We start from the raw sequence: 72,089 nt of genomic DNA on the forward strand, positions 1-72,089 counted from the left end.
TAATCTGTAAAATATTTCTTTTCAATCAAGAGTGTGATAATTATTCTCTTTTAGAAAAGCCTCTTTGAGTGATTGAGATGCAAGGAGAGCATTCTGGTTTTTGATACTAAAGGGGAAGACACAGGGTTCTGGGAGAATGCTAATGCTAGCCACAATGCTGGAGGTGGATTCTACCAGCTGACTTGAAGAAAATTAAATGGCAGATCATCCTGACTGCTATAGCAAGGAAGAAAAGGCCATTTTTATTTTTCTTCCCAAGTATCTGTAAACTTTCTCATTTTTGTCTTCTTTGAGGAAGGCACAAGCCAGTAGCTATGCTGAGGAAGTCAGCAGATACCCGGGGTCAGTCTCAGCCAGACGGTTAGCACCTGCCAGGTAGCACAGCAGGTAACACTTCTGACATCCACACACCTCAATTATTTTCAAAGCAAGTTTTTGTTTTTGTTTTTCTAATACACTGCCAATTTAAAAGGTGTCAAATCTGACAACCTTCTTGCTCTTTTTAAAAGAAGGCTGGGATTGGGAGGTAAACAAAAGGAAATTTACCTGTGATTCTTAGAGATGATTTCATTTTTTATTCTTTTTTTAAAAATATATTTTTATTGATTTCAGAGAGGAAGGGAGAGAGAGAGAGAGATGGAAACATCAATGATGAGAGAGAATCATGGATCGGCCTCCTCCTGCACACCCCCTACTGGGGATCAAGCGGTAACCCTGGCATGTACCCTTGACTGGAATCGAACCCAGGACCCTTCAGTCTGCAGGTGGATGCTCTATCCATTGAGTCAAACCAGCTAGGGCAAGATGATTTCATTTTTGTACCACAAAAGTCAAAGAACTATTCAATTACAGATGGAAGCAATATTGGTTCAGGGTTCACCATGAATGTCTTAGAAAAAGAACCTAAGACAGTATGTGAAGCATGTGAAAGAAAAAAATTGATACGTTAAATTTTTTTAATGACAGTAAATGTGTAAGTGTGCCCATAACTATAAGGATGACCTATGTACTGAGTGTGCAGAGTTGTAAGAAACAATCTACTCTAGAGATGCATGCACAGGGAGTCAGAGGAATTTAGGCAAGTCCTTTCACTTCCTTGTCCCTCAGTCCCCTTCTCTGTCAAGTATGGGTAGTAATAACTTCCCTGTAAATTTTTTAGGGTTATTTAAAATTTGAAAGAGCTTTGAAAATTATGTAGTGCATTAATACAAAGTATTACTATCCAAATTGTGACAATTTTGAAATTGCTTAGCCTAGTGTTATAGTTCATCTAAATTTATAAAACTTAATTTGAACTCTTTTGTTGTGAAAAACTGTGATAAAATGAAGAGATCGGGTACTTTCAGGTCTGGTATGACCTTAGACCCAGGAGGTGGCTATAGTAGAAAGAGCAGTGATTCTTAGAATTAGAAGAGTTGGGTTTAAGTACTAATGCCTTCCATTTTTAGCTGTGTCACTCTTGGAAATACTTCCATTTCCTCTGAGGTTCGGTTTGGTCCTGACAAATGTAATGCATGCTCTGTCGACATTGTCAGAATATTCTGAGTGAGAGGCATGTATGGGGAAGTCTTTGAAAAGGACCGAGGTCCACCTGAGTGTAAAACTCTTTCATTCTTATCTTTATGTTGAGAATATAAGTTATCTCTGAGTTGAGTGACAACATTTTTAGTAAAAAGAGAACCAGAAGTGCCAAAAATCTCTACACACTATTCCATCAACTCTCCCCTTATGCCATTACATTTTCACTAACAGTTGAGATGGCTATGTTAAATACATCTTATCAAATGTTATTCTCAGAAGATAGGGTAACAAATGTTTGCTGCTTCTATTTTCCTATTCCCCTCCATACAAGCTCCTGCTAATACATATCGAGGTCCTATAAAATCCCTCCCCTGTGCCACTGCAAACCCCAGGGTGTGCCACATGGGCTCAGTTACTATATGACATCTGCAGAATGCCTTTTCCCCAACTACTCTCCTGCTAAGCACCATCATGCCCTCTAGGTGCCACTGCCTCTTCTGTTGAGTGCCACAGTCCCCACTGACGACAATTCTGGGCAGTGTTGCCCCATGTCTGTTGAGTATGAGTTTTCTGTTGCCATTCATATGCTGGCCCTCAAGCACCCAAAGTTGCAGGAGTAGGATTCACTGTTCCATTTTAGACCTTACACGGAGAGACAACTTGGAAAAACCTCAGTCCTAGAGAGTTTTAGTGGCATGGATCTTTATTAGGTTCACGCTACAACACAGCTGAATTAAAGGTACCACAGCTAGGCTCTGGATGATCTGCCCCAGGAAATCAACATAAGGTGGCTCCTTCCTATGGACACAGCATTGGTTCCTACAGCGATCCCTACCCTAAATAAAAAAAACTGACTCATCAAAGAGGTCAAGGCAGCCTAAGCAAAACCAGCTTCAAGCTTCAAGTTCTTGTATCTAAGATTTCATTCCAGCTCCTTAGTTTCTTTGAAGTGAAGTCTTGTGTTTTACCTTCTCCACATTACATGCTTTGGAAAGATAGAACTAAATCTCCACCTGTTCTAATAAACAAAACATGACAGATGACCAAAAGTGTGAAAGCCAAAACCATGTGAAAAACTGCCTCAATAGATGAGAAGCCCATTTGGAGGGAAAATATGTGGGCTGCTGGTGGGAGTTTCTCACTATTCAGAGTTTTACAAAAGGCTTTGCAAAGGGGAAAAGGTTAATAGGAGGTGAAGTGTGGAGATCTAGCTAAGATTTCTTTAAAACATTTTAGAAGTCATATTGCTATTAATCTATGGAAATATCACTTGCAAATATTAAAAATCCCCTCAAAAATAACCGCCAATTCAATCTTGTTGGAAAACATTGTAAGCAAAAAAAACAAAAAACAAAATCAGTCATATATAATGAAAGATGGTAGACTCTGATGGTGCTAGGTGGGTACTGAAAATATCATAGGGAACACCTTGTAAATTATATGACTATCTAACCACTATGTTATATACCTGAAACTAACATAAAATATTGAATGTAAACTGTAATTGAAAAATTAAAAAAAATTAGCCTGGAGTATGATGAAAAAGAAAAGGATGAAGATGGTGACCAGGAGGAAGAGACAGGAATGTTGTTTGGAATCTCATTTCTCATCACTAGAGCAATAATAGCTTATGTTGGGGTCCTCAATGTACATAGCTAAAGCTTGGAAATCGTCATCCCTTAGCAGTCTTAGCAGATCTTTTCTTGTACAAAATACTGAAAGTCATTGTCATCATAAATACAATCTCATTATTACCTTTGATGATTGATGTTGCAAAACAGAAGTAGAATTAGGTTAAGATTTTCATAGTGAACAAATCTTACATGGTGTTTTTCATTGGTTTTATTTGATCTAATTTTTTTTCAGATTTATCAGTGAGTGCATTTGGTCACCAGAGGTAATAATGAACCCACGCAATGTAGAATTGGATACAAAACCGACTGGATTTATTCAACCCACTCCTATAACTTCTAAGGCATGATTTACAAATACAAACCTGCCCTTAGTTTATTCTCCAGGAATTGTGGAATAGAAACCCATTTTTGCTTTGTTGGTTTTTTGAAATGGATCCATAATTGAGACTGACAGCCCTGTGCTATGTTACTAAAGGTGACATTTTTAAACACACACAGACACATACACACAAAGACATCCCAGAGGAAAACCTTTGTCAAAAATGTTCTTTAATCCAGAACAAAGGTCAACAACTTCTAGTATATAATGGCAGAATAAAGCAGATAATATACCAAAAGTCTAGTCGAATAAATTGAACTAAGTAAAAGAAAAAATAAAGTGTGTATATATACATATATATGTGTGTGTATACATACATATATGAACATGTGTATATATATGAGAATACGTATATACATAAGTACCATTATGATAATTTATATATTCTATTGGTACTTAAACAAGGTATAACTTCATGTAATTTTATTATTTAAAATTTTTTATTTTTCAATTACAGTTTACATTCAGTATTTTATGTTAATTTCAGGTATATAGCATAGTGGTTAGATAATCATATACTTTACAAGGTGTTCCCCTTGGTATTTTCAGTACCCACCTAGCACCATACATAGTTATTAAAAATTTATTGAGTATATACCCTCTGCTATAGTTTACAGTCCTATGATTATTTTGTAACTGCCAATACTTGTCATTGTTTTTATTTTTATTTTTTATGCAAGATTTTTTTATTGAATGCTCTTATTTTGTTTTGTTTTTACATTTTTTCCTTTTTATTGAATTTGTTGGGGTGATACTGCCTAACAAAATTATATAGGTTTCAGGTGCACAATTCCACCACACATCATCTGTATTTGTATTGTATGTTCACCACCCCAAGTCAAGTCTCCCTTCCATCACCATTTATCCTCTCTATACTGTCTTCCATCTCTACCTACCTACCCTACCCCTTCATATCTTTCTTTGAAAACATACTTCCTAGTGATTTACAAATGTCTTCTAAGACCTAAGAAAACTCATTCAGGACCAAAACATCATTTAAAACATCAAGGAAAAAAATGTTGTTTAGTCAAAGACAAATTCCCAATCATGGAGGAAAGTATTCAAATGATCAAAGATAATGCAGAAAAAAAAAATGGCTAAGACGTTAAAAACTATTAGGAAGATGAAAGATAATAGATATGGAGGATAGATCACAATGATTTAATGTACATATACTTTGTTATATGAAAAAAGAATATAATCAATGGGATTGAAAAAATTATAAAAGTTTTTTTTTCTAAACATTGGAAGACAAATCTATGTATCAGTTAAAGACAAGAAATTTCAGGAAACTCAATACCAAAAAACCATTTCCCCCACCTCCAACAGCAGGAGGCAGAGAGGGAGAGAGAAACATAGACAATGGAATAGAGGGCAGAATTAATTAAGAATCTCATGTTTTAAGGCAAATTTAGTATAAAATAAAAAATGGCATTTCAAATTAATGGGAAATATAATAGCCAAGAAATAGTAGGTCAATGGCAGGGGGTGCGGGAGGTAGGATGTTACATTCCGTGATGCACACCATTTGCAAAACTAAATATCAGATGCATTAAAATAACAACATAATTGAAACTTTTTGAAGCCTCCCTATTGCAAGGCAGTGAGAGCAAGCCTAATCTCCCATGGTGCCTTACACCTAATTAGTGTCTCGGCTATATATTCAGCATCACAAAATAACAGACTGAGATGAAGCCTCAAAAATCCTATAATCTAAGTGCCTCATTTCACAGGAGAAGGGGCTGAAGCCCAGAGAAGCTGTGACTGTCCCACCCCAAACACCTTGTGAGTGGACGAATATGAATCTGATATCACTGTTTTTAGTTCCTAGTTTTGCCCATGAAATTTTTGTGTAAGTCAAGACAATCCCGGAAACCACTCTTTTTTCCTCTGCCACTGGTTCAGATGGGAGGCCAATCAGGAGATATAGGCTTTTGATTAAATTTCATAAGGAAATTAATCACGCCAAGAATCCAAGTATAACCAGTGACCTATTGTAACTTTTTAAAGACCTTAGATTTCTACATTTTCACCGATCGTTTCTCGCTGAGAAAACAAGGGACACGTTCTATGAGCTCCAATTACCCCTAAGACACACTTGGAATTCCAGGGACCAAGGCAAGTAGAAGGCTATCTCCTCCCAGGAGTCAGAGGACTCCAAACTCCAGATAGTTTTGTTTCCCAGCTGCCCCTAGTTGCCTGTACTCCATCCCTCGGCTCTTTGTGGTTTGATCAATTTGGCCACTGGCCTCCTTTCCATACTGACCAGAACATCAGCATTTTCCTTTCCTATCCTTCCTTATATTCTCTCTACAAATTTGTAATCACATCTTTCATGAAAAGCAGATCAGGAGACAGCCTGCAGCCTGACAGCCTGAAAGCTGTAAATCCTCGTGGTGGTTTAGAAGAAACCACATCAGTGAGGACCTCTGGTCTGTTTTTGTCCCAGCCAGCAGGGTGGAGGAGAAAGTGGCCAAGGACTTGAGACATTTACTGAGGACTCACAAGAGGCACTGGGACTCCAAAAGCAAAGAACAGGACGCTATGCCTTGAAGGGGCTTCCAGTCTTGACCCTTCTACAGGATCAAACACTGTAGGGCACAATCCCTACGCCTGAAAAATCACTAGCACCATTTACCTTTATTGATATGGTGGTGCGGTCCCAATGGTCTGCCACTGCTTACAGTTAATGCCAAGCTCCCCCGTGGGATCTGACCTCTTTCAGATACAGTTAGCACAAGAGCCACTCATGTAGCCTTTGACAGAATCAAACAAGGCAAGATTTAATTGCTTCTGCTGGTACAGAGCTCTCTCAGGTTGACTTCTGCTGAGTCTCCGATCCTCAGGGCTCTAGCTCCTCCTGCTCCTTTGTTTTTATTCACTTCTCTGTGCATACTCTAGGGACTGAAACACTGGGCTTCTCGGTGACTCTACCTATTGGATCTGTCTGTCCCTACAAAGGGAGCCAAATTCCTGACCCTTCCTATCAGGTTTGTCTTAATGCCCCCCCCCCTTTTTTTTATTGACCAAATAGGCATTTATTTGACAAAAATTAAGACCTCAGAATGTGTTGGAAAAGATACTGATCAACATAATGGGGCCCTTGCCATCAGATTGTAAATATCTTTACTTTGATATTATGAGGCCTACATCAGTTCTCTTGAAAATATGGGAAGCTGTACTCACTGGACCTTGGCTGAAGTCTTTCTTCCCATGCCATTGGTTCCACACAGATTAACACCTCAGATGTACATAGTGTTCCCTGGCTTTGTCATTGATCTTGGCCCCTGTCCCTCCTTATCTATTTTCGTTGTTATTGTGGTTGTGGATGCCCTTTGGCCTCTGTCTCTAGTTCTCAAAATTCCACCTCAAAGGTTAACAACGCACAAGAGTTTATGGACACACTCAACATCAACAATAACAACAGCGGCTAATGGGCTTGCACATTTACAATAGGCCAAACACTGTGCTAAATGCCTTACTTGTATTATTTCACTCAACCATCATAGGAGACTCACATGTACAGTCTTTCTAAGCACTTCAGGTAATTAATTGTTTTAGTTCAATTCCCCCTAAACCAGCCCCTGGTATAAGAATTTGGATGTAAGAAGTTTACTTAGGATTTAGGAGGTGGTCCCAGGAAATAGAGTGAAAGAGTGATGACCTGAGATAGAAAAGGTAGGAAATCCATGAAGCATGAATGGGTGGGTAAACCATTGCGGGCAGGTGGGCTTGATGCCCTGGAGGCTTCTGAGAGACTGCAGAATGAACTTCAGAATTATTCCATCAAGAAGAAAAGAATCCGGAATAGTTATCTACCAATTCCCATTCTTCAATGGTAGAGGATCACCCTGGGCGATTTAACTCCGGAGAACTTCCAGCGTTCGGAGACCAAGCACTCTCCTATGACAGAAAGCACTGCTGCGGACAGGAACTATCTGTCACTGACTTCAGAATGGACCAGGGTCACATGGGCAAGCCACTGATGGTGTCTGCTACAGTAATATGGAAGAGAATTAAGGAAAGGACAACGATGATGAGAAATAAGATCTGATCTCATCCTCACTAACCTTACAAGAATATACACTGAGTGGCCAGATTATTATGATCTCTGAACGCATAATAACCTGGCCACTCAGGGTATTTATATCTCAAATAGGTACTAAAAATATTCTAGACTTTTGCTGGAGATCAAGCACCTATTTGCCCTGAGCTTTCTATCAGCCAGTGCAAAGGGGAAAACTGATCAGGTGTACGATTTATAGTATCTTTGATATCAAATAATGAGGTACTCAAGAGAAGTACAGAGTGGCCAGATTATTATGCATTCAGAGATCATAATAATCTGGCCACTCAGTGTATATGCACCCCCCAAGAGAATTTAAAATTCATCTACTGTTAATTGATTACCTACTGTGTTCCATACATAATTATACAGTGGGTCTAAGAGTGAGTAAAGCAATCACTGGTCTTAGGTAGTTTGCATTCTAAAACAATTAGGTGCTAAACAAATTGTGCTATCCAGAGATCCAACAAATTGTGCTGGCCAGAGAAGGGAGATGAGTGTGAGCTGAGATGGTCAGGAAACGTTTCCTGGAAAAGTTTCCGTGTCTCATGCTTGAAGATGCCTGGACAGTGATGGGACCTTCTGTACTAAATTTTCTCCTGACTGAGAGCCTGGGACAATGACCACATGTCACCCCATATCAAATCTAGCCCCTCATGTACCCCCCATGTCCTTGGTTCTTCTATGATGCTTTCTAAGCAGGGTCACTTGGCCAGACTGCGAAGGCAAGTAGGACTGCCCCCATGGTCCTGTTGCCTCCTAGCCTTTTCTGTTTGATTGCTTATTGGTCTGGTTTGTGAACAGAGGGCTGGACTTGGGACTTTGAATTTACTTTGCTTAGTTTTTGTATTCAAAAGTGGCATTTCAGATATAAAGGGAAAAAAACTTCCAACTAGGTTGTAACTGGCAAGTGAAACACATTGCAGCCTGTCAAGCTGCTTCTTGCTGTCATTTATAGATTTCCAGGTACTTCGTGCAGAGATTAAATATGGAGTGATTTGGTACACACAACGCATTTGTGTCTGCCACTTCTTTTTTAGGCATTTTATTGAAGTCTCTGGTGCCTCTACTTTGCTTTTTCTCTAGAGCTACTAGTATGATCTTCTCTTCCCCATAAGTGCTAGACCAAGGCTTGTCAAATTGTCAAACTGACTTCTGAGGGTGACACCCACTGTTCCTGCCTTGTCACTCTTAGGTATTCTGATTACCTATCACACAGACTCTTTAGCACCCAACAGACCTCATAAGACACCCACTCCACCGCTACCCCTGATCTGGCCACAGAGGTAGAGAAAGTGGGGAGTACTGGAAGTTGGCAATGAGCTCAGCGTGGCAGAGCAGGACAGGCCCATCTGGGAGAAGTGGCTTCTATCCACACAGACTGTGGACGGCTTGCTCTGTTTGACTATTGTAATAGCTCCACTGATCACTCTGCCTCCTCTCTGAGATCCTTCTAAATAAATCTGAAGTCCTTCTGGCCAGGGACTACAAACTCTACAGGAAGTAGAGTTATTACTTCTCTGATCTCACTTTGTATTGTCCCTGTCCCTCCTGTTCTAGCCACCCCTCCATCAAGGAAGACATACTGCCGTAGCCGGTTTGGCTCAGTGGCTAGAGCGTCAGCTTGCGGACTGAAGAGTCACAGGTTTGATTCCGGTGAGGGCACATGCCAGGGTTGCAGGCTTGATTCCCAGTAGGGGGTGTGCAGGAGGCAGCCGATCAATGATTCTTTCTCATCATTGATGTTTCTCTCTCTCTCTCCCTCTCCCTTCCTCTCTCTGAAATCAATAAAAACATTGTTTAAAAATATTTTAAAAAATAAGACAGGCATATTCCTGCCTCAGGAACTTTGCACTTTCTGGTCCCTCTATCGGAACACTCTTCCTTCCATAGTTCACTCACTCCTTGCTTCATCTAGGTCTCTGCTTAAATACCTCATCAAAGAAGTCTTCCTTGATCTCCCTATAATATAAATCACCTCCCCTTCCATTCCATCACTCTGTAACCCATACTCTGTTCTGTGTTCTGCCTCAGCATCATCAGAATACATACTCCACGGACTTTGCTTACTGTTCTGTTACCACCACCCAGAATAAGACTTGTCACATAGTAGATCATCAATAAATATATGTTAATAAATAACATATTATTTAAGAAGAGGATTTAGTGCGTATACATGTATTAAAGGGATTGAGCCTAGACACATTGTGACTTGAATATGAAGTATTTACATACTCATACTCCTTCCACCCAGGCAGGTGCCACTTTCATTGCTTCACAGCTATAGAATTTTAACAGGATCCTGCAAAAGCAATTGTCCAGTGAATCTTTTAGGGAGAAAATGATCAACCTTGTTAGCAATCAGCTTCCAACTGAAACAGTAATAAGATATCACTATGCACCACAGTTTTCCAACTTTATGGTCACCAATGTGGGGAAAGCTGCCACCGGAATGGGAGAGCACTGGGCACTATTACACTGTGGCCAGAGTATAAATGCATTCAAATTTTCTGACTAACTCATATGCATGGAAAGCTTCAGAATATGTAGTTTTTTAAATGTTATGTTTGAAAAATATTTATTGGTATGAGACTTTTTTTGCAAGCAAAAGAAGAGGGTAAATCAGATTTGTAGAGTACCATCCCATTCTTAGTTAAGGAACTCTATATCCTGGAATGTTAATAGTGCTTATCTCAGGGCAGCATTTCAATGTGCTTAATTTTATGTGCCTATATTTTCTAAATGTTTTATAAGTCACTTGCATTATTTCACTTTTCCATTATGTACGCATCACATGGGAAGTTGATAAATATCGATAAACAAAAATAAAGAATGAATAAAATCATCTCTAATAGAGATAAGTAGTAATAATACAATAATCATAAGTAATATTTTATTTTAATAAAATAAATATTTAATAATAAAATGTAAACATATAATTTGATGCTGGAAAATCTCCCCCTCCCCATTACCCCACCCTACTTCCACCCTCTTCTTGATATGGAACCACAAGTATAGATAGTTTACTGAATGCCCATAGAACTCCAGTATCTCGATACTTTGGAGTGGCAGGCCTCTGTCCTGAACTCCAGCCAGTGTCATTCCAGGAGAAGCAAACCTTATTTTGGTTTTCTTAAATGGGATCTGTCCCAAGTGAGTGGCCTTGTAAGGAATGCACCCCTACAGCCATGCTGGGGCAGGTCCACAGAGGACCTTTCCATCGGCTTTAGACTCCTGTATACATTTCAGGTCTGGGACTCTGGCTGTTTAAACAAAGTCTTATAGACAGATGCTTCACAGCACAGGAAGGAGACACCAAAGGTATTACCTTCATTTAACTTAGGCAAGTTAAGGTCTCAACCTGCTCCCTTCAAGTTGAAAATAGTCACCTATGGACAGGCTGAGAGAGCTAGACCACATCCTGGAAGGTGTTCTTCCAACCAGTTTGTATAATCTATATATATAAAAGCTTAAGCAACCATCCGACCGGTAGCTATGATGCACACTGACCACCAGGGGGCAGACGCTCAACACAGGAGCTGCCGAGCTGTGGTGACTTGGCAGCTGCAGTTCTGGGGTGACACACTCAGAACCAGACAGGAGAGAGCCTGATTCCGGGGTGTGTCACCTGAGAACCGCCCTCTAGCAATCCAGGACCCCTCTGGGGATGTCGGAGAGCCGGTTTCGGCCCAATCCCCACAGACCAGGCCGAGGGACCCCACCGGTGCATGAATCCGTGCACCAGGCCTCTAGTTAATACATAATACATATTATCAAACATATGCAGCTTTATAATTTAAAGAATCTCTTTCCATGTATTATCTCATTTGGCTTTTACAATTCTATGATGTTAGTATGAGAACCCAATTTGGGGTGGCAGGTAATGAGAGAATTGTGGATATCTTAGAGATCTTATCATCAAAGTTATTTCAGTAATTGAACTTATGGTCAGAATTCTGTATGTGGACGGGATGCCATGAATTCTTCATTAATAACAATAGAGAAAATGAGTACGCAATTCATTCAATATATAAACTTTTAGTAATTTTACCAAAATCAGGGGAAAATATAGTTTATTTTATTTGTGCCAAAGTGTGCATAGATCCCACTCATACCTTCTGATATAATTAATAAGATACTGGTTTTAACAAATTTAGTAACAATAGTTTTCTACTTTTTTAGATTTCTTTTTTCTTCCTACAGGTAATTCATCTTTATTGTTAAAAATTCTGTAAAATACACAAAAGTAAAAAGAGTTTTAAAAAATTACTCTTTATCTTTTCATCCTGAGATATACTGTCAATGTTGGTTTAACTTTTGCCAGTCTTTTTTTTTTTTTCTTCTTTCAACAAAGATGCATCAATTCTAAATCAAGGTTCATACAACTAATGGGACTCAGCTTCAATTCATTTTGTGAAAGAAAAACGTTCTTCTGAAGAATCTAGTAGAATTAAAAGTTTAAGATTCCCATCAACAAATCCAAAGAAACACAATGCATCTTCTTGTGGATCATTCTCAATTCAAATAGCTTCTCTTGATACTAAATTTCATATTTGTTTATTCAGTTATTCATTCAGTAATTGTATATTGAATGCCTACTAGGTGTTTTCTAGGTACTGGAAATATGACATTTTTTAAAAAAAATAAAATAAACATAATTATTGTGCTAACATTTTTAAATAGGAGATAGCAATAGTTAAGATAAATAACTAATGTATATACACATAGCAAGTTAGTCGTAAGTGCTAACCACAGAACCAAAAACTATGTCAGCAACATCCTGAAGTTTGCACTCCAAAGGCAGCCAGAATTATATTTGTTGATAGATTTTAAAAGTAGAAGAATGTCTTTTGAAATTGTGATTATATTTCCTATAAGTAGCTTTGTGGTCCTTTAATATGTGTAACTCCATTGAGCTTGGAGTTCTTTAATAACGAAGAATAAGAATTGACAGTTGTTTTGTTTGTTCATTTAGATTCTGAACACCTCACTTTTGCATAGATTGAGTAGAGCTATCGTTTTGGATTTATTTTGTTCAGTAAAACTACTTTTTTTTTTTTCAACCAATTTAGTTCTGCAAGTTGCATCCCAAACTATCCTTTAATTCCAAAAGAATAATTTTATTCTTTACCATTTTTAATTCATTTATTCTTTAATTCCAACAAAATAATTTACTTAAAATGTGCCCAATCTCTTTGGATAAAATCTAAAAATCTACAGACACAATAGAAAGATCACCCTAACTATATTTTCCAAAATCCACCACAGTGTTTTCCATCTATCATGACCTTCTTTCGGTGATGCTTTACAACTCCTTCCATTGAGAACAAAGTCTTTGTTCTTTTGCCTTGAATTTGGGTGAAATCGTGACTATAGTAAAAGCGACACTATGTGACTTCTGAGGAAAGGTCAAAGCCAATGCAGTTTCCGCCTGGTTTTTTAAAAAATAAAAATGCTTGTTCTTAGAATTCAGCTACCATATTGGGGGAAGCCCAACATATCACCCCAAGGCCTCTGCCCTCAGTCCTGGTTGAGCTCCCAGCTGACAGTCAGTACTTTGCGAGATGAGCCATTGTGGATGTGAATTTTGTTTTAATTTAGTTATTCTCCCTATTCCAGCTACCTGACTCTCTACTTTTTTTTATTCATTTCCCCCAAAAGAAGTCCCATATGTAAGGTCAGCTCATGCAAACCTCCCTCTAAACATTGCTGTTACTGACTTCTTTTTTTTTTACATATATATATATATATATATATATATATATATATATATATATATACTGATTTTTCACAGAGAGGAAGGGAGAGGGATAGAGAGCTAGAAACATCAATGAGAGAGAGACATCAACCAGCTGCCTCCTGCACACCCCCCAACGGGGGATGTGCCCGCAACCAATGTACATGCCCTTGACCGGAATCGAACCTTGGACCTTCCAGTCTGCAGACCAACACTCTGTCCACTGAGCCAAACCGGTTTCAGCCTGTTACTGACTTCTTACTTCTTTGTAACCAAGGCCTTGGCTTGCCCAAAAGAATACAAGGAAAACAATCTACGTAATATCTTATCTGAGTTCTTTCCCTCCCTTATTCCTCAAATCAGAAAAAAAAAAAAAAAAGATAAGAAAAGAGAAAAGATACCAACATAACTTTTTTTTTATTATTGATTTTTTACAGAGAGGAAGGGAGAGGGATAGAGAGCTAGAAACATCGATGAGAGAGAAACATCGACCAGCCGCCTCCTGCACACCCCGCACTGGGGACGTGCCCACAACCAATGTACATGCCCTTGACCGGAATCGACCCTGGGACCCTTCAGTCCGCCGGCCGACACTCTATTCACTGAGCCAAACCGGTTTCGGCACTCTCTTATCTAACAGAGCAACTCTTCAGAGAATCAGCACAATTTAAAATTTTTTAATCATTCTTTTCACTGAAGCTCTGACTTGTAGGTTGAAGTTGTGCTCAAAATAACAGTAATAGCCTAAATAAATGAATGTAATAAGAACTTCTTAAAGGAGGAGGAAAGAAGTATCAGGAGTTAGTGGAGGAGGAAGGAGGACATAGAGACAAGAAGAAAAACAAGAACTATTGCCACTGCTATTATGTGTTATTTACAATCTTTAGATTTGAGGGTGGGATAAATTAATACATAATCCTTGTGCACTGTTTCTTTCAGGTTATATCTCCCCCAAGTTTCACCTGCATTTTCCCTACTGACCATTATGTAGACATGCATGCATCTCTACACACGCTAGAAAGCTACCCTTGGATGTTTAAGAGGCATCTCAAGCTCAACTGACCATGTCCAACACTGATACTAATACTTTTCTTGCTCTATTCATCTTACCCATTGCATTAAATGGTAACAAATAATAATACAAGAATAAACCCTGTGTTTTGGATACCTTAGTTATAAGCCTACTTTTGCCCCATCCTGAATTTATTTGTGTAATTTGTTTCTGTCTGTGTTACTGCTATGTCCCCCAGCACCCAGAATAGAACCTAACATATAAGAGTAGTTTAATAAGTATTTGCCAAACCAGTGAGAGAATTTAGCACTTTCAACTGTGTGGGTTCATTTGTCAACTGATATGGAGATAATTAGATTCACACCCCCAATTACCTCTTACATCTTTAAACAATAACAGAATTGCAAAATTTCTAAAAGGAATATAAATATGGCTCTGGTGGGTTGTGTTTGTTTGTTTGTTTTAACAAGTTCAACATATTTAGAGCTGCAGCTACAGCCCCAGTAAGAGATGGTCCTGAAGAACTAATAAACTCTATAAATTAATTCTGTTCTCATCAAATCTGATCTGATCTAATGCCTATTCAATCAAGAGACTTCACTGCGCTCACTGGAAACAGACAATTACCAGTAACTCTGGTCATGCTACCATTCAATTAAAAGCCTTTACTGGGTCAATTAGCTCTGGATATAAAGTTTGCAAGTTCTTGGGTCAGAAGGAAACTTTGGTATAGACCAAAATGTCTCCAAACTCAAGTGTGAGATTTGAAGAAAAGAAGGAACTAATCTGCATCTGGAATCCAATGTTTTTTCATTGAGTCTGAAGGCTGCAAAGGAATATAAGGGGGATGAGCATGAGTATAGGACCAACCAAAACTCTGTTTCTAAAGCATCAGTGTTTCAAGCCAACACTACAAAATGACGGCCAAGGCACAGGCTTTGAACTACACTGGCTAAGATGCAAATATTTTCTCTGACATATGTAAGCTGAGAAACCTTGGAACAAGTCATTCAACGGCTTCAAATGCAAACATGTAACATGACTGGGAATGTGACCTTTTTTCCTGTTTTCTCTCTCTTCAAAATTCTCTGTGTTGTCGACATATTAACTTGATATTGAAGAGTACAATTATGATTATAAAAAAGATAAGGCTAGTCTGAACTGGTAAAAGCTAAAAAGTCTACATAAATGAAATTTATGAAAATTATCTATATAGAGTGAAACAACCTCTCTGAGAAACAACCCAGGTCAGAAACGCCTGAGTCTGCTTTTTATTGTGTGTTTGTAGGGCAAATGCTAAAGGGAACATTTCAATATTTCACACCTTTGCCACGTTTTAAGATAAAAAAAATCTTCACAAAAGGAAGATTTACGGGCTTTAACGAGGTCAAAGGATGTCGCCCATGGTTTTGGTTTTAAAGAAGTTTACAAATCAAATAGTTAGATGGATAAAATGATAGATGTCACCTCTAAGAGGTTTCCAGACATTGGGACAGGCTCTGAGGAAACTCATGGAATCCTCATTACTAAAAAAAAGTCAGAATTTGTCAAAAACCTGGACCTCTCCTGAAGACAATCAAGCATGACCTGAGGAGTAAATACATGGAGGAGTTCTGAGTGCCTGTCAATCTCTGGCTGTCCTATTTGGTCATTTGGAAATGATCTAAGGCATGCTGTGTGCCTAAAACTACAACAACAATAATAACTAACATCCCCCATAATACATCTTTTTTTATGAATAGCTCATATAGTATATTGTTAGTAACTAGGAGAGAGCAGAAACTAACACTAACTGAGATCAAGCATTTATCATTCACATTTAACTCCTACCTTTAGCAAATGTAAATTGAGCTGCTACTGTATAGTAGATAGTGTTCTCCTTGCTCTCCTGGAGTTACAGCGTAAAGAAACAGACAGAAGAAAACAGTGATTGCTAATCATTGCAAATGCTATGAGGAGTTTTATGAAAGCTTGTAGCAAAGAAAGTTCATTTTGATTCAGCTGAGACCTGAAAGATTGCTAGAAGTAGCTAAGCTAAGAGTGGGCACAGTTGACCCTGAACTTTGGCTTTCTCTGGGGGCCTCAGATGATCCAGAGCTTTCCTGATTAAAAAATAAATAAATATATCCAGGCGGACAGTGGAGGGATTCCTGATGATGTATGCATGCTAAGGCAGAAGTGAGAAGGCAGCTTTGGCTAAATACTGCAAGATTGGTTTCTGTAACCAGTGTGGGGTTCTGGAGAGAGCCCTCAATTAGGAGTCAGCTGAATCTGACTTTGAAACCTGACTGCTGTGTGGCTTTGGGGCGACGTATTGCCTCTCAGTGCCCCAGTTTCCATTCTGTCAATGTGAGAGGTAATTAGTCTTACAGAGTAGGTCCTGTAGAAAGAAGAGTCTGAAACTAAGCAAGATGTTTATTAGGAATCTGTGATCTGTAATGGAAAAAGAGGGGAGTGGGATTAGACAGAGGTAGCATTCAAATTGCAATGCAAGTCCAACAACACCTTGGCCAACACTGGGTGGAGCTTAGGAGCAAATAAAACCCAACAGAATTATTCTGATGGGAGGGGCAGGGGAGGGCAGAAAGACCTGGCCTTTATACCCTTACTTTATTCAGTCACTGGATATAGGCTTTCCCTGAAAAGAGCATGATGATTGGCTCGGTGGCTCTCTGCAGCTGAGACCAACTCAGAAGTAGCTGACAGCAGAACAGAGCCAGTGCTCTGACCACACCCTCCACAGCTAGGAAGCCAGTCCTCCTAGGAAGCCCTGGGTTGCACATTTGTGTCTACCATGAATACTGCAATCCTGAAGAGTCAATGTCCTTGAAAACATCTGGCACGACAGAGATGGAGAATAAATGTTGGTTAAATCCTAGTCATTACCACATATGCACTTCTTTATTCAGCAACATTCAGTAGGCTCCTACCATCATCTTCTCTCAAAAATTTTTACTAAGCATCGGCCCTTTGCATATTCTGCAACCTCAGAGTGGAAGGCTCCCCTCCCCTAAAATGCAAAGGGAATCTATCACAAATGCTTTCTCTGCCATGAATTCTTTCCAGATCCTCCATATGACCTTAAGGGAGCATAATTATTTATTGGAAAAATATCTATTAAGCCTCTGATCTCCTAGGACTGGGAATATAATGGAAAAAAAAAAAAAGGTCCAAGTGTACCTTCAAGCTCACCTTCTCTCTTCTTCAACAGTCCTCTTCCCAATTCCATCCCACCATGGCGACAAGTACTGTGGTACCCAGCATATGCCATCTTGAACCTGGTATTATAGTTTGGGATTATAGCTACCCCCATTCCTGCCCCCCAAGGAATTCTGTGTTTCTAGAAAGCAGTGATAATGCCTTACTGATATTTAAATAGCAAGCTCTACTCTCCGATGCAGCATACAATGTACATCCAATATTATGAACTGAGTTAGCTAAATTGAGTTGAACTGAATGAAACAGAGGCTTAGCTTGTATTTGGCTCTGGTTCTCCTAATAAAAATTAATAGCTTAGTTTAAAAGTAAACTCTTTCAATTGAACTACTAAGCTGATTAAACGTGCCATAAGAGTTCTTATCGTTTGTAATCCTTTGTACAAATAGAAAGCCGGTCTGCAAGGTTGGCTTTCAAATTAGTTCCCTCAGTGATTATTGGACAGCTCAGTAGCTTAGTGGTTAAGAATACTAGGCTATGGAATAAGTCAACATAAGTTTGAATCCTGCTTTTGCTGCTGTGTGACCTTGGGTAAGTGACTTAACTTCTCTGGGTCTCAGTTTTGTAATCTGTAAGAATATTAAACTAGAACAATAATAACATCTACCTCCTGGGATGTTAGAAGCATTCAAAGACATCATGAAAATAAAATGCTCAGAACATAGTAAGAACTCAGTAAATATTAGTTATCATGATCATTGCTATTAACCCAGAAAACCATGTACACAGATAGGTGAATTCTCTCCCCGTCACCTGCAACTGACTTCATATGGAAGATGAGCTAAGTGAGGTCTGTATCTCTCGTATTCTACTAGATTTGATTGTAGAAGTACATACATTTTCTAAAACATTAGCAGACTTATTTTTACTCCATCGAGTCTGGTGTTTTAATAGGAAAAAAACAACAGCATTCCTTCATTTCTTCCTAAGAAAAGCTTAAAAGCACAGAACTTTTTAAACTATGCCTTCATTACTTTTGTAAAATCTACTGTGAAGCATTATCATAAATAATTTAAATCAACTCCACCAATTTGTCAAAATAAATTAGCAAGCATACAAATGTATGTGTGGATTTTGAACTGGTCTCTGGTGTGTGTGTGTGTGTGTGTGTGTTTCAATACATGATAGATCTTGGCTTTCGTTAAATTTACCAGTGTCCAGTAAATTTAGGTAATTGAGGATTTCACATTTGTGTAATTAGCAAACATTTTGTATTTGGCCATTCGGAGCCAAATATCTCTTTTCTGAGTCATTTTTTAAACAGATTGAACAGAGTGTTACCGTGCGTGTGCAGGTCTCCTTTGTGGCATGTGAGGAGGCCTCATCTCTCATCCAAACTGGCTGGTGGGCAAGGCTTGTTGCCAGGAGCTAGTCACACCTGGATTGTGATCCTATAGGATGATCGGTAGGCCTCTGTAGGCTTGGATCCAGTAGTTATCCTGAGACAGGGAATTTACAGGTTGCTGAGTGTTGTAAGAAGCACAGGTGCACTGAGACTGTAAATCAGGCACACCTAGAGAAAAAGGTGTTTAAGTTGGAGCTGAAATACAGTCAACGCCAGAGGACGAGTTCAAAGGGATAAGGCCAGGGCAGTGTGTATGTGTGTGTGTGTTTTGGGGGCAGGGGCGTGAAGACCTGGAAAGACTTTATAAATACGTTGGGGCTTTCTCCTAAGGACCTATAGGACAGTACTGAAAGTCTCTAAGGGAAGAGAGACACACTGGTTTGATTCCTCCTCAGGTTGCAGGTTTAATCCCCAGTGGGAGGCGTGCAGGAGGCAGCCAATCAATGTTTCTCACATTGATGTTTCTCTCTCTCCCTCTACATTCCTCTCTCTCTAAAATCAATAAAAACATATTTTGGAAAAACAAAAACTAAAAGTCCCTCATTCCAAGAACCCCCTAAGTCCTGGGTAGACCAGGACAGTTGGCGATCTTAACCCCGCTCCTCCCCACACTTATTCAGGGAACAAGGTTCCTTCCACTTTGGGTTTCTATCATCCATTTCTAGGGCTTTGGGGCCTATGTTTCCCACAAGTAGAAGAAGGCACACCTACTTCTTTAAAGCTTCAGCCCCAAATGACATCCATTCCTTTCATTCATAGTAGTTACATGAATATAGGAGGAGCATAATGAGTAATGCAGCTGGGCAGCTGGGCCTTTAGAAGGGAAAACACACGTACTGGGTAAACCAGTAGCCACCTCTGCCAAAAAGATATCATCTAACTTTATTTCTACAACAGTGTTGAGAAGAAGGTAAGGTGGGTATTACAAATGCTACCCGTTATTCTCAGGGTTTAATAGAAATGAGAAAATGGAGTCTTTGAAAGTGTAAATGCCCTAAGTAAGTGGTGTTGTTGATCTCATTTCCAACTTTATTCTTGTGTAGAGGATTTAGTTTAAAACAACCAGTAGTGATTGATGAAAGAGCACATTAATTTTCACAAAAATTATTCTTTATGAATATTGACCAAGCAAATTATATTTTAAATACATCAGGAAAATTCTGTGCTTCAAGAAATCCCCTTAATACAAAATAAGCTATCTGAAAAACAAAGAAAACCAAACGTACTTTTTTCATTTGATTTTTTTGGGGGGGAAGGTGTTTTTAATTTTTAAATGCTTTCACTTTGAAATGTCTGGCTCTCCATGTCCCTCAACAAAGCAATGGTAGAGTTGAGTCTGCCACCCTCGCCAGAGGTCTTCCCACTGAGTTAGAATCTGAACACAAATTCTAAAAAGTGGTCCATGAATTCAGCAATAAAAGAACATCATCTCACTGGCAGCAAAGTAACTTTCTTAAAGAAATTCTAATAGACTAGATTCACCTTTTAACAACCAAAGGTACATTTAATTGCATAATTTAAAACTATAAAAAAGAAAATAAATAAATGAAGTAAAGTTGGGTGGAAAGAAAATTTTCCTATCCTTCAAATCTTTCATCTTTACAAATTGAAGATGTTTTTATTAATAAAGATGAGGGGAAATGTGAAAACTACACATCACTGTATATGCAGAAGACACTGTTATTGGAGGATATAATATATTAAAAAAGGCAAAAGTTAGAAATTGCTTATAATTAACAGAGAAGATGTATTAGTATAAATTAGTATGAATTTAAATTCTATTTCTAAAGTTTCCAAATTATAAATAACTACATAATTCATCCCAGACCATATAATATACGTTATTTGCATTGGTTGCTCACATTTTCTGGTACCTTCAGAGTTTAGCAAGGAAAGTTTTCTTAATTTTTACAATAATTGCTCTTCCTTGACCTCATATTTTCCCTCCTTGAATAATTTATAATTTAACTTCCACACAAAAGCAAACTGTACAATAGCTTAAAAATTATAAAAGTATATTCACCTAAAACTAAGTGAATTTCCCCAAAATAGGATCACACCCTTTCTTTTACCTAGTCGGTGGCTGCCAAATGTGGAATTTTGCTGCATTAAAGAGAAAAACACAGGCCCCAAATGGCATCACTTCTGGTAAAGCCCAGGATACCACACCTAGATTTAATACCTAACCTAATTGCAGCTTTGACCTTCCCCAGAAACATAATCTTAGTCAACTAGTCTGGAATTTCTGGTCAATACCAATAAAGCAATCTGTAACTTGGGCCCTCTTTATTCCCTGAATCCTCCCCTATAAGAACAATAGGCAATCTGCATGATATAATTATTGCCACTCCCCTCAAAGAAGATGCCCCATCTAAAAATAATCTTTTCTTTCCTTTGCTAATAACTTCTCTACCATACCTTCCTTCCTATAAAAACCTTCCATTTTGTATAACCCCTGGAGTACCCTTTTCCTTGCTGGCTGAGAAGCTGCCCAGTTCACAAATTGCTTAATAAAGTCAACTAGATCTTCAAATGTACATGGTTGAATTCTGTTCTTTAACAGCTGAAAGTATAAACACTGAGATTTGGAGGCTTCATCTGAGTCATATGATTTTAATTTTACTAAAAATAATGATTTTATTTTTACTAAAAATTGATCTTCTGGCTCATGTAAATATTAACATATTACTAAGAAAAATACAAAATGTGTTTTATATTTACATGGTATTTTTCTCAAAGAATCAATAGTTAGAAGGGTAATATTAAGAGTTACAAATACTTAAGGCGTGCATTGTTATTCACTGTATAAAATTCTAGGTTGTGTTTTTGTTTTCATAGTCCATCTTGTCTGAAGGGATTAGTTGCTTACAAAGAACTTTAAAAAAAATTATTCTTTGGTTCTGAGATGGAGCTCTTTACTTGAAATATAACTTGCCCAAAGCATGTAAATAGAAACAGTGGCAGTTCTTTCCATGTGATTTGCCAAAGGGGTGTTAAGAAATTTCTGTTTTTTTCCTATATGTGTGATTCGAAAAGAAGTGCTAAATTGCTAAAGGAAATTAAAATGGAGGGAAAAAATGGAATTCTACACTTTGCAGTTTTTTGAGCAATTTCTGAGCCCTACATACCCAGTTAAGCTGAAAATTCAATTGTTAATAAAGGAAAGACTTGTTGGAAATAGGAGAAAAAGAAAAAGAAACTATTGTGTTTCCTGTCTTCAGCTTAAATGAAAATGAGTGTCATATACTGAAGGGAGAAAAATTAAAGGGAGGAGTAGGTAGTTCTTTAAGGGGCTTTTCATCCTGAGAAGTGGCTTTACATTTTCTTTCCTCTTATTCTTACATTATAAATATAATAGAATAATATTCAGAAAGTATAGAAACGCAGACAGAAAGAAAAAATCTTGTCCACAGGCCCAGGTCCCAAACAACAATACTATTTTAATTTTGATGTATTTCCTTTCAGTTACAAAACACTTCTAATAAGATAGCTTCTTTCAAAACAAAAAAACAAACAAACACAAAAACCGTTTCCTAAAGCTCTTTGATTTTGACAGTTCTGAGTATTGAGTAGAGCTTTTGGCCTTGAAGATCAATTGGTATTCATTCATTTTGTTTTTCACAATTTGGGGAAGAATTTTCTTTTTGATATGCAATCAGAGCAACAGGTAAGAGAAGGACCCCCTTAGACTGCACAATTGAAGCCTGCTAGACCTTAGTCAGCATTTAAAAGCCCCCAGCAGTCCCACAGTTCTAAAATGGAGATTGCCCAGCTCTCATATTGAATCTGCTTCCTTCTTCCTAATCCTCAGCAAAGATAATCACCAAGATCACACTGTCATTTCATTTAGCCTTCTACCCTGGTTTTCTGATCTTGCCATACATACTGTAACCCCTTATCCCCAAGAGTAAAGAAGTCATAGGCCCAATCTGAATGCATCACTTGGGTCCCCATGATATGATCTTTAGACATGTGCCAAGTGTCTCCCTCAAATCCAGGTGACTACAATACTCTGTGCCTTGCAACTTGAGAGCTACTGTCCTGATGTCACTGAGGAGAACAATTGCCTGGGCTCATCTCCTTGCTGAAAAGGAGACCGAGAGAGACAAATACAGCTGAGAGTGTTGTGGGCTTGAATCATAACCCCATAGGGATGGAGAAAAGTTGCTAAACAAAATTAACCTCTTAAAATCATTTTTAAAGGAATTCACTACATCTCTCTTCAAAATAGCTGTATGAGGTTGTTGAAATGAGAATTGATATTCACCAATGAGAAAACTGAAGTTTACTGAGGTCCAGACATTAGACTAGAGTTTAAGGCATCAGACCCCTAGACCAATTAAACACTGAGTATTTGCTGATTACCTATTTAGTCAATAGGCTTTCAACAAGGCAATGCCAGTGCGGTACACAAATTCCTTTTCCTCGAATAATGTATGACCTGACAAGAAACACATTTAACATATAAAATGTTACTAAAATTTTAGGTGTCTGTGTGCCTAGTCACCACGTGGACTTTGCTAAGAAATTACAGAGCTAGATGAGTATTGATTGCCAAGGAGATTTTGAAACTGGGTAGGGTTTTGTGAAATGAGGCTCTGGATTTGGGGAATCCAAGAATTTGTAATCTTGATATGCTAATAGGAATAGGAAAAAAAATCACAAAATAGCTCAATCCAATGTTAACTAAGAAACTGAAAACACAAGCAAGGGGGAAAATGTAGTCCTAAAGGGACAGCTTTTGTAACAGTCTCAAAGTATTCGAAGGGCTGTCATTTGAAAGAGGAATCAAATATCTATATATACTAGTATAAAATGTTAATATGCACAGTGTTCCCTCGGGAGTTCGACCGGGAGACCAGGAGTTCTATTGCTCACTATGATGTGTGCGGACCACCAGGGGGCTGCGCGGAATGAAGGAAGGCCCCAGCCGGCAGCCAGCAGCCAGGGAAGGGAGGCCCCGGCCGGCAGCCAGAAGGCCCTGATCAGCCCTGATCGCCGGCCAGCCCTAGGGATCCTACCCGTGCACAAATTTCATACACCAAGCCTCTAGTGTGTTATAAAACTTCCAACCAAAGAGAGGATATTGAAAATGTGAAAAAAAACTGTAGTTCATCGTTAAGTAGTCCACAGTGGATATTGGTCATACTTAGAGATATTTCAGAAAGCATCCCCACATTGACAGGTAATTTTGAGGGGATGACCCATTCTTTGGAAAGTTCAGAGCCCATAATGCATGTTGTGATAAAGTGTTCAGACTTTCTACGGAAGTATAATTATATGCCTGATGCTGACCGTCCACTAGGGAGAAAAAGGAAATGCCACATGTTTGTGCCATTGGGCAACCCAAACTGGGACTCTGCTTTAATTGTATCCTTTAACTTAGGAGTGAATATGCAATTTAGTTACCCCTGGGTTGTTTGAAGCTGCCCTCCTCAAAATGCAGCATCAAAACAGCTGCCCTCAACAAAGCACTTGTACACCCACTCGTATCAGGCCCTATTTGCTAACAGACCCTGAATGGTTTTCATGGGTAATGGGTTGACGTATCATCCTTGACACATGGCACATAGAGAACATGCTTGACTCGGTCTTGCAGCCCCGCGGGCAGTACAGGGTTGCAGACATCCACAGCCATGCCCGCGAAGCTGCACAGGTGCCCGCTGGAACCAGTGGTGATATTATTTGTGCATTTGGATTCCAGTAACTCATAATGTGGAGCCAATCTGAACATTATACAAAAGTTTATGAACTTGTTAATCTACATATTGCTCATTGGTATATGGGGATGAGCAAGTTGTGGTCTTTAATGTAGCATTTGTGGAGGGGCCTAGGGAAAGCATGCAGGAAAGATTACTGTGCTTGGGTCTTATAAAGGAAACCATGTGTGTTGAGACTCAGAAGTATGTTTACATTTGACCTTTTTGTTTTAACACCAAACCACATTGGAAAGTATTTTAGATAAGCCAAGTATATTTTGGCAGGATAGCTCCAAATATTAGGCTTTTTGTTTTTCTAGTAATGGTTTTTAAATGTGATCATATATATTGTGTGTGTGTGTGTGTGTGTGTGTGTGTGTGTGTGTGTGTGGTTTTTAGCCGTTAACCCCAGGATACATGTGATACAATTGTCAAAATCCTTTGGAGATATCCAGATTTGGATGGGAAAAAAATATCCTCATAATACAAACAAACATTTTTAAGTATAACTATGCACAGCCTCTTTCCCTGCACAGCCTTGTAGCAGTCCAGGTATGCCTGGTACAACTTGGGACTTGGTGTACCAGAACCAGGAAGGGCTATAGAACTGAGGGTGCTGGGCAAAGCCAGGGGAGTGATTTTCATAACAAAGACCATGGCGTCATTTCCTAGGAGAAAGATCTGGAAGAGCCAGACTGGGTTTTGAGCAAGAGAGAAACAAAGATGGGAGGAGTTCCCTTGAGGCTGGGGAAACTTCAAGGAGAGAAACATCTCAAGAGAATTTTTAAAAAAAATTTTGCTGTGAGTTGCAAGGCAGATTTCTCACTTTGTTGTCTCTTATGGAGAACTTAGGATTTAAGACTATGAGGATTGGTATCCGTGTTTCTTTTAATGAAACAGAGTATAGCGGAGATAAGAGACCTAGGGTGATTGGAGATGCAACTCCCATTCTTGGGGGTTAAGAACAGCACTACAAAAACTTAAATTGCTACAATTTTTAAAAAATGCATTTTTATTTATTTCAGAGAGGAAGAGAGAGGGAAAGATAGAAACATCAATGATGAGAATCATTGATTGGCTGCTTCCTGCACGCCCCCTACTAGGGATCAAGCCCGCAACCCAGGCATGTGCCCTTGACCAGAATCGAACCCAGGACCTTTCAGTCCGCAGGCCGAAATGCTATCCACTGAGCCAAACTGGCTGGGGCGCTACAACATTTAATAGCATATGAGTAACATTTGCTAATTATGAATACACAGAAGATGGACATGCACAGATCCTATAGTCCAAGGGTAACTCCATCTTTTCTATCCAAGAGGGCAAATTAAAGTGTCTGTGACTGAGGGAGACAAGAATCTGGTGAAAACCTTGACCCTGCTCTCATTTATAAAAATAGTATCTTATTTGCAAACTTTAGATTTTAACCACTTTGAGCAACATGGAAAGCAGTGTAGCATCTTGACTTAGAACTGGGTTTTGGGACCAGGTTGGCTGAGCCTGGATTCCCCACTCCAGCCCTTCCTAAGAAAGTAGCATTGGCGGTTACTTAGCCTCTGAAAGTCTACATTTTCTCATCCCTGAAATGGCTTCCATGAGCTTTAAATAAACTCATGAATATAATTGATTCTTAGCATTATACATGTGGCACGGCAAAAATTAATAAATGTTTTCTATGATTATTCTTAGCAATAAATTAACTTGGGAACCATCTCACAACTAGATGATAATAAGCCAGGAAGTCACAATATGCTACTGCAGACAGGCCTAGGTTTTTCTTTTTTTTTTATTAAATCAGGACTTAATTTCATCATTTTGCTCTGAGTTTAATTTTAATTGTATGTATTATTTTATCATCAAGTAGAATTTACTAGGCACCCATAGCACTTTATCCTGCGGTGAGTACTTTACAGTGGAAGCAGAATGAATCATGTCCCTAGCCTTAGGAAACCACCGTATAAAATGGGCAACAGTGATCAAGATTAACATTCAGTATTTATATTATTTATGCAGCACTAAGGAAAACTTTTTAGCAAAAGCAACAAAAAAAAATGTTTTGTAATGAAGACATTTTCTTTTTTAATCATCACCCGAGGATACGTTTTCATTGATTTCTTTTTTTAAGAGAGAGAGAAAAATTGATTGGTTGCCTACCGTACACACCCCAACCAGGGATGGAACGCATTAGCTTTTGGTGTACGGGATGATGCTCCAACCAACTGAGCCCCGGCCAGGGCTGTAATGAAGAAATTTAACAGTGAAGTTTTCAATAGCAAAAAAATTTTAATTCTTTCTTGCTCTTGGCTCCGGGTCGTTTAGTACTTTAAGCACCACACATGTGTGAGTGCCTGCTCTGTGCCCCGTGCTGGTCTCAGCAGCTGAGATGCTGCAGTGAACAAAGTGAGGAAGACCTCAGCCTTCGTGGGTTACACCCTGTGGAAGTTTGGATGTCATCACCGTGTTTTAAGGACTCAAAAATGACATCATGAAGGAAGGTGGATTTGATACTTGCCATCTCTTAGGCCCATCCCCTAGAATCTATTTCTTCCTAGAATCATGCCTTTAAGTAAGTAGCTGCCACCCGGAGACAGGGAAAACATAGACAATCTTTGTTTCTTAACACTTTGGCTTCCCTTAGGCATGGGAAACTGGATTAAAAATGCATTTTATGTCTTTTCTATGGAAAATGTAACTTTCTAATAAAACTATCACTTAAAACAGTTCTGATCTCCAATATAGCATTTAAAGCAAATTTAATCAAAATGAGAACATCCATGTGTGCTTTTCCACAAATCTTCAATTATCGTGCACCTCTTAATTTAACCCTGGTTTTCTGCTTAGCTGGTATGAAGAAATACACTCTTTATCTAACTAAAAAAAAATCTTTCATAACACATCCAGATGGAAGCACTGATTTCTCTCACCAGTAATTTATTGGAGAATTGGTCCTCAGTGCTTGTCCTTGGATGAGTTACCCATCCATCAAGTCATAATAAGTAGAAATTGTAGAAAAGGCTATAAACTAAAGACATTGTGCTTCTGGGGGTTGGGGGTATAGGAGAAAGAGAGTGAAAATGGGAAGATCCTAATAGCAATCTCCCAAGAGTTCTAACCCCGGAAAAACTAAAGGAAACGGTACTGTAGCATGTGTAGATTTGAGGAAAATGAAATAAATAGCTTTTCTTCCACAAACCAGTCTTTCACATGGCCTGAGCCAGTGTATCAGAATGCAGACATTTTACTGGTATATTCTAAAACACTGGGGCAAAGGAAGGGTTACCAAAGAGAAGGAATAAAAGCAGAAACATAAATACCACGCCTTTGGCATACCCCCAGAGGATGTTTAATTGTCAGATGAATAGTTCAGACCTTTTATGATAAATGTCAAATGTTTGATGCTTCTAGAGGAACGAAGTCAATTCGAGATGGAAATTGGGCCTTGGATCAGTATGAGGAAGCTGGGGTCAGGTGGTAAGGATCTGTGTGCTGTACAGGAAGACAGTTGTGCTCAGAGCCAATGCATCCAGGTCTGGGTCATCCCGGGTAAATCATTGAATTTCTATAGACGCTCATCCCCCTTATTGGGGTAGCAGGCTGGTTCCCGGGGGCACCTCCAGCTTTATGATTTTAAATTGCCTCCGCTACATCACCCCCAGTTTCTGAGTCATCATGAGCTGTATTTAGAGAGTAGCCAAATAGATTTCCTTTACCTGACCTGCTCAGAGGCTAAGAATAACCAGCCAGTCCTTGTTGGGTGTCCACATTCAGTCCCAACTTGTAGCTCACCTTCCTCCAGAAAGCTTTCCTTAATCTAACTTACTCTCACTCTGGTGCCTCCACGTCCTGTCAATAACTTTGCATATTCTTTATATTTTATTATTTACAGTGATGATCGTTCTCGCATGCATTATTGAACACTGTGTTTTGGTGCCTCAATTATTGCATGGTCTAGTAGGAAAAAAACATGGGAATATATAAACGTGTGTTAAATAATCTCAACTAGAAGAAGATGGTGAACAATGCTGACCTCCTAGGATTTTTTTTAAGATTCCTTGAAATACTGGGTATAACATGCCTGGCACAGAGAATATACATTATTGTGAATCATAATCCTCTGCCATTTCTTGAGAGACATACCAATCTTTTGGAAGGGAAACAAGGTTTTTTTGTTTAACTTTCTGGTAATTTCAAACATATAGCATAGTCCTTTGCACATGGAAAGTATCCATTTACCACTGAAATAAATTTTGAATTGGTAAAAATTAAGCAAATTAAGGGTAAAACATAAAGGAAAAATTGCTTGCCCCACAGTTTGGACACCAGATCTTGGCTCTCATTCTGTGACTAGCTGAGTAACCTTGTAAACTCTGGGAGAATCATCCTTAAACATTGAACGAGAACATACGTTGCACTGGTGGTCCTCAAGCTATATCCTGCCTGTAGACATGTTTTGTTTGGCCCAGAAAATGTATTTTTCTGAAACTTGACTTGTTTGCTAACATTAAAAATTTGTGAAATTTATTATTTTAAAAAATCCAGATTACTGAAGTTTAATGGAAAAATCTGACAAGTAAGTCTATGTTTCCCATGGAGCTGAGCTTGGCTATCCCTGCAGATGAGGCACATGCTCTGCAGTTCACACCGTCCCCTCCTGCCTGCTGCATCAGTTTGTGTGGCCAACCTCGTTCCTGGCATTTGATTATGGAACTACTAGACTAAACAAACTCTAGAATTCCTTAGTTGTTCTAATTTTTGTAGCCGGAAAACCAAAATTGTTGAGGGCATAACTCCTGGTAGGGCCAGCAGTGATGTACAGGGATTATTGGCTGCTGTATTTGAGGGGCCGAGTGCCTCAACCAGGTTTCTTCTATCTCTTTATTTCCACGCTGATCAGACACACTGATGGAGAACACAGAAGTTTATAAAGTGCAGAAACTAGAAGTAGAAAACAAACTGCTCAATAACTGTCCCAAAAATATTGAGTAAAATATTGAAACCTCAATGCTTTTAGAGATTATTAGGAAAGAGGCCATAGCTTGCCTTCCAGAAGCTCTCAGAATGATCCCTTTGGAAGAGAGCCACACGGTGTGTGAGACCGTGAAGGAGAATATGGCTTTCTTGGGGAGTAGTGGGCCCTTCGTCCTGCCTGTTGCAAGGCGGGAGTTATTCTGCAGGCTCCCTAAAGCCCTGAGAGCTCTTCAACCCCAAAACAAGGCCTCACTGGAAAGAAGTGTGGAGCTAGAACTTGGAAACTGTACATTGGCATCAGTGACATAACGTGCACAGAGCATTCAAAAGCCACCCTTGATACATGGCTTGAGTGGGACAGCTCAAAATCAGCTTAGGAAAGTAGCCTCATGCCTTGTAAATAAGATTCACGCAGGTCAATACACTCAGGAATGTACCTCTTGTCTTGCTACTCAACCCTCTCACAGACTGTCTGCACCTCAGCTTTCCAACAGATCCAGTGGATTCCTCAAGAAACTGCACCCAGATTCCTTTACTGGGTGTCCATACAAACAGCAAAGCAAAAGAACAAGTGTGTCTGTGGCTAAAGGAAAGGTGGAGGAAGAAAGGTCAAGGAGAGAAGCAATCTGTGTGTAATATGCTGTGGTAGTTAAATCGTTATCTTCTTGGAATTCTTTTAGAAATAAAATAAATATAAAAAGACAAGTAATTTTCTCACCTAATTTGCTTGTGGAGCTGATAATTAAGTGTTGTTGGTTGCATCACCAGAATGAATTTGTGATACTTGCTGTAGTGTCTCTGCATATTTAAAGACGAAAATGTTCTTTCTGGTGCTCAGTAAAAATACCATTTTTAAGAACCCTCTCCCCCAGGCAGTTCTGTAACCTCCATTCCGTGTTTCTGGAGCAGCAAGACTCCCTGTCTGAGATCTGACAAAGACCAACTTTACACCTAATCCTCCTGACAGCCTACCTCTTCCTCAACTCTGAAAAACAGGCCTAGACTCAGAGAGCTACTGAAATTCCAAAGGTTCTCAGTGAGGCCTCCTTCGCCTGCATCTGTATGTTTCCTGCCCCTAACAAAAAATGGTAGGGAGGAAAAATTGAATCATAGTTTTAAAACCTCCAGTTCCAGAGACACACCCATTTTGGAATGCCCAGCATCATTTGCATGATTAACTTGGGCAAGTTAATTAAACTCCTTGAGCCTCAGTTTCCTCATATTCAAATGGAAACAATAATAGTAACTAATAGGGATTACTATGAGAATGAAATGAGCTACTGTATGGAAGATATTTAGCATAGGCCCGGAACATAGTAAGAACTCCATGCAGGATAGATGTCATCATTATCATTATCAACACTGTCTATTCTAGATGATCCCAAAGTAGATGTATGTTAGAATAAGCTGAAGAAATTCTAAAAACACATATTCACAGATACCACACCCAAAACTCTATTAGAACTTCTGAGAGAGGTCCGAATGATTTATTTTAAACTCCCTGGGTGAATAAATTCCCAGCCAAGCCTGGGAACCATTGATCCAGGCCTGCATCTGCAAACCTTAGAGGCTGAGCATGGAGACCGTGACTTCTCTATGGGGACTCAAGGTCAGAGACAAAACAAGGGCCTGGCTGCTACTTTGAGAATCATTTTATTTAGTCTTCAGGAAGTAACGTCATCACACTGTCATTTTGGTATAAGTCATCCCTTTTCTCTCAGCTTTCTTTTTAGTCTAAGTTATTGGTGCCAAAGACACTCATTACTCGCATACCAGGATATTCCAGAGACATTGAATTGGTTTATTCTTTGAGTAGGTGTCACAATGTAGATGTCAGCTTAAACACAGATGGAAAATTTTTTTAAATATTTCTTCTTTTTTTAATTTAGAGGCAATTCCAGCTTTCCTAACTAACATCTCCAATCAAGTTTAGCTTCTAGAGGGCTAATTACTAAATATTCTTTGTGTAATGCCCTCAGCTGAAATGATCAGCATAACACATTTCTCCTATGAGATATGGTTTTCTTCTGCTGGTTGGGACGATGGAAGGTGAAGAAGCAAAAAAGTTCTCTATTCCAGCTGACTGTGTCAAACCAAAATTGTTTTGGCTGTGGAACAGCAGTTTTCACTCAAGCTTTCTTATTTCTGCTGCTAGTCAGGTGATGGATCTGTGGGAAACCAATGTGGGTAGCTGGTACGGCCAGGTCTTGACAAACCCTCAGAATTAGAGCAAGCAAAGCCCTGCATTTACTCCTAAACATCACAGCCATGTTGGTCCATATCAGGTAGCACACTGCAGGCTGGAGCAGGACAAAGAACACAGCTCATTCCCAAAGCTGTTCATCACCACTCTCTCCCCAATTCAAGAAATATCTTGGTCAGTAACAACCAGCAATTTTTTCTTAGAGGGATAAACACAAATTTGGTCTTTAGAAGCTGAATTGTTTATAAATTTTATCACTTTGTTAGGGCTTGCAACATAGCTCCCAACTGACCTTGGAACTGGGAACCTTGCTATAAAAGAGTGGTTCTCAACTGGGGTTGACTTTGCACCCCAGGAAATGTCTGGAGATTCTTAGTCTTTACTAGTGCTCACCATTACACGATCCCAGAAATCCTAAGCGGGTGTCAGGGGTCTGAGATAGCCTGTAGTGGGAGCTTACTGCACTGGTTTCCTCTGAGGTGCTCATTGTCCAGGTGGTCCCAAATAGGGTTACTATGATAACCAGCTCTGGAGGTTGCCACTCACCACAGATTACAGTATAAATTGTTCCCCTAGAAATGATCAGGAAAGACATGTCACCTCAATGCAGTGAGGCAAAGCTGTGGCATGGGGACCTCAGCCAATTCTGGAAGCTACTGCAAATATCATCAAGCTGGCTGTTCCCCTCTGAGATTCTCCCACCTCCCTGGGCACTGTGTAGGAGCAGGGTACCAAAAATCCCACACTTTAACCGCTTCCCAGTTTGAGGGAACTTCACCAGAGCATCGAAACTCCTTCTTTAATTTCTCTTGCATTTTCTCTCATAGAACTCACCACCCAGTGTCCTTCTAATCAACTTTATTGGGTAACCAGAAACATGAATTTAGCCTTTCCTTGGTGTGTGCAATGGGGCAGTTGGGATAGAAAAATGAGATGTTAGAATTGGTCTGATTTTTTTGTTTTGTTTTTCTAATTCACCCGGATTTACCTGGGACTGAGTTGGTCCTGGAGCTTTTTCCAGGAGAGTTCTGATAACTTGTTCAAATGAAAAGAAGAGAGCACATCCCAAGAGCATTATACCTCATGAAGAAGAGCTCAATATGACTCCATTAGGATGAAAGAGAAGGAAGTACCTTCAGAGTGAAAGGTGGTGAGGGAAAAGCAACGAAGGCAAATGCTAGAGACATAATTTATCCATCCAGAGTACATGTTGGATGACCAATTCAGTTTCTCTGGTTTTCTTATTGCACTTGTCTTTCAAGGAGTGTTTCATCTTCTTGTTCTAATCTCTCCTCTTCGATCCTGGGATCCTAGACCACCTTGTCCTTGTCCAATCCATAGGTGTTAGAGTTGATTGGCAGAGAATAAAGTTTCCATGCAATAAGTAAGGAGAGAAGAAAAGTATAATCAGGAAGAAGGAGAGTCCATACATCGACAAAATAAAGAAAAGAAACATTCTGATCCACCACCATGACATCTCCCCTTTGAATAGCAATGTTTATAATTCACTTCTTTGCTTAGACATTTTGCTCTACTGCTTAATGGGCTCTTAGCACCTTGCAGGCTGTTTATGGTCCCCCTTTGTGCCCTCATGGTAATACTTTACACATTACCTTGCACACATCAGGTGCTCTATATGGGTTGGTGGATATTCCCGTTAGCTGGAAATAAAAGCATGGAACAGGCTTGAAGATGTAAAAACAAAAAAGCATGGGAATGAGAGCCACTGGTCACCATTTTCTATTAATCTTGTATAGCAGCAACCTTACTCCTGAGAACTGTCACACCTTTAAAGCAAGACAGCGTTCTCTCTCTCTCTCTCTCTCTCTCTCTCTCTCTCTCTCTCTCTCTCTCTCTCTCTGTGTGTGTGTGTGTGTGTGTCTTAAAGAAAGAAGTAAAAGCCACTACAGTCTGCTTGTTGCTCAGCCACCCTCCTACCAGGGCGCTGGAAGCCTGGGATTCACTAATGAGCATGGGTTTTATTGCTTCCATTAGTCCCCGTTAGCTGGATCAGAAGAGAGCATCTTTGAGCCTAAGCAGCCCACAAATCCTGGAGCACTTCCCTTTTATGTGCCCCACTGCTTATCTACTCTGACAACAATATGGTGAGACTTCCCTCCCTCTGGCCTAGGGCCATGGTCACCATCAGAGCACACACAGTGCTCCAGGAGTGGGCAGAATAGCAGGAAAAGGTCACAATGAATACATACTTCTCTAGAAAGAAATATACCTTAGCTCAATTGCCTGTCTACAGGAGCACAGGACATCTCTGTAAGGCATTCACCAAAGGAGCAGGTGCTTCTGAGGGTGGGATGCTGAACTACAAACTACTACTAGAGTCAGTCACAAGTGATACTGCTTCACAATGAATAGCAACCCTAAAAAAAGGGCTCTGAAGGGGGAAAGACCCATCTCACTCCTGAGTGGTGATAAAGGACAAAGGGAAAGTGGTAGGTAATGTACAGTGTTTGGATTTGTCTTCAGTGAGAAGGAAAAGAGAAATTAATGAACATCAGAGTGCTATGTCAAATGGCACCAGGTCTTACCAGGGAAGGGGGCAAGTGTCCAGGCCTTATTTGAAAAGATGCTGTAAATGCCAGTTCTCCTTTGCCTCCTTAGAATTTGTAACTTTCATTTTAAGTGGTTTTCTCATTTAAAATGGGAGGGAAAAGACACCAGTTTGCAACGGTACTAATGAATGATACATGGCTTAAAATGGTTAATTAATGTGATATGCATTTTTTTTTTTTGCTATGCAATAAAATACCTGAAGACTTGAGGTCTTGAGACACATTTATTTAACCCACAGTTCTGCAGGTCAGTACAGTGGCTGGGCTTGGATGGGAAGTTCTGGTCTAGGCTGGGCTATGGCACCTATAGTCAGCTGCTGAATCTGTTGGAGTCCGGGATAGCTAATATCTGCTCTACATAGTCTCTCATCTTCTAAAGGCTGGCCTGAGCTTTTTGACATAATGGCTGATAAACTTCTAAGAGACATAGCTAGACTGCTCAGAACTTCTAAAGGCCTAAGCTCACAACTGTCTCATTCTGCCACATTCTATTGGCCAAAACAAGTCACATGGCTAAACCCCCTTTCAAGGAGTCAGGAAGGTACTCTGTCTCTTGAAAAGAGAAATTGCAGTCACATTGCAAAGCGGTGTGACTTCAGAGACGAGTTGAGAATTGGTAACTTTTATACACTATTTACACAGTGAGGCTTTTTGCCACTTGACTGTGGCCTCTGTCACAGCTTTGCAGACATCCACAGAGGCAACCAGTGGCCGATTCAAAAGAAGAGCGTTGGAGTAAGAATCAGGAAACCTGAATTCTTGCTCTGATCCTGCCATCATCAAACTATGTGACACTGTAACTTTGATCTTCTTTTGTCTATAAAATGAAGAAGGTGGATTTAGTGAATTCTAGGTCAGAACAGAAATACTCAAAAATTTTACTGCATAACTAATACACACATGTTCTATGAATACTTCTATATAGGCACACATGGTACTTAAAATATATAGCCATCATCTTTAAAGTATGTCTTGACCCGGCCAGTGGGGCTCAGTGGTTGAGCATCAACCTCTGATCCAGAAGGTCAAGGTTTGATTCCAGTTAGAGCACAAGGTTCGATCCCCAGTAGGGGGTGTGCAAGAGGCAGCCAGTCAATGATTCTCTCTCATCATTGATGTTTCTATCTCTCTTTCCCTTCCTCTTTCTGAAATCAATAAAAATATTTTTAAATAATAATATGAAGTATATGTCTTGAGAAGAGAGATGGATGAGAATATTCTTTATCAAGCCATTTCTTGTCTGAAATAGAAACCAGGTTAATGACTGGTATAAAAATCGTGGTCACTTTTAACTAGGATATGAATCATCTTGGAGTAAATGACTCTTTTATAGCTATTTTTACTTTCATTAGAGCCTTGTCAGGAAACATTATTTTAATAGGTGCACAATGCAAGCTTATTTTTTAAACTACTTACGTCTCCAATATTCTTCAACCTGAAATACTTAAGGGAGTGTGTGCAGTCAGGTCTAGGTGCAATTGCATGCCTTTTGTTCAGTTTTTTTGGGGGGAAAGTTATGTCAAAAGATGCTATCAACTATGTATAAACAGATGATTTCTAAGATTCATTTCAGTTTTACAATACAATGATTGCTAGTAAGTAATAATAATAAAGACCATTTATTGAGTGCCTTCATCTCACAAAGGAGAAAGGTGCCATTATTTTCACCCATGGTACACGGGAGGAAACTGAGTCCTAATAAGGATGAATAAACTGCCAAGGTCATTCCCAGTGCCAGGATTCTAATTCTGGCTACAATGATCACATGTTCCTAACTGCTGCTCTCTGTAAAGGACATTGAGTTGTCATTCTCATTTACACAGCCAGACTGAAAGGACCCAGACATCAGGAATGAGAAAGGGATATGAGTTAGATGGAAAAACTTACCACCAACTTAGAATTAAGAAGCAGTGAAAAAATGCTACTATAATGAAGCTATGACATATTTGCTGCAATATTTAAGAAGATATTAAAATATCTAAATATAACCAGTCAGGTGAATCTGCCTAAATCAGAGACCAAAAAAGTTTTCATCCTGAAATTCTGTGTCCAGTGAGTTCCCAGAGAGAGTCTGATCTGTTTACCCACTAAAAGTGTTAATCAAATGTAATCTCTAAAAAAAGGGACTAAGTCATTTTATCACTGTTTTGTCTGGTACATAGAAGACACTCAAAAATGATTATTGACTGCCTACTTGGGTGAATATTAACATGTTCTGGCCCGCTTGGGTGGGCAGGTATGGTGGGCTAGCTATGTTTTAATGGATGTGTAGGCTTGATGAGCCTACTTAGATGTGAAATAACTGAATTAGTTAGAAGTGATGGTAGAAGCTGTAGGAATAAGACTCCCAACAGATGGGAGGAAAACCATGGCTATAGTCATTGTCCCAAAGAAGAGATGGTCAAGGCTCTCAAGTTTGATGTGATGGTCTTGTCTGAGCTTTAGGGAAATGGATAGTTTGCATGCAGAACAGGCCCTTCTGCATCTAAATTGGGTTTAGATGATCTTGTGGGAACTTGGAGCATGCTCCTAAGAAGAAAGGGACTTCATAACCTAAAATATCAAGCTAGTGAAAAAGTGCACCAGTAGGTCTTCAGGAAGGGAGGAGCACAAAATCATTTGTTTCTGACTTATTTCAGAACTTAGCATGAAATGGAGGAAAGCCTTTTTCCCATGACTCATGGGAGACGTTGATGCTGAGTAACATGTCAACAACTGCAAATCAGGACGAATGACCATTAGAGTGAATGGTCTCATGAAAACGAAGGCCTAAGCAGAATCTCAGGAGCAACAGGCAGAAGGAGGGGAGGTTCCTGAGTAGAAGAGGTCTGCAGCAGTTTACTGGCCAGGACAACTTAGGTCACCTGCAGTGCGGTAACCAATCGTCTCTATCCCCAGGGCCTGGCAGGAAGAGCAAGTGGAGAGCTGTCTCTTATAGCCAGAGTTCCTGGGGCTGGGCTGGACATTGGGAAGCTCTCTATTTGTCTTCTAGTGCTCTCAAGGAGCCATATCCCTCATGCCTACAGGTTAAGTGTCTAGATAAGTCTGCCATGTGGGTACACATGGTGTTATCAGGGAACAATGGAAAACAAGGGTATTCATAAATGTCCTCTTTACAAACCTCCCATGTTCAAGTTACTACCCTGTAGTCTGATGATAGAAATGAATATTTGTTTGTTTGTTTGTTTGTTTATATTAACACCAACTTTATTATTTTCTCAAGGGACTTGTAGATGAATATTTCTCCTAAGTCTCAGTACCAAGAACCATTTTGCTGCTTCCAAACAGCTCTTCAGTTTTTATGTTATTTGTTGCAAATCATGGGACAAATCTTGTGCCCTATTACTAATCTAAATTTGTGACTATGCATCTGTTTAAAATATAGTGTTTATGGTATGCATTTGGGATTCTAACTTTGCAAATCTTTATTCTAACTTTACTCCAATTTTTCAGTTTATTTACTCTTTTTTTTCCATTAAAAAGAAACCACTTTTTTCTTTTGCTTTATTGTTGTGTGTGCTTATCTTGCTGTACATGGCTGTATTTCAGAAATCACCACAGATCTTTTTGGGAATGAGTCAGTATAAGAAAAGAATGAGATATAATGACATTAAATAGCTTTTACATCTTCTGTATATGCAGGAATTTCTTTAACTGACAATTTAAAGCTTTAGACATTGATGAAAAATTGAGAAAGGCACAATTAAATAGAAAAATACTTCATGTTTATGAATTGGAAGAATTAATATTGTTAAAATGTCCATACTACCAAAATAATCTACAGATTCAATGGAAAATTCCAATGTCATTTTTCACAGAAATCCGGAAAAAAATGTAAAATGTGTATGGGATCATAAAAACCCCAAATAGCCAAAGCGATACTGAGAAATAATAACAAAACTGGAGGCATCACACGTCCAGATTTCAAACTATATTGCGAAGCAATAGTAATCAAAAAGTATGCTATTGGCATACAACATATAGATCAATGGAACAAAATAGAAAGCTGAGAAATAAGCCCATGCAAATATACTCAATTAATTTATGAGAAAATAACAAAGAATATAGAACGAGGAAAAGAAAGTCTCTTCAATAAATGGCATTGGGAAAACTGGATACCCGCATGCAAAAGAATTAAACTGGACACCTATCTTATACCACATACAAAAACAACTCAAAATGAATTAAAGACTTAAATGTAAGACCTGAAACCATAAAACTCCTAGAAGAAAACAAGAACAAGGCTTCTTGACATTGGTCTTGGCAATAATTTTTTGATTTGATACCAAAAGCAAAAAGAAACAAGTGGGACTATATCAAACTAAAAAGCTTCAGCACAGCAAAGGAAATCATCAACAAAATGAAAAGAAGACCCATGGAATGGGAGAAAATATTTGAAAACCACATGTCCAATTAGGGATTAATATCCAAAATATACAACAAACTCATATAACTCAATGGCAAAAAAAAATCCAAATAACATAACTAAAAAATGGGCAAAGGACCTGAATAGTCATTTTTTCCCCCAAAAAAAGACATACAGATGGCCAACAGGTACATGAAAAGGTGCTCAGCATCACTAATCATCGGGGAAATGCAAATCAAAACCACAATGAGATATCACCTATTAGAATGGCTATTACCAATAACAAAAGAAATATCAAGTGTTGGAGAGGCTATGGAGAAAAAGAAACCCTCATACACTGTTGGTGGGTAAATGGGTACAGCCACTATGGAAAACAGTATGGAGGTTCCTCCAACAGTTAAGAGTAGTGCTATCCTATAACCTCACAGTCCCTCTTGTGGGTATCTACTTGAAAAACTTGAAAACATTTATCTGTAAAGATATATGTACCTCTCTGCTCATTGCAGCATTACTCACGGTATCCAAGACATGGAAAAAAACAACAACCTGTACTTTGATGCGTGACTGGATAAAGAAAATGTGATACATATATACAATGGAATACTACTCAGCCATAAGAAAAAATATTACCATTTGCAACATGTATCAATCTTGAGAATATCATGCAAAATAAGTTAGAGGGGAAAGGGCAAAAACCATATGGTTTTACTCTAATGCGGGATATAAAACAGAAAGCAACAAATGAACAAGCAAAACAAACTCATAGACACAGATAACAGTATGGTGGTTATCAGAGGGGAAGGGAGGTGGAGGGAGGATGAAGAAAGTAAAGGGGGTCAAACATGTGGAGATGGAAGGAAACTGGACAATATACAGATGATGTATTATAGAATTGTTCATTTGAAACATATAATGTGATTAACCAGTGTCATCCCAATAAATTTAATTTTCAAAAACTGAGTGTTATATTTTGGAAAGTGCTTATGTGGTACATTGATATCACGGCATCCTTAGAGTTTTGAAAGTTATCATGAGTTTATAAGGTATTCACAAAATCCCACTAGCTTATAAATTCCATGAGGACAAGGTTTGGCTATTTTGCTTACCATTGGATGGTCTACATCCAGCACAATGCCTAATAGGCACCCAAAATTACTTGTTGCATGAACAATCCTACCACTGGGCGACTGCTTTGCCATCAGAATGGATATTGGGAAACAACTAGCAGTTTCTGTAGCAGAAAAGCATGAAAGTGACAACTTAAGACTTAGAAATAAAATTATATTTGAAGTTTGGAATTGTGGTTTGGAGGAGTCATTACAGTAAATCAGTAAAAGGCTCAATGGATTTAATTCCCCCCAAACTTTGCTATATCCATTCCATTTTAATAATCTCTAACCTTCCCTTCCTATTCCTCACTTCAAGTCCAGAGGAAGAAAACACAATTCCATATGTCCCTTTCTTCTCTACCTGCTTGTTTAAGACTTGGCAATAAGTGCTGGGAAGCCAAGATTTGGAGTCTCTAACAGTTAAATATGGAAAAAAGCATGAAAAGGACCATGATCCATTTTCCCTAAGCCCGTTGGTCTTCCTGAGTTCCTACTGTCAACGGATTCACCTCAGCAGGTTTCATTTCAATCCATTGCCAACTAGTATGTATGGAGTCAGCATGAATGTATAAATCCCATTATGGCTAAATACAGAGGATAGAGATAGCTCAAAATGGTATCCAAGGACATTGAAGTCAAATTAGAACCTGAAGATTATGTGACCAAGTCACTAAAGAAAGGATTCCTGTAAAATTAAGGGGTAAATTGGAGGGGGTATCAGAATAGTGATATATTTTTTATTTATTTTTATTTTATTTTATTTTAAATGTGCAAAAAGTAGAAGGAGAATATTAAGGTTTTGCTTGTCAGGGGACACTATTCTAAATTGGTTAAAACTGTTAGCACAGTGTTTTATGGTTTTGTTGCAGATTAGCTTGGGTTGGTTTTTTGCTGGCACGTCAGTGAACCAAAAAAGAATAGACTAGTCTGTGAGTGTAAGAGACTCTTGAGATTTCACACCCTTAATTAGTTCATCTATCGCCATCAGCATGATGTAGCAGAGGGGGGTGGGGAAAGGTATATATTTGTAAAAGTAATTAAAATTCTATTTATGGTGAATCTCAAATGCAATGTGTTAAGTGCAAGAAACCAAACTCAGAATACTACCTGCTATATGATTTCATTTATGTAACATTCTGGAAAAGGCAAAATGATAGGAACAGAAAATAAACCAGTGGTTGACAAGGCCTGAAGGTTGGGATAGGAGTTGACATAGCAGAATAGATGAGACTTTTGCAGGTGCTAGAAATGTTATATGTCTCATCATTGTGATTACACAAGTACTTGCATCTGGCATAACTCACAGAAATGTACACTAAAAATGTTGAATTGACTGTATGTAAATTTTTCCATAATAAAAGTAAAAGGAGAGGGAAAACCTCTGTTGACACAAGCATGCCAATTTCTCCCTAAAGGATGAGGGGGTAAGGAATGGAATGAGGTAGAGGAAGTAAAGCAGAACTAACATTAGACTCATCACAACTACAACCCTTGGAGCTCTCGTTATGTACCAGACATACTGCCAACATTATCTCATTTAGTTCTCACGTTAATTTATCCAAAGTTACATACTCAGTAGGACATGGACATGGGCTGTCTGACTCCAAACTCAGGTTTTCATGATGGAGCTAAACTACTTCTCTAATGACGCAGCAGGTACTTAATGTACAGAAATGCATCAGTGTACCCCTCACAGATGGCGTAACTTGCCCAAGAGCCAGAGCTAGGACATCCCCTGAGGGTTCCCAGATTGGAGAGGGTGCAGGCTGGGCTGAGGGACACCTGCCCTGTGCATGAATTTCATGCACCAGGCCACTAGTTTCTCAATAAAAGCTGAAAATTACAAAGAGAATATGTCTTATTATTTTTCACACTCATGCATACAAGGAATGCAGGTCTTACTACTAAAGAGTTTGCAAAGGTGGCTACCTGAGCAATTAATGATGAACCAAAGGCTAATAAGTACATAGCTAACTATACATGTGGATTCAATTAATTAATTAATAATAAATAGATATAAGGAAAAAGTCAATACACCTTATTAAAATTCTCAGATGTTGAATAGCAATGAAAACCATGGATTTTGGAATCAGATGGCCCAGGTTTGAAACCCCATTTAGTGCTTACTAGCCGACTCTGGAAAAATTTCTTAAACTCCGTGTCTCAGTTTCTTCAACTATAAAATAAGATGCTAATAGTATCAAACTCATAGGGTGATTGTTGCTATTAAAGAGCTGGAATGCATACAGTACTTAGAATAGTGCCGGGAATATGTGGTAAAGCATTGATAAATTATTTTATTTATTTTATTTGGGGGGGGGGAGGGTGTAAACAAATGCAGAAATATAGAAAGATAAGAAATATAAAATATGGTAAACCCCAACAACCAAATGATTCTTTCCTTCCTTCTTTCCTTTTCCTAACTTCCTTTCTTTCTTTTGAACACACACAATATGTTCTAACCAAGCTTGGCCTGTTTGGCTCAGTGGTTGAGCATTGACCTGTGAACCCAGAGGTCACAGTTCAATTCCTGGTCAGGGCACATGCCCAGATTGTGGGCTCAATCATCAGTGGGGGTGTGGAGGAGGCATCTGATCAATGATTCTCTCTCATCATTGATGTATCTCTCTGAAATCAATAAAAATATATTTAAATATATATGTCAAATTTTGGGAAACAAGAATAATGATATCAAATATAAATTTCTACAGGTTAATACATGAATACACACAGTTTCCTAAAAATGAAATCACTTTCTTAACCTTTTCTCTGGGGTTAAAAAAAAGTCCCTGATGATTCAATCAAAAAACATTCTCAGAGTATAACCAAATTGTGTGCTTTCAATTTTACCAAATAACAGCCCTTAAAATCTGTCATTTCTCCTTGAATGGAAGAATTTTGGCTTCCCACTTGTGTAAGTAAATTTCCTGACAATCTCTCCAGGAAAATTCACAGAACGAAGAGGGGTGGTTTGCTCTGGCAGATGAACAGCTTTCCCACTCGACATCTCTTCAATGTGTTGTTTGTGTTTCTCTCCTTACAGTTTCCTTTCCCGGACGGAAGGAACATATTTTCACATAAACAACAATATGTTCATATCAATATTTGGTTGAGATTTTGTCACAATGTTCCCCCTTGGCAACTACTTAACTGCTATTCGATAACAGACTTTCCCATATTTACAGTGGCAAGGAGTGCTCGGGAAAATTTAATTTCTTTTTTCTAGCCTTTAACAACATGGTTTTATTAAATGGCACTGTACACTGCGCAGGGGGCTGTGCAGTAACTTCCAGAGCTTCACAGACCAGTTCCCTCCCACAGGGAGTACTGTGGAAGGCTCTCCTGCTGTCCGTCTCTCTCGCTCCCTCCTTCCCTCCTCAACACACACACACACTACTTTGTAAATAAAAGCTGAAAATGGGGGAGGGAGGGGGGAGAGAAATGCCAATGTAGTAATATGCATAATGATCATAAAATTCCAGCCCGCGCCCTGACCAGTTTGGCTCAGTGGATAGAGTCGGTCTGCAGACTCAAAGGTCCCAGGTTTGATTCCAGTCAAGGGCATGTACCTTGGTTGCGGGCACATCCCCAGTAGGGGGTGTGCAGGAAGCAGCTGATTGATGTTTCTCTCTCATGGATGTTTCTGACTTTCTCTCCCTCTCCCTCCCTCTCTGTAAAAAATCAATAAAATATATTTTTTTAAAAATTCCAGCCCGGGTATGAAATTTGTGAGAAACTTTACTTGCCAAGAGACGTGTGTAAGCCTCTGCATTGCCAGCAGCCCTCATCCTGGACAACTTTCTCCCTCGCTCTGTCTGGGTTCATTTCCTGCATCTGAGATTGGGCCTTGGAGGGACCCAAACAAGAAGCTACCGTCTAAGAATACTGTTGGGACAAGCTCATTCTACTAGTAATTAATGGGCCCATAATATGAACCCAATCTTGATCTTCAGCCATATCCATATCCATCACCTCCTGTCTCTAGTCTTTTTCTCCGCTCCCCAAACCATCCTACACTCTACCCCTGGAGCACCAAGCTGCTTTGGCCAGTATTACCCTTTTCTGCTAGTCCAAGTTTTAGCCTCTCCTGTATGCTCTACTCAATGTGCTTTCTCAGACACCCTTCTCCTGGTTACTCAGGTCTTCAGATAATAGCTTCTTTGCCTCCTGTGAATTCACTACCTTCTGCTAGCTCTACACAGTCTCTACCTGATCGGGTTCTTTGTCATGTGGAGCGGCCTCCCTCAGCAGAGCTGCATGGGGAAGGGAAGCTGGGACATTCCCCCACCACGTGAGGAAGAGAAACTGCCAAACTAACCACAGAGTGTGCGGTGGAGTGTGTGACTGCCATGAGGGAGAAGCTAATCAAATCACTCCCTAAATCATGGTTCCCAGAGGCAACAGGCCTGAAGCCATTGAAAAGATACCAAAGCAGCAAGGATCAAACTCAGGTCCTAGTGCCTGCTGAAGCAGTCGCCACCGAGAGGGGCTGCAGCGCTGTTGAATGCGAGACCTAAAATAAAAGCCCGGTAGATGTTATCATGGCAGCTAGGCGACCTGGAAAAGGGGGCTGGGCAGTACCTTCCAGAGCTTCACAGACCAAGAAAAGAGAGATGTTCATTTCCCTTCATTATGTTCGTTTCCCAGAGTGAAGTTTTGCTAAGAAGTTGTGCTTTTCAGTTGAAAGCAAGACCAGGAGAAGGGTATCTGCAGGAACAGGCCGAGGGGGCTGATCAAGCTCTCTTGAGTTGGGAGAAATGCCCGGAGAGGTCACAAATGATGAAAAGGGGAAAAGGAAAACGTTCTATGTGACAGTAACAAATGTAAACAGTCAATTGAGTAGGTTTCTAATGCCGAGAACATAGAGCATGTGAAAGCTGCAGGGAATGTCTGCAGAGTGGGATTTGCATGAAAGTTGAAGGTTCCACAGCAAATAATGAAGAGCATCACTCAGTGGGGAGGGTGCCATGGTGCAGAGAGAAAAGAGGAGATAGAAGAAGGGCAGGAAATCAGTTCTGCAGGCTTGGAAACCTGGAGGAGTGGGGGGAGCATCCATGAGGCACTATTTAAGAGAGATAAACAAATTCAAATTCTTCCTGACTATGGCCAAGAGGGCACCACATCCGCTCACCCAAAGTCCTTTCTCTTTGAAAACACGTTGTCTCTACCCTCTTGTCCTCCCCTACCTCCACCCCTGTGCCCTGTTCCCCACCCATGGCCTCTATCCAGGTTTGGGCAATAACAGAAGGAAGAAGAGGCTTGAGGAGATAGCCCAGCTCTTTGATCTTCCAGGGGCAGCACTGGGCCCACTCCCCGGGTGCCCATCACCTCTTCCTGCCCACTCAAAGTCCCATTGATCTTTAACTACTGCTTCCCTGTGAGAAAAATAGAGGGAATGCCATTACCATTGCTCCATAGATGTCAAAGCTGAGGCGGGAGAACTTAAGCAATTTGATGCAAATATACCTAACAGATCAGTGAACTTCCATGAAATTTGGCCAAGCAGCCAACATTATTTTTAGCAGTTTGTTTGTTTAATTCAGTCATTCGTTTATTTTTATTGTTGAGAATATTACAAATGTTCCTCCTTTCCCCCCCTCATTGCTCCCCTCCATCTGGTTCCCGCCCCACCCCAGGCCTTTACCACCCTATTGTCTGTGTCCATGGGCAATGCATATATGCATATAAGTTCTTTGGTTAATCTTTTCCGGGCCCCCCGCCCCAACCCCCTTTCCTCTGAGATTCGTCAGTCTATTCCATGTTTCTAGGTCTCTGATTCTATTTTGTTCATTGTGACATTGTTTATAATAGCTGAAAACTGAAAACAACTTAGAATTCCACCAGTAAGAGAATGGAATAAATGATATATGCCCATATTTGGAAAATTGTTACACAATTAAAACGATTAAATTAGATCTACTCCGATGAAAATCTCCTCAAAAATTAATGTTAAAGTGAAACAAAAACCAGTTGGGGGGGGGGGAAATAGACTGTGATACAACTTATGTTTTTAATTTATATATATAACTATGTATTCTACAGATACAAACATATGTATATAAATACATTAAAAAAAACCTAGAGAGATAGATCAAATTTCAATGTGGGACTCAGATGTGGAGTAAAGTACTTTCATTTGATTTGTACTGTTTATGTTTTTATAAAAATGAATTCACTTATATAATTTAAAATTTAAATAAATACATTCATTGCTTTTAATTCCTACAGAATCAATAGATATATATTATATATATGCCTTACACATACAATTTGATCCCATAGTTGGTAAGAAATTTTTGTCCTTTTCTAAATTTCCACTTGATTTTTTTGTTTCTATTATATTTCACTCAGCACTTCCTTATCTTAAAAATATTTTTATTTATGTACATTATCACTATGATGTAGTAAATATTAATTAGTTTCTCAGTGGAATAAATTATTCCCCAGTAGAATATACATTGCTAGTGTACTCAGAAAGCGGTTGAAATCCTAAATGTAGCATTGACCATAGCTCACCTCATCCTTTCTCGCCTCATCCTTGCCCTATCCCAACAGCCTAGTGTCCTTCCAATGCAGTTTATCAGGAGATTCCAGGTGGCTTTACCTTGAGCTGCACTGTGGCCACCTGGTTGCCTCCTTCTCTTCCTACTCCCTCTGGGATTTTCCCTAACCACACAAATTAGCTTTGGGTGCCTCTCCTATGGACTTCCTAAATAACCTGTAGCTTTCATGCTCAGAGCACTTACAACATTGTCTCTATCAGTGCAAATAGTATTAAGCATCTACTATGTGCAATGCCAGACATCATAGAAGAGGCTGCCAATAGAGGAGTGAATAAAGGGTCTTTCCTGCCCTTGGAGGACTTTTATTTGTTTACTTGTTTATGCTGCTCTCTAGGTCTGCTGTCCCCAAATCATCTTCATCTCACACTCAGGCTAATAAATACATTTGAATTCATAGTCCCAATAATGTGCTAATAGACTTAAGTTTGTTTTAAAATTGAAAAAATAAAGCAAGAAAAGAAAAAGACATTTTGCACTTGCTGAGAACAATATAATTTAATATCCTTTTAATTTTTTTATTTGAGAGAGAGAAAAAATCATTGGTTTATTGTTCCACTTATTTATACATTCATCGGTTGATTCTGGTATGTACCCTGACCTGGGAATCGAATCTGCAACCTTGGCATATCTTGTTGCTGCTTTAATCAACTGAGCTATCCAGCCAGGTCTAGATTTAATATCCTTTAAAAAAAGAAATTTTGGGTTAACCTTTTATAATTTAGTAATTTTTTAGTATCCAGGCTTCTTCATTTCAATACAATACTTATTTTTACAATATAATTAAAACTGCCAGAAGTTCATAGCTACACAGGCCTACCTCCAGAAACAAGAAAAGCCCAAATAAACAATCTAACTTCACACCTAAAGAAAGTGGAAAAAGAAGAACAAACAAAACCCAAAGTAAACAGAAGGAAGGAAATAATTAAGATCAGAGTGGAAATAAACAAATAGAAATTTAAAAAACAATAGAAAAGATCAATGAAACTTAGAACTGTTTCTTTGAAAAGATAAACAAAATTAACAAACTTTTAGCCAAACTCATCAAGAGAAAAAGAGCCCAAATAAATGAAATCATAAGTGAAAAATTAAGTTACAACCAACACCAGAGAAATGCAAAGAATCAGTAAAGAATACTACAAGCAAGTATATGCCAACAAATCTGACAATCTAGAAGAAATGGATAGATTTCTAGAAGCATAGAACCTTTCAAGATTGAACCAGGAAGAAATAGAAAATCTATAAACCAACCAATTACTAGCAATGAAATTGCACGGTAAGTTTTAATTGCTGTCACAGCTGAAAATTTGCCTTAAAGGATCCTTAGATGGAAAAGGAAGACACACAGTACTGATTGCTCTGTTTTTCCAAACATAAACGTCAACTATGCAAAAATTTTTATTGAAATTTGCCTAATAAATATCCATTTTCCCTCATAGCAACCATTTCTAGTTCTTCTTCAACCATTTCTAGCACTCCCTCTCCCCAGTCTTGGAATCAGATATGCCCATGTGACTTCTTTTGGCCAAAGAAATGTACAGAAGCTTTAAGAGCCGTGCACAATTCACCAGAGCTCCCTCCCTCGGCCGTGGTGACCACCAAGGCTTCAGGCAATGGCTGCTGCATCCGTTTGCCAAACAGAGGCCCAGCCCACCTGCAGTGAACATGTGGGAAGGCTGAAAAGTAAGCCTTTGTTTTGGGCCATCTAGATCTGGGAGCTTTTTATTGCAGCATACTTAGCCAACCCTGACAGATTGGATACTGTGAATCAAGTGGCCAGTTAGTAGGCAATTGGCTCTTTGCTCCAAACCTACTCCTCTCTTCTGTGTTTTGTGGTGCTGAGCCTAAAGATTCTACATATTTCATGCCTCCTTTTCCAGCTGGCTTCTTGTTGGGCTGTGCCAATGTGGAAGGATATTGGAAGACAGGAAGGTGGTAGTGGTGGCAGTGAGGAGGTTTCTTCTTTCTTGTTTGCTCACTATTTCTGTTAGCATATCTCTCTGGCTGTGGCAGATGGTTCCAGTCTCCAGGGTGTGTGTGTGTGTGTGTGAGCGCGCACGTGCGCGTGCAACACCAGTCTCATGTTGGCACCTCAGCTAAGTAGCACCCTTCCTCAGTGGTCCCAGCTCCAAGAAGTCCCTCCTTTGAGTTCCTGAACCACCAGCACCATCCAGACAACACCTCCTCCCCACCTGCCCAACCTCCCAGCTCCCAGCCCCACCCCACAAAGATCTGTGTTTCAACTTCACAGGGCCTCTCTCCCAAGTTTCTCTGTTCAGATAACCCGAACCCCATCTATTTGTTCCCCACACCCTAGAGGTCATAGTTTATTCCTGGAGTTACTATCTCTGAGTTATCTCAATGACTATTTTCTAGTTTTTCAGTCCTAGAAATTGGTTAAACTAATCCCCCCAAATTAGATTCTCTCAGTTAACATACTGTTGCAATTTCTGTTTTCCTGTTTGTACACTAGATAATACACTGAGAAATATTTTTATATGTGAGAGAATTGAGCTTAGTCACTCCTTTACTCATTTTGCCCCACATTTCTCCCAATCTTTCATGACAAAAGGAAGATGTGGACCACTGGTCATCTCTTCCTGTCTTTTCTATGAAGGAAATTGCTCAAGCCCATAATGTTTATGGAACAAGCGCAGTAAGCCAAGGAGTCAAGTGTTGGGTGGACATTTCACACTGAACCAAGATCTGTGCCTTTGATTTCTAAACAATTCCAATACCAGAAATCATCAAACATGGTTCAATTGACCCATTTGCCCCTATTGAAGACACCAGCCAAGTAATGGAAATAAAGTTTTTGCCTGTCAATATACACGGACAGAAAAGAGTTTGACTTAATAACAAAAAATTCTATGGGTGTAGGTGGGCAAAGGGAGAATGAGAACATCTGTAATAGCATCAACAATAAAAATAAAGTTAAATTTGTTTCAAATAACAAGGAATTCTAATTCACAGCAGAAGACACAGCCAAGCTGCCTGCAGTGGGAGTGTTTCACCTCCCTTTGTTGCATAGGTATAGCCAACAAGAGGATCCCCCTTTTCTCCATCAAGTTTGCTATTGACTGTTCTTGGCCTGATTCCCAAAATGCAGTCTCACATATAATATGGAAAGTAACTTTGGGTTTTTTAACCAGCATCTGATAGCATAGCTATTAAAAAGCCACTGAACAGGAAATTGAAGCTAAGAACGCTAACAAGTGGCTTGTTAGTGAAGAATGTCCTGACTGAAGTAAGGAGCAGGCTTGTCACTTTTTACCCCATCCTCTGAGGATGATAAGTAAGGAGGACAAAATGAGTGCAGCTCTCCTGGGTCTCCCCTTAAGAGTTTAAAAGCAAAATATTGATTTTGAGTTACCCTGCTTCAACTCAGCTTTGCTCTCATGATATTTTTATTCCCTTGTAGATTCCTGGGTCCATTTGTTGCAGATTTTAAAAAGTAAATCACTGGTGAATCTGTGGTGTGTCCATGTAATATTTCTGCACCTAAAAATATGGTCAATTGACACCTTAAAGGTTTCTGAGCAGCTCTAACTCTTAGTGACATCTCCAGTTGCATCCCCAGTATGTTCAAAACAGATAAAGTGGATGCATTGATTTTAGTTGTATAAAACCCTTGGCAAAATCTCTTTGTGGCCATCTAACAGTCTCTTGATGATTTAGAAAGGATTTGCTCTGACACAAATGTGATCCTTCCACTCTTTTCCATTTTGTTTCTCAACTAAGTCCACAGTGAATTTCCTGAGGCCCACAAACCAAGAGCAGAAAATTCTTAGGTATGCAGTGCTAGCCATAGAATCTTTAATGTTAAGAGACAACACTAGAATTGTGATTCCGATTATTATCAATAGAGCCTTGGATTAGATCTTAAGATTCTTAATTTTAGCTAGTACTTTAAATTAAGTTTTCTGCTGCTGTGGAGAAAATGTGTTAACTAAATTATGACTAGTGAGAGCTGGAAAAAAGTATACCAACATTCACTCTAAGTGAAATTTAGACACTCTTATGGGTTTCTTGGGAAGAGATGAAAAGAGTTTACACTAGAAAAGAAATCCAAATTCTGAATCTTCATTTGAGTTTCTCAAAAAGAATTCTGTGTCTTTATTAATAGTTATGTAAGTATCAAAGGAATGAACTCCTTTCTTTTCTGGATTCTTCTGTGCAGATGAGGACCATTTTTATCTAACAAACTAGATATCAAAATCTTCAACTGCAAAAGGAGGTATTAGTCTCCAAAATGCTTTGATATTAAATCCAGAATGTGGAAGGTACCTCTTGGCTGTGCTGTAGAGATGCTAGTGACCTTGATTAATGTACTTTCTCTCTGTTTATATCTCTGGATTTCCCTCTATAAAATGAATGTCACCATGTTCCTATGAGACAAATATTTCACCATGGAGATGGTGCTAAAGTCATTGAAGGTAAAATCCATTTGTCCAATAACACATATTAAGACATTTATACAAGGAGCTGTAATAAAGAGACGAACAAGACACAGATCACAGTGAGATACAAGCAAAGAAATCAATGGTCAAAATGCAAAAGACTTGAGAGCCAGAGGAGACGCCTAACTAATTCAGCCATGGGAGAGGGTGGGGGATGTCAGAAGAAGCTTTTAACCTTTTGCACTCTGATGTCGAGTGTGACTCGACACGGTTAGCATTAAAATAAAGGAATCGAGAAAAAAGCAAGTGAGTGCAAAGGGTTAAAAGAGGTGACCAAATTTTTTTAAATTGATTTCAGAGAGGAAGGGAGAGGGAGAGAGAAACATCAATGATGAGAGAGACTCATTGATCGGCTGCCTCCTGCATGCCCCTCACTGAGGATCAACCCCACAACACAGGCATATGCCCTTGACTGGAATTGAACCAGGGACCTTCATTCTGCAGGCCAACACTCTATCCACTGAGCCAAACCGGCTAGGGCAAGGTGATCAAATCCTGAAGCTAAATATTGAACAGTGAGTACAAAGGACTCCACCAAATGGGAAGAAGATATGTTAGTTCTTTAGGGCCGCCATAACAAAGTACCAGAGACTGGTGGCTGCGTACAATAGGAATTTATTGTCTCACAGTTCTGGAAGCCAGAATTCCAAAATGAAGGTGTCAGCAAGGCCATGATCGCTCTGAAGGTGCTAAAGATTTACTTCAAGGCTCCCTCCTGGCTTGTGGCAGCATCATTCCAATCTTCACAAGATGCTCTCCCTGTGTGCATGTCCGAGGCCATATTCCCCTTTGTATAAGAACACCAGTCATATAGGATGAGGGGTCCATCATACTCTAGTATGATCTCATCTTAACTACTTATATCTGCAATGAACCCATTTCCAAATAAGGTCACCTTCTGAGACAGTGTGGTTAGGACTTAAACATATGAATTGGGGTGGGGGAAGGGAGCACATTCAATGTATAACAGAGAGAGAAGGGCCAGAGAGGCCAAGTCAATGCCTGTGCAGTCACTGAGGGAGGACTCTGAGGTGGGGATGAAGGGTATGCTGGGAAGAGCAAGAGAAAATAAGGAGAGTGCTAGACAGTCAGATTACACAGGGCCTTGGGGGCTAACCAAATACTTTGGCTCATACCCTGGAGATCATAGGAAGCCACTGGAGAACATGAATCAGAGAGTGGCGTAGTCAAGACTGTGGTTTAAGAAGAGCTTTCCGGCATCAGTACAGAGGATGAACTGAAGGGGGCAAGATTGAGGCTTCGGAGCCATTAGAAGAAGAAAAAGGAAACAATAGTAGTCCATGACAATTTTTCATCATCTAATGATTTCATTAATGACTTATTTCCTTATTAAGGCTAATTACCTAGGAAGTGGATTACTCTCATAATCAGGCTCACTGAGGTCTTACTATGTACCTTTTATGGAATGGTACTAGTTTATGAGAACATGTATCACAGTTTAGACAGATATCTACCTCATAGATATGTCATAGATATCGATGTCTAAATTATGTAGCATATAAACATGTTGAGAAGATAATCTATATAAGAAAAGCGTAATATACTAATTAGACCAGATGACCTTCCTGACGAAGCCACGGAGGCGGGGGGCAAGGCAGATGCAGCTGCCACCGTGGCAGTGGGAGGGGAGCTGACCCCCTTGCATGAATTTCGTGCATCAGGCCTCCAGTGTTATATAAAGTAAACAAATAAGTAACAAACTAGATTAGAAAGAAAATAAAAGCCAAACACCAAAAAAGTATGTGTTGCTAAAAGTAAAAATTGCAAGAAAGTCTTCTGGAGGAGATGGTACTTTGCATTGGTCTTAAAAGATATGCCCAGCTGGTGTGGCTCAGTGGTTGAGCATCGACCTATGAACCAGGAGGTCATGGTTTGATTCCCGGTCAGGGCACATGCCTGGGTTGTGTGCTCAATCCCCAGTGGGGGGTATGCAGAAGGCAGCCAATCAATGATTCTCTACATCATTGATGTTTCTATCTCTCTCTGCCTTTCTCTTTCTCTCTGAAATAAATAAAAATCCTATCTAATAAAAGAGTAATGTGCAAATTAACCGTCACTCCACAACAAAAATGGTGACGCCCATAGCCACAAGATGGCAGCACCCAGTCCTCTCAGCCCCGCTGGATTCCCCCAGTCTCAGGTAGGGCTGCCGCTGAGAGCCGGCAGAGTAAGCGGCCTGGCGGAATGCTGCCCAGAGGCCCTCCTGACCCTTTATAAAAAACAAATTCATTCCCCATGGAGTGATCTCACACACACAAACCTGCAGCCTGGGGTCTCAGCCTGGGAGGCACCCGCATCCCCATGGAGAGATCCCCTCCCAGCGGAAGCCTGGAGTCTCAGCGTGGGAGGGGCGTGCACCCCCACAGCACAATCCCCTCCTAGCTCCAGCCTGGGGTCTCAACCACTGAGTCACACCAGCCAGGAAGATATGGAGGAATCTTAAATGTTTCTTTTTTTAAAAAATATATTTCATTGATTTTTTACAGAGAGGAAGGGAAAGGGATAGAGAGCTAGAAACATCTATGAGAAAGAAACATCAATCAGCTGCCTCCTGCACACTCCCCACTGGGTATGTGCCCCCAACCAAGGTACATGCCCTTGACTGGAATCGAACCTGGGACCCTTGAGTCTGCAGGCCGATGCTCCATCCACTGAGCTAAACCAGTTAGGGATGTCCAATATGTTAAAGAAAAAACCCTATCTAATAAAGAGGGAATATACAGGGGAGGGCATTTGGGGTGACCAGGTTGTCAGGGGAGGGCAGTTGGGGATGATCGGGCTGGCAGGGGAGCAGTTAGGTGTCGATCAAGCTGGCAGAGGAGTGGTTAGGGGGTGATCAGGCTGGCAGGCAGAAGTGGTTAGGGGCAATCAGGCAGGCAGGTGAGCAGTTGGGAGCCAGCAGTCCCGGATTGTGAAAGGGATGTCTGACTGCCTGATTGCCCCTAAGGACACCCCCAAGGGGTCCCAGATTGGAGAGGGTGCAGGTTGGGCTGAGGGACAACCCCCCCCCCCCCAGTGCACAAATTCCGTGCACCGGGCCTCTAGTATATATATATTTTTAAAAAGATAACTAGAATTTAGGAAAAAAAAGAATAAACTGAGCTTATGTTTTGAGCTCTTGTTTCAGAACAAGTTATTGTTCTCTTCAACTACCAGGGGATGAACTAAGAACTCCTTAACAATGATTGGATTGGGAATGGAAGAGTAATAATAGGCATGCTTTGCAAAATTCTTTATTTTAAAAAAGCTTTGAATTTTCATAACTCCACTCTAACAGCAATAACTGGCTATTCCATGGAGACAAACAGGAATCTTCTCCCCAAAATATATACAGCATTGAATGTCAGCACTGCGGCAAGTAAACTGTGTCAATGCGTTTCTGAGCCATCCTAACATGTTCTTAATCCAAAAAGAAAGTGATTCATCTTTGCCCTTTAGGAAACGGGAGCAATTTTCATATTGTGAAATCTTGGCATAGGTTCCCTCTTCACAATAGGTGAAGGGGAAAAAGCTGCATTAGGTACCATCTGTCAAACATAAATCCTTCAAATGAGTGGTGACCCCAGAATAACATACGCAGTGAAAATGTGGACAATATATTTTTATATGCGTAATCCTGTTAGGAGGAGGTGTCTTCTCATAGTTTATTAGCCTTCTTTCTTAATGACATTGACAAACTTTATACTCTCCTATGTATCCTACTACTTCCTTTGGGGATTATTAAGATAAAATGCTTTGATAACTTTATAACTCTTGTTTTCTTAATACATGACTCAGTTATCATCAAATAATAAATAAATGCTAGAGACTAAAAACCAATAGTGTGGATCACAATATGGTTTCTTTCTTTACAATATAAACCTAAAGGAAAATGAATCTATGAATTAGGATGCTTTTAGCTACAAGCCATAGAACCAAAGAGACTTTATGGCATGTAATCAGACAACATCTTGACTTGGGTCTCCTACTCTCCCGTTAAAATCTATTCCACATGGAAACTCTTCCTTCTGCTCCTGGATGAAAATTCAGGCACTCAAGCAATTCAATTATTTTACTAATAACACAGGAATGCATGCATGCATGAATGAATGAATGAATGAATGAATGGCTTGCATTTATTTTAAGTTGGAAAACTTGTCTAAGCTCAGTTATTTATAGTCCCATGTAACAATCATAAATTTGAATGTGATTTTAAGTTAAAACACTCTCCCTTCCTAATTTTGGGGGGATTCTGAAGACAGGAAGCTATGAAAGTGTAGCATGGTGGCTACAAGAGCATGGACTTTGGACCAGACTGCCTGCCTTTGAATTTAGATTCCATAATTTATGACCAGGGCTCATCTTGGGGGAATTGCTTGATCTTTCTGTACCTCAGTTCCTGATTTGTAAAGTGGGATAATAATAGTTACCCATCTTGTGATGAGGATTAATGATTCTATACATGAAAGTACTTAGAGCAACAGTGCCTCACATATTGCAAGCACTGGGTAGACATCTGTTATCTGCATCTTGCCTGATATATGTTTCCTTATGGGAACGTTAAGAAAAAATGAAATAGTACTTACCTTATGCCTCTATCAGAAGTGGGAAATATACAGTGCCTCAGAAAATAAAGACTATTCCTGCAAAATGTATCTGTTTCAAAGAAATGGACGATACCACCCTGAACAATTCACAGTAAGAGCTTTAATAGAAATACAAAATAATTGTGGAAAATTGTTATCTAAAGAATGGATTAAGATTTCAACAAGAGTTGTTGGTTTTTTTTAATTCTAGAAATATAATTGGTCTTAATATAAAGTAGGGTAATACATGAAGAGAAAAGGAAATAGCAATAACTCTGCTTCCTTGATTTACTGTATCTGACTGGCTCTTATAAACAACTAGTGACCCGGTGCACGAAATTTGTGCACACTAAAAGGGGATTAATTAGAGGAAATAATTTAATATTGCTATTTGCCCTTTCTCTATAATAGAAGTGTCAGCAATGAAAGAAAATTAGTAAAATGTATATGAAAACCTTCCTCCTGTCAGAGTCTGGGGTTCACCACGGGACCCAGAGTCAAGTCCCTGCCCACCCACATGCACCTCAAAATCACGTGAGACCCAGACCCAGCTGCCCCCCTCCCATTGGGCTAGATCCAGACCAAGCCAGTCCCACCCTTGTCAAGCCCTTGAAAGAAGCCTCTGAGAATCAGTACTGGGTTGTTATAAAACAGAGCAGTAAGTCAAACTGATGATGTTGGCTACAGCTCTGGAAACTCTTACCAAGCCTGAGAGTGCAGTTGGCCCAAGGGGAAGCTCACATCTCAAATAGAGCCCTCTTCCCATCAACAATAGGAAATAATGGGGCCAAGTCTAAACAAGTGCTAAGATGCACAAAATGAAGTTTAGAGGGTCTAAGGAATACCTGCCTAAGGCATGGTTCACCATACATCCCATTCACCCAAGAGGCTTTCATAAAAAGTCACAACCCAGAAATTCTGATTCAGTTGCTGCTGAATAGAAAAGGAATGCAATGCAAAAGTTTACCTATTAAAAAGCATTACATGGCCGAAACCGGTTTGGCTCAGAGGATAGAGCATCAGCCTGCGGACTCAAGGGTCCCAGGTTCGATTCCGGTCAAGGGCATGTACCTTGGTTGCGGGCACATCCCCAGTAGGGGGTGTGCAGGAGGCAGCTGATCGATGTTTCTAACTCTCTATCCCTCTCTCTTCCTCTCTGTAAAAAATCAATAAAATATATTTTTAAAAAAAAAGCATTACATGGCAAATGACTAAAAACAACCTCAATTACCATCAGTGGGAAGATAGATAAGTAACTTTGGTGCATTTGTGTATTGAAATACTCATGCAACTGGCCACACAAAAAAGAGGAAACACTTTACAAAATGCTATAAAGTAATTTCCAACATACATTGTTAAGGGGGGAGGGGAGCTGATGCAGAACAGTGCTAGTCTATGCTACCATTGGGAAAAAATAAGTATGTCTCCATTTGAATAAAATAGCTCCAGAAACTCCATAAGAAACTGATAATATTGGTTGTGTCTAAGAAGAGGAATTCAGTGGCTGGGAAAGAAAAGGAACAAAGATTTTCCTTTTTTATTCTTGAGGTTTGAACCATGTACATGTCCTACTTACTCTAAAAATAAATAATTGTCTTAGAAATATATAAAGAGAAGGAGGGAGGGAAACAGGGAAGAAGATCAGATCATGGAAAAGCAGCACCTGCAATGATTTCCTGAAACACACACACACACACACACACACACACACACACACACACACACACACACACACACATACACCACATGTATATATGATAAACACAACCCAGTCAGGCAAAAGAGATTGGAAATGCAGAGGTCAGTGCACAAGAGGACTGGTAGTGAGCTCAGACCTCAGAATTCACTTAATTATAAATGATGGCAAATCATTACAGCAATTGTAGTTATAAAATGAATGTCAAGTGTAAAACAACATAATGTTGAACATACAAGAATACATATAGATAGAATAGACTGTTTACCTAAATCTCAAAGCCTGCTGTCAAAACTTAGTGACTGTATTAATTCATTCATCCAATCAGTTTCTATGTATCCAACATCTGTGTCTGTGTCCCTGTGCTGGGCACTGAGGATACAGAGTGAGAGAGACGAGTACTCACCCTGTCATGATACTTCCACTCCAGCTAGTTCTCTCTTTAGCAATAGTCTATATAACCTATTTTGTTTCTTAGATTGGATGGGAGAGGAAACTTAGGTATATAGTTTAAAGCCATAAAAATAATCTCTAATGGCAGATATTTTCTGAAATACTAATACAATGGGAATTATATCACACACAAGCAAAAAGAAGAAAACAAAAAGGAAAGAAAAAAGAAGTAAAATCATAAAATAAGACAGCAGAATCAAGACCAAATGTAACACATGACTATTATTACTATATAAAATAGGTTGCTATATTGTATAACTCTACTATTTGGTCAAATTCTCAGTTAAAACATTTGAATTTTAAAAATTAAATAGTGCAATAAAAATAGAAGAAAAAGTAAAAAAGCTTGTAGAGTATTTCCAAGGGTAAATTTCAGGGGTAAATTTTTATTAAATTTATCTGAGTTGTTTCATAGAGAATAAAACAAAGTTCCCAAATTATTTTTACAAATTTAGCATATGATTCCAATCAAAACCTACAAAGATAATACAGACCAATTTCCCTTGTAAATATTGTGCAATACTCCCAAATAATAGGTTAGCATATAGAGTCTAGCAATGCATTGTGGATATAAAACATGACCATAGCCAGTTTACCACAAGAATGCAAGAGTGTTGAATATTAGAATACTTCTTAGCAAAATTTCCCATGATTGATTAAATAGGGAAAACAGCACACCTCGTTTTATTGTGCATTGCTTTATTGTACTTTGTAGGTACTGTGTGTGTGTGTGTGTATATATATATATATATATACATACACACACTAGAGGCCAGGTGCATGAAAAATCATGCACTGGAGGGGGTTCCCTCAGCCAGGCCTGTCCCCTCTCACAATCTGGGAGCCCTCAGGAGCGGGAGGCAACCCGGCGATCAGGGAAAGGCAACACCCCATCACACCTCTGCTGCCACGGCCGCCAGCACAAGCCTCGGCCGGCCCTGGTTACCTTCGCCTCAGGCCAGCCCTGGGCACCTGGGCAGCTGCCATCTGAGGCTTGCCTGCACCTCAGGCTGGCCCTGGGTGGCTGAGGAGCTGAGGGAACTGAGGGACTCTGGAGGCAGGCGCCCCAGCAGGGCTGAGGGGACTGGGCACCGTCATCTTGTGGCTATGGGTGCTGCCATCTTTGAGGGCGTGACAGTCAATTAGCATATTCCCTCCTTATTGGCTGTGGGTGCCGCCATCTTTGGGGGCGGGACAGTCAATTAGCATATTCCCTCCTTATTGGCTGTGGGCGCCACCATCTTTGCGACAGCGTTAGGGTCAATTAGCACATTCCCTCTTTATTAGATAGGATTTTTTTTTATTGATTTCAGAGAGGAAAGGAGAAGGAGAAAGAGACAGAAACATCAACGATGAGAGAGAATCATTGATCAGCCACCTCCTCCATATCTCCTACTGGGGATTGAAACTGCAGCTGGGCATGTGCCCTGACCAGGAATCAAACCATGTCCTCCTAGTTCATAGGTCAAGGCTCAACCACTGAGCCATACTGGCCAGGCAGATACTGTGTTTTTACAAATTCGAGATTTGTGACAACTCTGCATGGAGCAAGTTCATGGGCAACATTTTTCCAACAGCATTTGCTCACTTCTCATCACATTTTGATAATTCTCACAATATTTCAAATTATTTCAGTATTATTGTATTTGTTATATCTGTGATCAGTGATCTTTGATGCTACTTTTGTAATGGTTTTGGGGAACGACAAATCACGACCATATAAGAAAAGAAACAACTGATAAATGTGTGTGTTCTGACTACTCCACCCACTGACCACTCTCCCATCTCTCTTGCTCTCCATAGGCCTTCCTATTCCCTGAGACACAACAATTTTGAGATTCAGCCAAATTATAACCCTACAATGGCCTCTAAGTGTTTACATGAAAAGAGGAGTTGCACATCTCTCACTTTAAATCAGCAGTTGGAAATGATTAAGCTTAGTGAGAAAGGCATGTTGAAATCTGAGATATACCAAAAGCTAGGCCTCTTGCACCAAACAATTAGCCAAGTTAGAAAAGTTTTTTAGCCCAGCCAGTGTGGCTCAGTGGTTGAGCCTCGACCTATGAACCAGGAGATCACGGTTTGATTCTCAGTCAAAGCACATGCCCAGGTTGCAGACTTGATCCCCAGTAGGAGATGGGGAGGAGGCAGCTGATCAATGATTCTCTCTCATTATTGATGTTTCTCTCTCTCTCTCTCTCTCTCTCTCTCTCTCTCCCTTCCTCTTTGAAATCAATAAAAACATATTTAGGAAAAAAATGGAAGAAAAGTTTTTTAAAAGAAAATTAAAAGTGCTCCTCTAGTGACCATACCAATGATAAGAAACTGAACAACCTTATTGCTGATATGGAGAAAATTTTAATGGTCAGAATAGAGGTTCAAACCAGCCCCAACATTCCCTTAAGACACAGGCTAATCCAGAACAAGGTAGTAACTCTCTTCAATGCTATGAAGATTGAGAGAGGTGAGGAAGCTGCAGAAGAAAAGTTTGAAGCTAGCCGAGGTTGGTTCATGAAGTTTAAGGAGAGAAGTCATTTCAATAACATAAAAATAAAAGGTGAAGCAGCAAGTGCTGATGTAGAAGCTGCAGCAGTTACCCCGAGAATCAAGCTAAGATAACCAATGAAGGTGGTTACACTAAACAACAGATTTTTAACGCAGACAAAACAGCCTTATATTGCAAGAAGATGGCATCTAGGCCTTTCATAGCGAGAGAAGAGAAGTCAATGCCTGGTTTCAAAGTCAGTGCCTGGTTCAAGGCTTGTTAGGGGCTAACGCAGTTGGTGACTTTGAGTCCAGTGGTCATTTACCATTCTGAAAATCCTAGGGCCCTTAAGAATTATGCTAAAACGACTCTGCCTGTGCTCTGTAAATGGAACAACAAAGTCTGGATGAGAGCACATCTGTTTACAACATAGTTGCTGAATATTTTAAACCCACTATTGAGACCTGCTACTCAGAAAAAAAAAAAAATCCTTTCAAAATATTACTACTGAAGTAGCCCAAAATTTCAAAGTATTATTAACTTTGTTTTAAAATCTATAGTCTGACCTCTGTGACCCAGAAACCCCACTCCTGTGTGTACAGGCTTGACAGAAATGCAATACAGATGCTCACCAAGGAACATATTCAAGAATATTTATACCAGCTCTATACATAATAACCCAAACTGGAAACAACCCAAATGTTGTCTCCATCAGTAGTAGAATATATATTCTCACAATGAAATATTACACAGCAAGGAGAACACACAAATGCAATTAGGCACGACAGTATGAGTGAATATCTCAATGAATGAAAAATCCAGACACAAAGAACACACTGTAGGATTTCATTTATATAAAATTCAAAAATCACTTACAAAACTGAGGTCTAACTGAAATAGAGATCTCAACATACCACTTACTAGTAATTGAGCTCTCAAGTCCTTTCTCCCACCACTTATACCCCCTTAGCCTCCCTTTTAACCCTTTTGATTCTGTTGACTCAACTACACACTTTTCTTTTTTAATATACTTTTATTGATTTCAGAGAGGATGGGAGAGAAAGAAAGAGATAGAAACATCAATGATGAGAGAGAATCATTGATTGGCTGCCTCCCACACTCCCCCCGCCCCCACTGGAGATCAAGCCCAAAACCTGGGCATGTGCCCTTGACTGAAATCAAACCCGGGACCCTTCAGTCCACAAGCCGATGCTCTATCCACTGAGCCAAACCAGGTAGGGCCACACTTTTCTCAGTTTAGTGTGGGGATTAAGCCCACAGTGTATTTATATCCTATCTCTGCAACTTGGTCATGGCCTGACTTAAAGTAACTTACCTTTCTGTGCCTCTGGTTACTCATCTGTAAAATGTTGTTAATAAATGATAGTTCTGCCTGGCTGCTGTGGCTCAATGGTGGGGCATTGGCCCATGAACCAAGAGGCCACTGGTTCGATTCCCAGTCAGGGCACATGCGTGGGTTGGGGGCTCGATCCTCAGTAGAGTGCCTGCAAGAAGCAGCTGATCCATGTTTCTATCTCTCCCTCTCCTTTCCTCTCTCTCTCAAATCAATAAAATAAAATATTTTTAAAAAATTATAATTCTGCCCTAGCCAGTTTGGCTCGATGGATAGAGCGTTGACCTGGGCACTGAAGGGTCCTGGGTTTGATTCCGATCAAGGGCACATGCCCAGGTTGCAGGCTCCATCCACAGTAGGGGGCATGCAGGAGGCAGCCAATCAATGATTCTCTCTCATAATTGATGTTTCTGTCTCTCTCTCCTTTCCTCTCTAAAATCAATAAAAGTAGATTTTCTAAAAATTATAGTTCCTACCTCATATGGTTGTTGTGAGGAGTAAATGAACTGAAACCTGTACAGCACTGAGAGTAGAGAGCTCTTTGGATAACATGTGCTTACTTTATTCTATGACTCACCTTTTAATTTATGGAAATTCAGGTGCATTCTCCGATCAATGGTGTCTTATAATCACTGTTCCTCAGGTGGCAAGTGTGACATAGTTGTTACTGCTTGTGCTTACAGCTTTTCTTTCCTTCGTGTGTATGAGTGAAATATGGAAATAATTTGTCCAAATAAGCAGTTCCTTCAATAAGCACAAAATTAAAGTTTTAGAAGGAAGCTTCCCACTCCCCCCACTCCCCCCCCCCCCCCAGTGGACTTATGAAAGGATAGTTTCTTTGATTTGGGGCAATGTCCTTATGAAATACCTCATGAAGTTGCTGTTCGAAGCTTTCCAGCAATATTCAATTTTTAAAATATTCCCATGCATTATTTGATTTTTAAATTAGGCTTACAAGTCAGTCACTTTAAAGTAGGTATTTTCCAATGATCTTTCAGGCGTCCCTAGGAATTGGGCAATTGAAAGACTTCCCAGGGATGCACTGCACTGTGACCAGATGCTCAGCTATCACCTGCTTCCTTCTGCTCCTAAAACGCCCTTCCTCCCTCTCCACTGCCAATCCCAGAGCCCAGCAAACACAGCACCACAAACACAGCACCTAGGCAAAGGGTATTCCTTCAGGTCTTCTGCCTGCCGCCTCCCCATTCCCATCTGAGCTCAAATATCAATTCTTCAGAAAGACCTCCATCAACCCCCAAGTCCGTGAGCCCGGTGGTTCTCCAACTTTGCTGTATGTTGGAATTATCTAGGGATCTTCAAGTAATACTGATGCCTGGGTCTCATTCTCAGAAATTCTGATTCCCTTGTCCCAGGACACTACTTGGGCATGAAATTCTAGCCTGCAGCCAAGATTGGGAACCATTGCATTATCCTGTTTGGTGATGTTCTGATATCATTCTCTTAACTGGTGGTTTGAATTGTTGTCTGTATCTCCCATTAGCTCTCCAGAGCATGGAGTCTTGTCCTGGTCAGCATCGTGGATCCTGTATCCCAGCTGCCCCGCACCCAGCTAAGAGCTGAGCCTCATTGCACAGCTTCTGAAAGAGAAGAGGAGGCAGCTTAGGCTTCTGCACTGAGCCTGCCCTTGAGCCTGGAGGGAATTCAGAGAGTACTTCAGGTCCGGTCACTCCTTGGGCCTTTTGCAACGCGCGGTTCCTGGCTCTCTTCCTCAACCTCACCCCCGCCCCAGCTTCGGAGCCTGGTGGGATGTTAATGGAGATGACTGTACCCTCCACGTCCTCCTTTGATCAGCCAGGGGCCTGTCTAGCAGATCGCTCCCCCGCCCACGAGCCCCAGGAGCACAGAGCAGGGTCTGAGAGCTTGTTTACCTGCTTCTGGGGTCTCAGAGGACAAACAATGAGGGTCGCCAAGAAAGGAAAACTCCCACAGGGAGGCCCCGAGGGGTTCCGCGCATGGGAAGCCAGGGGGCGCTGCGCCTTTTGCCGCGCCAACCTCTCCTCCCGCGGGCGCTTGCGGGGCGCTTGCGGGGCGCAGAGCAGCTGGCGACCAGCCTCAAGAGAGGACCGCGGCGCAGCTGCAGGGAAAGCCCCCCAAAGCCCCCATATCAGCTATTTCAGCTTTTCCCGCCAACCGTGCCCCACCCCGGATGTGCTGAGCCAGCAAAAACTCCGAAGTTTCCTGGAACTGACCTCAAGTTGTATTTTAAGTGGCAAAAGCAGGGTGGTGAACAGTGTGTACAACCCCGCGCAATGGGTGCAGGGACCGATAAGGAGATTCAGGTGCATATACTTACTTGCTGGCACAAACATTTAATGAACCCTGGAAATACGAGAAATTAATCCTGGTTGCTAGCGGGGGCTCAGGCGCGCGGGAGACGTTGCAACCTGGTGACTTTTTGAGCTATTAAAGCCTATGCAATGTGTAAATATGTTTTAAGCACATGTGATTTTCTATTACATTTTATATTGGATGCTGTTATATATAATATGTTCTATTGTGAAAGATGCATGTATTATATATTATTATATATAGCACCACACAATATATTGTATAGCACACATATATCGCTGGCTGGTGGAGTTAAAGTATAAATTAGCCTCTGCCTTCGACCTCAAGTACAGAGAGAAAGACTCGCGGCGTGAAAAGGCAAAGAGGCAGGACCAGCGGAAATATGTGGGCACCCTCCACCCCATACGTTTTCACTGAAGACAGCAGAGCGGTTGTGGGAATGGGGCGGAGGGAAACTGGGACGCGGGGCTAGACAAGCGCAACCTGAGCGCATTTGGAGTTCTAACCCCGCAGCGGGGCAACGCCGGGAACCCAGCCCCGGAGAGGCCCTGGCCCGGGTGCAGATGCCTCGGTTCCAGCCCCTGCCTGGACGGGCGCTTTTGGGCTCAGGCCTCCTGCAGGGTGTGACTGGGATGGTCGTGCGTCACGATGGGGACGTTCGCTGCGCGCTCGGAACCCTGCAAGACTCCCTGGAGGAGGACTTGGCTCCTCCGAAGGGGAGCCGCGGTACCGAGGATGCGGCCGCAGAGGCGGGAGCGCATTGGAGGAGCGATCCCGGGCACTGTCTCGCGTTCCCCTCTGTCCATCCTCAATCCAAAGGCTTCCAGCGCCTGCCTGGGAGGGGGAAAGAGCCCCCAAGGTCCTCCAAGCCCCACCCTGGAGCGCATGGACGGGCCGGGAAGGCGGGAAGAGAAAGAGCAACTCGGCGGGCAGCCGGGGGAGAGCTGGCTGTTGCTTCGCCGCAGCTCCCTCTGCCCAGCGCCCAGTGATAAAGTCCAGGCCTGGAGGCCCCAGCGTCCTCTTAAAGGTTTTAAAGTTCCAGGGAGAGGTCGCCGCCTTCCCAATTTCCAGGTCCGCTCGGACCTCCTACCTTCAAATTGTATGCCCTCCGGCAAATTTACCTCTCCCAGCCTGGGTTTTCTCATCTGTAAAATGGGGATGATTTAAAAGTACCTTCCTCCTGAGGTGGTAGTGGAGGTTTAAATGAGATAGTGTATGCCTAGGGCTCGGGTCAGCTCTAGCTTGTAGAGAGGTCTCCCTCCCCCCATTATGGTTATCCCAAGCAAGAATGACCAACTCGAACTCAGGATTGAGATTTTAGAAGTCCAGCGTCCTCCAAAGAGACTGCTTGTAAAGCTACAGCGGCTGCAGATGGGCACTCCATTCTAACACCTGCCCGGGAGCCTTCCCAGGTATAGACAACCACGCGCTCCATCCCATTCGCACATACTTAACCCTTCCACCCAGGGCCCCAAGGTCAGGCCGCCCCTTCAGACTCCCGGGCTACCATTTTCAGCTGGTGCCCTCGGACAAGGGCCTTCACTTCTCCAGGCATCTCTTTCCCCTTCTGTGAAATGGGATGAGAACAGTTTAGGGTGCTGGTTTGGAAAGACCGCACAGGTGTAAAGGGAAGAACCTGGCCTGTATAGTCAGCTGCTGCTGCTTTTATTATTGCCCTCCTTTGGCTGTGGATTCTAGGATAAACTAGAATTAGGGAGGGGGAGGGGAGGGGGGGGTCAGCCTCAAATGAATGCAGAGATGGTCCCAGCTGCTCTTTGCTCCCGATAGAGCCTGCTGGCCTGTGCGCCCCTCATAATCTGTGGGAGGAGGGGGTTCCTCCCGGCCCCTGCGGGGCGGTTACGCAGTCCTGGGAGACCTGGGCTGGCGGGCCTCCTCCAGACTTCCCTGAACAACGACCCTCCGTGGCTGATCTTGCTCCGCCCTTGTCCTGTCAGTTTTCAGAAGCCGCCACTGACGGGACTCCCGGGTCAGGGTGCCTTCTCCCGGAGCGAGAGCCCTGCGGGAGGCTTCCGACTCCTCACTTAACTTGGTCACCGTCAAGCGTTTAACCTCATAGGGCGAAGAACAAAACCTGAGCTAAATACCTTATTTTCTCTGCCTTTGACGAGTAACCCTCCGGAAAGGCAAAATCCCAGCGGGGGGCGGGAGGGCGGGGAGGCCTGGGAAAAACAGAATGCTAATGGCAGCCTGCAGGGGGCGGAAGGGGCTCCGGGGTTGGGGCACCCGGCCGCCTCCCTTTGAAATGCACCTTCCCAGCCGCGCTCGAGGAGCGGGCACTGGATTTCCTTCCCTTCTGGAGGAGAAAGAAGCTGATGGAACACTAGGGTCTCCCTCTCAGGTTCTAACGGACTCGCTCCAGCTTCCTACTTCTAGTTCGTGTTGCCTTTGACCTGTTGGCTTCTGGCCTCCCCACGTCAGACTGGACATACCTGGGTTCCTCATTGAATCCCAGTATCTAACAGACTGGACATACCTGGGTTCCTCATTGAATCCCAGTATCTAACAGACCGGACATACCTGGGTTCTTCATTGAATCCCAGTATCTAACAAGAAGGGCAAAAAAAGCGAGCTCTATGCAAGTGTGATGGTAGGAATAGAAGACTGGAGACCTTCCTCTGTGCCAGGTGCTGCTCTAATTGATGTTCTGTCTGCTATTATGACATTGGGCACTGGGGGCAGAGACGTTAAGGAGCTTACCCAGACCCACAAAACTAGTAAAAGAGAGCCTCAAATACCTACAATCCTGCCTACAACCTTCTGCTTTTCTCTTGGTGGGGGGGGGGGGTCTGAAAAGAGAGTTTAAGGAATGATCTCTTTGGTCTCTATCATGTTGACTTTCCTTCCTTCCTCCTTCCCTCTCATTCTCTCATCCTTGGTTATCTCATGGGCTTAATTCCTTCTGCTGAGTAATTCCTCAACCCAGACTGCCCCTTTCCTCACTTCCCACACGGGGCCTTGGGTCTGAGATCCCAGCTCCCTGTCATACTGCAGCCTTGCTCAACAGGGTTGGATTCTGTCCCCCTGTCGTGTGGACACCCTGCCCCACCTGTGTCCCAAGGGTGCCTTCGGTAGAAGCATTAATGTCCAAAGGCTCTGCCAACTCCGATAGTGATGTGCCAGCGGTCTACGTTCTGGGTAATATTTCCTCTTGGCTACATGGCGGCCACTCCCATTAGCAGCTGCACTGCAAGCCCAGCACTCGCTTTTCTATTTCCCCCCCCCGGGAACGTGTCACCACTGACGTGTACACGAAAAGCCACGCCATAATGTAAGAACGTGGGGTTAGGAAAGGTCTAAAGGAGGTTTTTAAAATCTTAAAAATATATTTTTTAAAAAACACAATGAAAATGCCCATTCTATCAACTTAGGAAAATCTGTTTCCTTTTTTCTTTTCACTCCAGTCTTCATGATTGGAAAGCCTGACACCTAACACTGTCCTGGGGCTATTTTAACTGTTCTAAAATTTATTAACCCTTTTCTTTCCACGAACAGCCAAACAGCTAAGCGGCAGGCCTTTCCAGGTGCAAAGTAAGCTAGACAGGTGAGCCCAGCATAACTCTTCCATATTTTAATGCAGCAGCATTTAGCCAAACATTCCCATAATTTACTCTTGAGAGTAATTCACTTTGTTTACTTTGCTTCATGTGGCTTTTCTTGTTATTTATGGGCTCTATGTACTCCCATTAATATGATGATGATGATGATGATAATCAGTTTAAATCCAGGAATTCATTTGCAGTTTCAAAACTACTTTCATAAAAAGAAAATTCTTGATTCTTCTTAAGAAAAGTTCATTTTTTTTAAATAAGCAATTTTGGTGTGTTTATTATCTTTCATTCCAGGATTCCCCCACCTCCTCATATCTTAACAGTGAGCAACAATTGCATTCAGCCTTCGAAAACTAAGACTTGATAACTAAGATCATTTAAATTGGTCTTTTTTGTTTGGAAAAAAAATACAGTGGATTTAATAAAACCCTTTGCCTCACACATTCGTGGGCCTGGTGATTTTTTTTTTTTAATTTAAGCAGGTGATCAGTCCATTTTAGTGTCACGGTGACATATACATGCTTATAAAAGTGAAACTGTGCTGATGGGAGTATCTTGCTGTTGTCAGCAGAATCAACATGACTTGTCCTTGCCAAAAATGTTTTATCTTACGGGACATTTTCTTTCTTCCAAGAAAAAAAAAAAAGTGAAACTTGAACAACCTTACGGTGATGAAAGCTCCCTCCCCCTTCGGAAAGCACAGTGGAGGTGGCAGATCTGGCCATCGGAGAACAAAGGGCCAAAGAGTGAACCCGAGATGGTGAAATAAAATGTAACGTCAACAAAGAAAAGGCCATAGATAAATAGTAAAAGGACCAACTCACCACAAAAAACCCATTGACGTTTTCCCAGAGTCCAGGCGAAGCGCTGGTGACCGGTTAATGTTGGAATGTTTTCCTAGGGTTAAAAGGAGAACCGGCAGCAAGTCTGCTCGGAGTTTACAAAGTGTTTGAATAACACGGACAGTGTTTGGATAACACATTTTTAGTGGGGGTGAAAATAATAGAATTTATTGGGACATTTATATAGGCCCCCTTGGTTGTGTGTGTGTGGGGGGGGGTGGGAGGACATTAACTATATATCATTGCACTCATCTATAACTCACCACTGTAATGTATCCATGCATGTATATATGTATTTGATGTGTAATAGTCCTGTAACAGCCAAATGCTTCTCAGTTTTGCTTTTAAAAGAGGAATGCCCTCACAGTAGTTACCTTTGCGGGGGGGATGGGGGGAAAAGAGTTCACCTGGCCAGGTTGGCCATCACTGTGTGTTATCAGGGTGAGACAGTGGCATAAAGTTGGTATTCTTGCTTGAGACAACAGAGCAGAGATTCCTAATGGGCATGGCCTTGGCCCCGTTGTAGCCATCAGAGGGTCCTGCTTGCTCCATCTCAGGCTGAGAGGTGCAAGAGTTGAGTTAATCCAGCCAGCATTTGGGTCTGGGGCTCCAAGGGGTCTCCCCGTTTCCTCCCCAGTGTTGATGTTTTTGTTCAATGTATTCCCATACACTGTCAGTTGAGCCACATAAAACCAGGCACCTTTCCATAAATGTCTCATTTGGATTTCATGAAGCTCGGGGTGTAATTGAAATCAAACAGCAAACAGGCTGGAGGGCCCTGTTATTTGCCCACCCAGTCTAAGGAGGGTGCTGCCTGACATGTTCCCTGGAGCCGCTGCCTCCCACTTCTTTTCTGTTTCTCTTCTGGAAAAGAGCGTTGGTTGTTTTTTTTATTTTATTTTAAAGCGCAGCTGGGACACATGAAAATAATGTTCATGTCTCTTTCCTTGGTTATAAGTAAAACCGAGCCAGCCGAAGGAGAGCCCATTCCAAGGAGGAAATCCCAGATTTGCTCATCTACAACTCTGTAGGCACTGAGACTCGTATATCCTATCTGTAATAATTAAAATGTGATTAGTGAATTAATACAGAAGGACCATTAAATGAGATGTCTTTATCTTGACGCAGTCAGAAAAAAATATCTTTAGCTGAAACAGTCCTTTTCATTATGTTTTTTTAAAAAAAGGTATTTGTAATATCTGCTTACAAAATGTGATCTAAATGATGTACATATTTTTTCATGTTCTGAAAAGCCTGCGTTCCTGGACAGTTTTGTAGAGCCTGCATCTGTAAAATGGGTTGAAGTTTGAGGGAATCAATAGATGTACTGGAGAGGTGGGGAGAGAGAAGCTGCAGCTTCTTGCCCCAAGAATCAGCACAGGTCCCGCTTACACATACCACGTCGGTATATATTTCATCAGGAGGCAGCGCCGGGACCCACGCGCTTTCCAGAGCTTGCTCTAGGGCTGGAATCAAATCAGCGCTTTCTGATGTGGCGCGGGGGACAGCTGGCCCGCGTTATGTGCGCCAGAGTGGGTCGGAGCGCTGCCTGTTGCCTGCGATGGCGCTTTGCCACGCGCAGCGCTTCCCTGGCCGCCTCGAAAGCAATTGGAAGCAGCACCGAGGCCCGCTCTCTCGCTGCGACAAAGCGCTACACGGCTATCCACCCCAGGCCACCCAATCCCCAATGGAGATCGGATCGCACCCCTACTTTTTTCAGCAAACATCCCGAAGCTCAAGGGTAACGTGGGGGAGCCTTCGAGTGGTTTCCAGGATCCCCTAGCCCCGGTCTACGTCGCCAAGCCACCCCGGCCGCGCGCCCCCTTCCTTTCCTAGCTCTCGCGTCCCACTCGCGGAATCTCCACTTTGAAAATAAATCACCAAGTGTCCAGAAGCACAAAGGATTTGCAAAGTACAACTCTTCCGGCTTTCCTTGGGTCAAAATACAACAAGAGCCGGGGAGGTGGGAGTGGACGGTGGGTGATCAGCGCAGAGAGCCACGTCAAACCTGAACGAGGCTTGTGGGACGAAACGCTAGGAGCGCAGGGCTGAGCGCGCGCGCGGGGGACAGCTTTCCTGGGGTCTGCGCCCGGGCTGCTCGGCCCCGGGACTACGAGGTCCTTGCGCCGACCCACTCGTTTCACTTGCTCCCTCCCCCTGGCTGGGCCGTGACCCTGAAAACCTGCGCGCGCTCTCGCTTTTCACCGCCGCGAAAAGCTGGTCAAAGCCCTGGAGCACCCGAGTTGCCTTAAGGACCAACCGTCTGGCTCTCTAACCCAGACGTGCCGACGTTGGCGCGGCTGTGGTGGGAACCTGGGTTCGAGCCGCTCTGCCCTGGCGTGTGGGAGGGAGCTCAGTACATCCCGCGGCCGCCTCATCTGTTGTGGGCGCAGAGTTTCCCGTGTGATCGTGTTCGGTTGGGGAAGCAGAGTCCCGGCATCTCAGCCGGAAAATGCGCTCCCGGAGCGATTACGAGCAGCGGCTGTAACTGCTTATTAACGGCGGAACATTCAGGCTTCTCCGTATCAGCAAGGAAACGTGCCCCATCCCCCGTAATAATAACACAGTATCTAGGATGGCACCACTCTGGACTCTACGGTCTGCGGGAACTCAGGGGAGAAGCAGGCAGCTGGGGCAAAGGGGCTTCATTCAATATCAAACTGATTATGTCACCGATTATTCTCCCTTCTGTGTCGCGCCGCGGAGGAGAGGCGCAGGGAATCGTAGCCGCGGGGCTGCTGGCGAACCTTTGTTTCGCTGCGTCAGGCCCAGCAGAAGATGGGGTGGGGGCAGGATCTGGGATTCAGGGAAACTGAGCGGCTTGCACTTTAAATGGCAGCGGGTAAGTGCCTGCCTCCGAAGGCAGGCGTGTTGGCGTGGGGATGAGGGTGTTCCCGGTATCCCACCCCACCCGGCTTCTGCTTCACCAGCTGAGCGCTTTGGCTCTCCGGGATGGCAGTGCGCGCCCGCCGTCCCCGACCCCAGAAGCCGAGCGCGAGGTTCCTCCCACAAATCCTTCCCACGGCGGGAAAGGACGGGGCCAAACAAAAGTGATTCGCGAGTGCTGACGGCCCGGGAGTCTTCCCCCATCGGGAGGAACGTGTACCTGAAGTTACAGGGAAACAGTCGCTTGGGCCTCTCTCCAACTCTCCAGATTCTCACCCTCAGGGACAGGGGCCTCCCAGCAAGCCAACTTGCAGAGCCTTCTCCCTCCCGGCCTCTAAAACCTGCATTTGTCTCTCGGAGCGCTGAGGTGACGTGGACCCCGCTACGGAGACCCCAAACCCTGTTCCCCTAAACTCCAGCGAAATACAAACATCAGAATTGATTCCCGCAGCAGGGCAGAGTCAAAAAAAAAAAAGGAAAAAAAGAAAAGAGAAAGAAAGAAAGAAGAAAGAAAAGAAAGAAAGAAAGAAAGAAGAAAAAGAAAGAAAGAGAAAGAAAGAAAGAAAAAGAAAGAAAGAAAGAAAGAAAGAAAGAAAGAAAGAAAGAAAGAAAGAAAGAAAGAAAGAAAGAAAGAAAGAAAAAGAAAGAAAGAAAGAAAAACAATCAGACTAAAAGAAAAGAAAGTTGCAGGCGACTTGATCCAATTAGTACATGCCTAATTGAATTAGTGTCACCTCCATCAGCCAATAGGCGGGTCCCGGGGCTGCGGGGCCGCGAAGCCCCTCCCTGGCAGCACATATATAAAGCAGCCAATGACAGCCTGCAAGTTTCCAAAGTGGTCAACTTGACCGGTAGCTTGGCAGCCGCGAAGGGCAGAGAGGCTAGCGCCGGTGGGTGGATGGGAAGAGAGAGCCAAGTCCTCTTCTTACTGGGCGTGAGTGGGGGAGGAGCCTGGGGGTCCGGGGAGGCTAGCAGGACGGCTCAGAAAACAGGAGCGCTTCTCCATCAGTTTCACCTCCCGCCCTGCAAGCTCAGGGCGCTTTCCTTGCGGAAAGGACGCTGGGCT

Source organism: Cnephaeus nilssonii (genome assembly GCF_951640355.1).
Source record: "Cnephaeus nilssonii genome assembly, chromosome: 17".
NCBI lineage: Eukaryota > Metazoa > Chordata > Mammalia > Chiroptera > Vespertilionidae > Cnephaeus > Cnephaeus nilssonii.